Source organism: Argopecten irradians, chromosome 15 (genome assembly GCF_041381155.1).
Source record: "Argopecten irradians isolate NY chromosome 15, Ai_NY, whole genome shotgun sequence".
NCBI lineage: Eukaryota > Metazoa > Mollusca > Bivalvia > Pectinida > Pectinidae > Argopecten > Argopecten irradians.
Genome location: NC_091148.1, coordinates 7,273,603 through 7,345,691, shown reverse-complemented (window position 1 = coordinate 7,345,691; position 72,089 = coordinate 7,273,603). Strand labels below are relative to the sequence as shown.

General features: G+C 34.2%; 6 protein-coding genes, 1 long non-coding RNA gene and 1 pseudogene across 10 annotated transcripts; 3 read left to right on the top strand and 5 right to left on the bottom strand.

Moving 5' to 3' along the window:
• The first annotated feature begins 7,807 nt into the window (after window positions 1-7,807).
• LOC138309675 (perlucin-like protein) lies at window positions 7,808-14,377 on the top strand. Its single transcript, XM_069250888.1, has 4 exons — window positions 7,808-8,006; window positions 11,278-11,402; window positions 12,903-12,993; window positions 13,185-14,377. Exons 1-4 carry the CDS (start codon window positions 7,808-7,810, stop codon window positions 13,412-13,414), a joined length of 645 nt encoding a protein of 214 aa, XP_069106989.1. The 3' UTR covers window positions 13,415-14,377.
• A 627-nt stretch (window positions 14,378-15,004) lies between these two features.
• On the top strand, window positions 15,005-24,246 carry LOC138309349 (macrophage mannose receptor 1-like). Of its 2 annotated transcripts, XR_011206253.1 has the most exons (8): window positions 15,005-15,485; window positions 17,125-17,225; window positions 17,919-18,009; window positions 19,186-19,410; window positions 20,273-20,403; window positions 20,686-20,776; window positions 23,053-23,181; window positions 23,453-23,588. XR_011206253.1 is itself a non-coding variant. In XM_069250528.1 (7 exons), the coding sequence occupies exons 1-7, from the start codon at window positions 15,113-15,115 to the stop codon at window positions 23,695-23,697; spliced, it is 1,257 nt and encodes a 418-aa protein (XP_069106629.1). In that variant the 5' UTR covers window positions 15,005-15,112; the 3' UTR covers window positions 23,698-24,246. The 2 variants fall into 2 exon arrangements, 1 of the variants encoding a protein (XP_069106629.1); XM_069250528.1 differs by lacking the exon at window positions 23,053-23,181 and having other exon boundaries at window positions 23,453-24,246.
• A 394-nt stretch (window positions 24,247-24,640) lies between these two features.
• On the bottom strand, window positions 24,641-31,066 carry LOC138309351 (lactadherin-like). Its single transcript, XM_069250530.1, has 5 exons — window positions 30,850-31,066; window positions 29,748-29,920; window positions 28,635-28,781; window positions 26,131-26,287; window positions 24,641-24,994 (listed from the first exon to the last, which is right to left on the bottom strand). The coding sequence occupies exons 1-5, from the start codon at window positions 30,902-30,904 to the stop codon at window positions 24,759-24,761; spliced, it is 768 nt and encodes a 255-aa protein (XP_069106631.1). The 5' UTR covers window positions 30,905-31,066; the 3' UTR covers window positions 24,641-24,758.
• Window positions 31,067-36,121: 5,055 nt separating this feature from the next.
• Window positions 36,122-42,273, top strand: LOC138309350 (CD209 antigen-like). Its single transcript, XM_069250529.1, has 4 exons — window positions 36,122-36,807; window positions 39,288-39,400; window positions 40,971-41,061; window positions 41,892-42,273. Exons 1-4 carry the CDS (start codon window positions 36,426-36,428, stop codon window positions 42,116-42,118), a joined length of 813 nt encoding a protein of 270 aa, XP_069106630.1. The 5' UTR covers window positions 36,122-36,425; the 3' UTR covers window positions 42,119-42,273.
• Window positions 42,274-44,552: 2,279 nt separating this feature from the next.
• Window positions 44,553-47,753, bottom strand: LOC138309039 (uncharacterized). Of its 2 annotated transcripts, XR_011206186.1 has the most exons (3): window positions 47,178-47,753; window positions 45,987-46,115; window positions 44,553-45,396 (listed from the first exon to the last, which is right to left on the bottom strand). It is a non-coding gene; the product is annotated as an uncharacterized lncRNA (long non-coding RNA). The 2 variants fall into 2 exon arrangements; XR_011206185.1 differs by lacking the exon at window positions 47,178-47,753 and having other exon boundaries at window positions 45,987-47,076.
• A 760-nt stretch (window positions 47,754-48,513) lies between these two features.
• On the bottom strand, window positions 48,514-52,163 carry LOC138309038 (cytochrome P450 2H2-like; annotated as a pseudogene).
• A 3,122-nt stretch (window positions 52,164-55,285) lies between these two features.
• LOC138309077 (uncharacterized) lies at window positions 55,286-59,410 on the bottom strand. Its single transcript, XM_069250210.1, has 2 exons — window positions 56,980-59,410; window positions 55,286-55,931 (listed from the first exon to the last, which is right to left on the bottom strand). Exons 1-2 carry the CDS (start codon window positions 57,062-57,064, stop codon window positions 55,474-55,476), a joined length of 543 nt encoding a protein of 180 aa, XP_069106311.1. The 5' UTR covers window positions 57,065-59,410; the 3' UTR covers window positions 55,286-55,473.
• LOC138309076 (growth hormone secretagogue receptor type 1-like) lies at window positions 59,408-69,726 on the bottom strand. 2 transcript variants are annotated; one of them, XM_069250208.1, is made up of 2 exons: window positions 69,318-69,726; window positions 59,408-60,611 (listed from the first exon to the last, which is right to left on the bottom strand). In XM_069250208.1, exon 2 carries the CDS (start codon window positions 60,602-60,604, stop codon window positions 59,543-59,545), a length of 1,062 nt encoding a protein of 353 aa, XP_069106309.1. In that variant the 5' UTR covers window positions 60,605-60,611; window positions 69,318-69,726; the 3' UTR covers window positions 59,408-59,542. The 2 variants fall into 2 exon arrangements, with proteins under 2 accessions (XP_069106309.1, XP_069106310.1); XM_069250209.1 differs by having other exon boundaries at window positions 69,322-69,726.
• Window positions 69,727-72,089: the final 2,363 nt, after the last annotated feature.

Below are 72,089 nucleotides of genomic sequence, written 5' to 3'. Positions count from 1 at the left end.
TTTTTTACTTGATATAAAGGATACTTCCTAGAATGGCACTGATTTAAGGGAACGACCCTGGGGAACTCAATATAAGGGCACAGTCTTTGTTTCCAAATCAGAGTCGTTATATTAATGCAACTCGTTATATTAATGCAACGGTTCTAGAAAAGTAAACAACGCGGCGATGTATGGGAAATAACAACCATGGATACAATGTACATTAATTAGTCAATGTGAAATATGATAATATATCACAGCAGGCGTTCCTCGGCTGGTTTATATAAGTGTTGCATCAAATTTTGAATGACATCATCGACCAATATTTGACGTAAACACTATATACCGGCGTCCTATTAATTCCGGCTTTTTATACCACGGAGTTTCTTACCTTGCGGATAGAGTATCCATTTTGACGTCATATTTTGTGAGCGACATTAATTAACGTCGATTTCTCTGTAAAGTATGGCGTTATATTTGCAAATACATATAAACGTCACAATCATATACCTACCTGAACCCAAAAGGGGAGATAACTCTTTAGTAAGCAAATACATAATATCAGTGAAATAACATCAAAAGTAGCGTTCGAAGGTTGGACCAGTATGACAAATATATACACAAGATATGAAAATATAAATTTAGATATATTTGTACCAAACAAGAATCTAACAGAAACGTCTATTTAGATCTTTATTATTAAAATATTTATTTTGTGTAATTAACTCTATTAAGGGATTAAAAGAAATATACTTGGTCATATTATACAAATAAAGAAAAGGGCAAACATATAGATACAAATTAAATAACGTATTATCATTCCTATGATTAGATTTTACCTACTGATGAAAAACTATTTGTGGATTTAGTTCTTACCTTAACTGCCAGACATAGTATTTGTCAACTATGGACCTTTGTTCGGGTCGATATAGTGTTATAACGCCTTCGTGACATCAAATAATGATAGAGGGCGTTTTAGATTCTACCAAGGCGTTGTAATACCATATGGACCGGGTCAAAGGTCTTTAATTCGCATAGATATTTAGTTCCTCTTACAAATGTTAAACAAATATCAAATTTGTAATTTAATTACAAAAAGAACGATGGCTACAGAACGTCACCCTGGGTAATGACGTCACAGATGGTATATTGTCCATATTTAATAGATGGTATATTGTCCATATTTAATAGATCAAACAGCTGATGACCATTTATTAAACAAAGAGAAGAGAGAGAAATCAGAACATATGTGATATATGTGAATATGTGCTATCGGATTACATGTCTACCAGACTGACCACAAGACCTTAATTAGTAACAATAAGTCCTTGATAAAATGGTCTAATACTAGGTACAAGATACTAAAATACTAGATTAATTTCCCCAAATTGGAAAATAGAGTCAGATATGTCGCAGACACAAAACAATATCAAGCCAAAATTTAGTGATGTTTTTAATATTCTAGAGATTGGTGGTCAGTCTATATATGTAGTGTGCCTGTGCAACCAGATTATTATCACACATGTGGTGTTGATTAAGACTGACTCGTGAAATGGTTAAGGACCGCGTGGAGTAAGTTTGTTTATGTAGAATTATTTGTACATATGGCCTGTTTCTAAATATTTAGTTAAGCGTTAATGGTTAATGAAACTAAAACACAAAACTGTGAGAAAAAAGTATCGATAACATTTTCATCGTTTTTCTTGTTTTATTTTTTTTATCGAAATGTGCATTTTTCGCATTTTGCAAAATTGACAATCGGTTATATACTTGTGCAGTGTTGTAAATAGCATATCGACTCGGTGTTTTCAGTTTAAGAAACGTCGATTTAATATACCGTGTGTGACGCCATTATCCAAACGTTGTGTTCTTCAGGGTGACGTCCTGTAGCCATCGTTCTTCCTGTAAAGACTGTATAAATTTGATAATTCTTTTGACATTTGTCAAAGGAACAACATAACCTTATATAGAAATTAAGGACATCTGATCGGTCATCATTTAATTGTGACAAGGCGTTATAACATCATATGAACCTCAACAAAGGTCCATAATTGATAAATTCATTATGTTGGGTTTTTTTTTTTTTTTTTTTTTTTTTTTTTTTCCATTTTTTCGTTTGTTTGTTTTTATTTAGAATCCTGTATTGTTTAGCACCAATGCAGCACCTTATCTGTAAAAGTCAACAGAACAGTTTAAGTGTTGAGATTCACATCTATACACCAGAAAACCTAGGCCTGCCATCATGAATATAATTACCGTATTAGAAATATCAAATTACCGGTATTTCTATTCAAACCATATGTTAACTTAAAATTCTGTCCGCACTTAAATATCTATACATACCATGCAGGCTTTAAGAATGGGAAAGACGCGCTTGTTAACAACTCTTAGCGTTCTAATACTTATGTTGTGCAATGAGGCAATTATTGCAGATAAAAATGTTCCATTGGATAACGTTAAACAGAAAGACTTAACAAATGACGAATTTAGTCATTTGAATCAGACTTATTCCAGTCTAAACGAGAAGCTATTTCAACTACAAAGACGAGTGGATACAATGGAGGAACTCACAGGAGTTGATGATCAGTGTGATTGTGACCAATCAGAATTCACCAGATCGGTAACAAACGAACTCGAAGACTTGTCAAAGACGCTGTCAGGGTTTGAAAATGAGATGCGTCTTGTGGAGAAACAACAGGAAGAATTTGCCCGTATACTAGATGGAAAAAACAATTCATGTATTTTTATTATTGTTTTTTTTACTTTCATATCCACTATAAGATAATATTTTGATATTAAAAACTATTTTAATTGATTTTTGTGAATGTCGCGGAACTACATATGATGACATTACTCTACGCTTCACTATCGAAAAAAAACTGTAAATAAAAGGAACAACTTTTGATTTTGTTAGGGTTATGAAGTTGATAATATTATTTGAGCCCCCTTGCATGCCCCTTGAGCCGCTGTAACTTGTATGTAATCCGGCTTACACGATGTACCCGTACTCAATTAACTTTTTTTTGTTTTTTGTTTTTTTGGTTGTTGTTGTTGTTTTTTTGTGTGTGTGGGGGGGGGGGGTTGTTTGTTTGTTTTATATTTATTCCTCCGGGGGGGAGGGGGTCATTAATTTGCAAAACAAACATGTGTGTCACGGTATATAGAACGTCGCGAGTATACTTTTGTATTATATACCGTAAGTATTTCGGTATAAGTCCTGTTAACTGTATACATCTAGAAATATGTATTGAGTTGACACAATTGGGGAATTGTAGCATTTCAAAACAGTAAAAGCAGCAAAAGTTCAGCTAATATACATATTTATCTGTGGAGACAGACATAAATGTACTTTTTAAATCATTTTAGAAAAATCATGCAGATCTTGATGTAGAAGGCTATAACTGATGAAAAAAGTGGATTTCTTCGCTCCCTGAAAAAAGTCACCTTATTTCTGATTTCACTCACATACAAGAAAAATGTCTATTCAAACAATAAGCCCGAAAAGTCCTTTAAAATTTGGACATTAAATGTTTATTATAATAATTTATTTTCATATATTACAGTCATTTCTATAAGTTAGAAGTTTGAGTTTCTTTTTGTTTCGCGCCAATAAAGATTGTTGTTCCGTTCGTTGTTCTAAGACGCATAAATCCAAAAGATATTGAGAATAATGTGACATTAAATGTCTCAATAACCATACCTATCATTCCTACTCTATATCATTTCCTTCGCCACTGCGGAGTAACTGTTTCTACTTCACCCAATGTACAATTGTATATATCAGACAGAATTGTTCTCGCCAATAATAATACTTTAGGGGTATTATACTTATTCAATACGGAAATACGAAGGAATATTTCTTACAGTTAATGTCTGTAATAAATTAAGTAAACGATTCTTATGTTGTTGTCTTGCATTGTTGTCGGGAATATTGATATGATGTCACTCAACGTATTTCATAGGCGTTGTAAAACCGACTGTTTATTAATTATATGGTATAATATGCTTGGCAGACACATCAACAGCAGAAATTATCGCAGTCACGTACGGTAGTCATATGTATTCACGCTGGGTCTCGCATTTTCAATGAAGTGCGTTATAGCGCACCATGGTAGATATGCTAGAACCCCCAATGCATGTTACATATTATAATTAATGCATGCCAAAAATATGGTAAGCAATGGCTATATATACATTTAAATAATGCTATTTCTTACATAAATAAAGTTATTTCTTACATAAATAAAGTTATTTCTGAAATAAATAAAGTTTTTTCTGAAATAAATAAAGTTTTTTCTTGAATGAATAAATAATTACTTTAATAAAAAGTTATTTGTTGAATAAATAAAGTTATTTCTTGAATAAATAAAGTTATTTCTTGAATAAATAAAGTCATTTCTTGAATAATTAAAGTTATTTCTTGAATAGATAAAGCTTTTTCTTAAATTATAAGATCATTGAATTCCTGTATACTTTTGTATGGATATATACTCATAACGGTACATATTTATTACATAATGGTATGTATATATTTTACAAGGGCATGCATATCCATTTGCTTGATAATTTTACATGTATTTTATTTTATTTATTTTTGTATTCTTAAAACTCCAACAACATAGTATAGTTGCCACATTAATGGAAAAAATACCTAAGGTTGTAACTAGCCATTTTTTTCTAGTCCAGTCTTTATCTCTTTTATCTCTCCTCTCTTCATTTTTCTCTCAATCTATTGCTTACTATTATGTTTTCTTTCTCCTTTTCTTGTCTCTTCTTATGTGTATGTATGTAAAGATGAGTATGTACGTGAGGACTTCCTTAGTATTCTTGTTTGTTAGTATGTGTGAGTGCATGTATGTGCGAGTATGTGTGTGTATGTTATGTAAGTGGTATGAAGGTTGTGTGATGCCTTATTTACATCAAAAGCTGAATTATGTTTAGTTATTTAATTATCATTATTACTAGGAAGATTTGTTTGAACCTATGAGGTTTTTGATAATGAGGAATGATTATGCAAATTAGATTTAGTTATTATGTTGATAATGAATAATGATAATGATGATGAATTGATAATAATTAGGATGAGGATGATGATGAATGACTATAACATTAATGATGGATGGCCACGATGATGATGATGATGAGTGATGAAAATGATGAATAACAGTAAACATTATGAGTAAATGTAAATGATGAAAGGATTTGATTGGTGAAAATGATGCTAAATTGCTATGACTGATGAAAATGATAATTTTGAGTGTGTTGATGAGGATAGATTATGATTGATGAGTATGAGCCCTTAGTGTAAATGAAAATGATGGTGAGAATGATAATGAGGATAAGAAATAATGCATATGATTAGAAAATTGTTGCTGCTGTTGGAAAAAACAAAACAATTACAAAAAAATATTTCTTGAATAAATACAGTTATTTCTTGAATAAATACAGTTATTTCTTGAATAAATACAGTTATTTCTAAATAAATAAAATTATTTCTTATAAAAATAAATATAACCACAGTTATTTCTTGAATAAATAAAGTTGTTTCTTTAAAAAAGTTATATCGTATATAAATCAATATGAATGATATAAATAAAGTTATTTCTTAAATACAGAAAGTTATTTCTTGAATAAATAAAGTCATTTCTTGAATAAAGAAAGTCATTTTCATTTCTTGAATGAATAAAGTCATTTCTTGAATAAATAAAGTCATTCCTTGAATAAATAAAGTAATTTCTTGAATAAATAAAGTTATTTCTTGAATAAATAAAGTCATTTCTTGAATAAATAAAGTCATTTCTTGAATAGATAAAGTCTTTTCTTGAATAATATACAAATCTAGCATTTTGATGAGGTCGATACATGGTTATATCGACCAAAGAAAAAATATTGACCGAGGACGTAGTCCGAGGTCGATATTTTTTCTGTGGTCGATATAACCATGTATTGACCGAAATCAAAATGCTATAATTGTTTTATTATTTTTCTGGATTTTTTTCCATTTTGAAATGAGTGTGAAACTAAATGAGCATCGCATTGTAAATTCTGCTTCGTGATGACAGTTACAATCATTTGATTTTGTAACAAGTATAATTCAAAAACAACATATTAAACAGTATCAATTGATGCCCTTCAAACTTTTATTACATGAACCCGCAGCATTCGTGTTTGTAGCATGCACATGTACTCCATTATACATGCAGCTCTATGTCTTAAGGACACAGTCAATTAAATGTATAGTTTGTTCTCCGTTGAAATAATACACTTCGACGTCAAACATACATTAACAGATTCAGATTGACATTAAGATACATTATCTTATGCCTAGTACTCCATTCCGTAAAATAAAAATCGTATACATACAGTAGGATTAGCCTAGGCCAAATGTTGTAGGTAGACTAGGTGGAATTTTAAAAATAAATATCAAACGTATTCACTATTCAATGGCTCCAGACGCTTAATGAATGTTAATGATTATTTCCTACTCTCCTACCGTGTTTATATTGAAACTTCAAAAGCTTAAACTGTAGTCATCAGCTGGAAGTCATCATCATCTTTGTTAGAAACCGAAACAATCAACGTCGTCTGTCACATTTTGTGGTTACGCTTCAAACTCAGGTCGTCAAAGCGTTTGTTTCAAGGCGCCAGAAACACAAAGCGTTTTGGTAACGTAGACGATACCGTTATCTAAAAATAACCGTGCAATATACTTTTTCTATAAACTACTTCCGGAAAAATCGTGCAATATAGTTTTTATCGGTGATCACGTGGCGTGTTTTTGACCAATGAGAAGTGACAAAAAATCCAGAAAAATAATAAATAAAGTTATTTCTTGAATGAATAAAGTTATTTCTTGAATAAATAAAGTTATTTCTTATATAAATAAATGCATTTCCTACATATTTTTTATCTGACTGAATAGTTACAAACCAAGCTCCTGAACTTACCTGTGAAGATGGCTGGATCTGGTCTCCAGAGGGGATCTGTTACTACGTCACACCTCCATCTGAGCAAACAAACTGGGCTACAGCTATCGTAAGTTTGGAGGATATTTTTATTATTGAAAACGTTCTGCATAGTTGGTAATATTCGGGGGTGTTCTAATTTCGCTAAATTCGCGGATGCATCCAAAATCGCGATATTAGATGCCTTACAATTTATCAAATTAATGGTTTTTCATATTACAGCCTGTGGTATTCATGAATGACGCTTCCAAATGATGCAAAGGTAATCCGTGAAAATAGACCCCCACGAACAGTAAATCGCAAAAAAATTACATCCGCGAACAGTAAATCGCAAAAAATTACATCACTTATTTTTGCGACTTCCAATTTTAGCGGAAATGCGATCTTGAGTAGTTAAGTACAATGGGGAATTCTTTCAATCACCACAATAGAATACAATACAGACTTCAACTTTTTATGACAAAAGTAATATATTTATATTTATATCTAAAATCCAAAATTAAAATGATGTCCATTACACAAATTCTTTTGTATAATATATTTCTTATTGAAGGAACGATGCAAATCCAAGGGAGCGAACCTTGTGGAGTTTAGAACAGACGAGCAAGCGGAGTTCATGTTACAGAATATGCCAAACATGTGTATGTAAAGTTATATGAATATAAGTATATGATTTAATTATCTCTACTTACCCGTATATCTATCAGATAACGTCAATGCGATTGTAGTTTCAATCATATTCTAAAATAGACTCATTTAAAAATAACGGATGACTTGAATTTTGTTTTCTATTCATAAACGGTAACTAAACACTTTTGATTACGTTTTCAGCAATGACCTATTATATATATACTGGGCGTAAAATGAATGAAAAGGACGAGTGGGTGTTCCTCACTGACTGTGAACCAGTTGATACGTCACTGAGAACGTGGGCTCGCAATGAACCGGATGGAACGGAACCGACGACCGCGTGTGGCTGCATCAAAACGTTGTCGGCCGACTTCCGGATGTCGGACTGTATATGTGCAGGTTTTCCCTTCCAATTTATATGCCAGAAAGAGCGTAAGTATAGACATTTTTTGTGTATTTTAAGATCATACCATGTAGGTCAAACGAGATAAGGATGGAAAGGGATTCGATGCAGTGTTTTAATGATTTCATATAATTCATTTTGGTTGTAACGAATATTTTCATCGGCTTAAAAATTACATGATCAGCCCATCAAGGAAAAATGATCTGCTATTGTTTGTGTATTTGCTAATGCTGTTAGTTATAGGCTATGGGTTTAAATTGCTAGCAGACCATATATGTTTTCTAGAAAACGACTGTTGTTGCTCCGATTTGTTGGTTTTTATAAATCCACATACCCGTGCATCCTCGAGCTCGATACTCCAGGGGTTACTAATACGGTTGTTATATCCACCATAGATGATCTTATAGAAAGAAAACATAAACCCGGAGGCAATAGAAGACACAGACTATTTGATCCTTTGGCATTGTGTAGCGGTACACTGTCGTTGACTGTTGCTTTGAATTTGGGCGTCGCTCGCTCTCTCTCTGTCTCTCTCTGTCTCTTTCTGTAACTTTCTCTCTCTGTCTCTCTCTGTCTCTCTCTGTAACTTTCAAAGGAAGTGTCTGCATGCCTGTAATTGGTCAGCTTTTTTCTCCTGATCTGAATCAAGTTTTACTATGAGATAGTCCAGGGGTGGATATAACGTCAGTAATAGTAACCCCTGGGATATCGAGGCTGATTTCTAGGAGAAGTCGTCTTGTTCCTTATCTCATGCATTACCGAGAGTTGCAAATTTTGTATACTGTGTTATACATGTATGATTTCATAGAAGTCGTTGCATAACGTAATCAGTTCTCAAACACAGGCTAATCGTACAAACCGGGCTACGCTATTTACGCTCGTGGAAACGCTTTTTTACATAGAAAAATATCGTCTGGGGGAGCATACGTGATAAATATTTGCTCGGTATTCAACTCACGGCCAATTTTCCCAAAATACAAGTTGTCCACGGAACAGTGGAGTGTTTCACCAATGCATAGAAGCAAAAGTGATGATTTACTGTGTTAGACTTTGTCCTGTATTTCGCGCACAATATAGACGGGTATGTCATATCATGGATGAAAGTATGATTTTTGTCGTATATCCAAACAGATATATAACGAAACGAGAGACAGAGATAAAACTGGATTCATTTCATAAAATTCTCACAGATTTCAATGATTCGGTGCCCTTTTCTTGTTGAATGTTACTGTTATAACTACATTTTCTAAATTTCGCATGCGAAAACGCTGCAGACTGGTATAGCTGTACGCGTATGGAACACTTGAAACAATATGCAAGGCAGTAAATATTAGTTCTTAATTTATAATTTCTTCAGTCAAAAGCCATTTCCATGACAACACATATATGTATACACGCGATTTTTTATTAGTTTAATTATTCGAATCTAGTTAACCTTTACTTATGGAAACGGGTAAAAATCCCTTAGTCCCAAGAATTAAATACAAGCAGCATGTCCCAGTTAGAGAAACGTCAGTTTCCGTCAAATTGAATACGACCTTCCGTTGGAACGAAACCGGTTTATCTTGTAAGTCTCGTTACATTAAATAATGAATGCTTAGAATATGATTGGTTCACAAAATACATGTATAAACCAGGATGTTCTCCAGAATTTTAATTTCGGTGTTTACAGTTTAAGCGTTGAACAGTTTACAGTTTGGTAAGTAATCAAAATAGGATGGATTCCAATACGTGAATTGAATCATTCTTTATACAAGGTATTTCAATTCAAAACACATGATAATTATATATTAATACCTTATTGGATTACATACATATGTATGAAAATGTCTAAAATAAAAAGATTTAGTTTCTTCGGTATCAAACCAAGAACGAGATATTTTAGAATCTACGTTATGTACATTAATGTATATTCTAAAATATCGCGCGCATACACATGCATATACATATATGTTAACATTGAAATATAAGGACGGCCTCTCATGTGTGCAGTGTGTTGGGTGAGAGAAGTGCATGGTGCGTGTTTTTAGAGACTGTGGTATATTCGGATATATCTTTTTGGATAGTGAATTTCTTGTCCTTTTTATAGTGATGTACACTGTAAGTATATCATCGAAGACAACAAGCAACACACTCCACCCGGTGACATTTAATCTGCTAAACCTGTCTATATATATATATTATCAGGGTTTATAACTTATAATATGCAGGTTTATCGGACTAGGTCACATGATACGGACAACGGGCTAACCAGTCGTCTCACTCCCTTTATGCTGAGCACTGCATGTCTAAGAACCCAAATCCTACCTCGTGTAAGGCGGTGTCAAGGGAGACGTTACGAAGGAGAAAATAAAATAGGAAGAGAAAAGATAACAATCTTAGTTTTTCATCATGCACGTACTATTCAACTGAAAATGAAGAAATGATTGAGGAACAACTACGTATCCACTGCCTTGTATGTTTTCTGTGTACATGTACATAACGGTTAGCGTTTTCGCATGTTTAATTTAGACAAAATAGTTTTAACAGTAAAATTCAACAAAAAAGTTACCTAATAATTGAAATCTGTAATGATTTTATAAACTGAATCCAGTTTTATCTCTGATTCTCGTTTAGAAATATATCTGTTTCAATATATAACAAAAATCACACTTTTCGACGATGATATGACATACCCCTTTATACTGTGCGCAAAATACATGACAAAGTATAAAACAATAAAACCTCAATTTTGCTTCTACCCATTGGTGAAACACTCTACTGCTCTGTGGGCAACTTGTATATTTGGATTCTTGGCCGTGAGTTGAATACCGAGCAAATATTTATCACGTATGCTCCCCCAGACGACATTTTGTCTATGTAAAAGAAGCGTTTCCACGAGCGTAAATAACGTAGCCCGTTTTGTACGATTAACCTCGGTGAAACTTTATGCATGTGTTATGCTAGGTATTCTTAAAGTGTAAACGGAATGATTTGTTTTATAAGAATCAGAATATAACATCTAAATAACATGAATGGTTCAGAAGTAGATAATTCTATTCATGATATTTTATTTTGTTTTATGTTTTACATTATTAGTGTACACCTTATTCCGGGAAATTGTGTCCAATTCATATTTTTCACATTATTATATTATTTTTTAAGTAGAAAAAATAGGAACGCGATATCAAAGACAAATGTTTCTCAGTCTCTCCCCTTCAAAGCTTAGCAATAATGATACATTGTCTTATATTAAATAAAAATTCTTTGCTTCTTGCTAATTGTAAATTAACGATTACTTTTCTAATTAATACATTATAGCAATGCCCGTAGGAGCTACTCCGACTCCAACACCCAGATCACGTGACTGTGATGATGGCTGGACATCGTCTCTGGGAAAGTGTTACTATTACTCTGAAGATAAAACTAATTGGATAAATGCAAAGGTACATACAATAGATCATTTTCTGAATTGGCATATTACAGAGTTATCTGCCCTTTCGGGTAGGTGTTGATTATGACATCATGTATTTGCGAGCGTAACGTCATACTATATAGAGAAAACGACGTGGAGTTTCGCTCACAAAGTAATGACGTCACAATGAATACCTGCCCGCAAGGGTGAAAACTATTAGTTATGTGAAGACAAAATACTTTAACAAATGTTAAAATTGGGAATAAAAAACAACACGTGTAAGATTAAAAATGCTAAAACCTTAGATAACTACTTACATATTTGGGATGCATAGTTTTGATAAATTATGAAAAACGCTGAAAACTGAAACTGTTTACCTGCACATCTATTTCTTGGTAAATATGTAAGACAAATCAAATTGTATCTATTTTTTCTTGCTTGAAAATCGCTGGATCCGATAAAAAACGGAAGGTAAATATGTAAGAAAGATCAAATTGTATCGATTTTTTCCTGCTTGAAAATCGCTGGATCCGATCAAAAACGGAAGGTTATAAGTAAGAAAAATCAAATTGTATCTATTTTTTCTTGCTTGAAAATCGCTGGATACGATCAGAAACGGAAGGTAAATATGTAAGAAAAATCAAATTGTATCTATTTTTTCTTGCTTGAAAATCGCTGGATCCGATCAAAAACGGAAGGTGAATATGAAAGAAAAATCTAATTGTATCGAATTTTCTTATTTGACAATCGTTGGATCCGATCAGAAACGGAAGGTGAATATGAAAGAAAAATCTAATTGTATCGAATTTTCTTATTTGACAATCGTTGGATCCGATCAAAAACGGAAGGTGAATATGAAAGAAAAATCTAATAGTATCGAATTTTCTTATTTGACAATCGCTGGATCCGATCAAAAACGGAAGGTGAATATGAAAGAAAAATCTAATTGTATCGAATTTTCTTATTTGACAATCGTTGGATCCGATCAGAAACGGAAGGTGAATATGAAAGAAAAATCTAATTGTATCGAATCGATTTTCTTATTTGACAATCGTTGGATCCGATCAGAAACGGAAGGTGAATATGAAAGAAAAATCTAATTGTATCGAATTTTCTTATTTGACAATCGTTTGGATCCGATCAGAAACGTGGAATCAAACGGTGAATATGAAAGAAAAATCTAATTGTATCGAATTTTCTTATTTGACAATCGTTGGATCCGATCAGAAACGGAAGGTGAATATGAAAGAAAAATCTAATTGTATCGAATTTTCTTATTTGACAATCGTTGGATCCGATCAGAAACGGAAGGTAAATATGAAAGAAAAATCTAATTGTATCGAATTTTCTTATTTGACAATCGTTGGATCCGATTAAAAATAAAACTCTATTTGTTCATTTTTTTTCTGAAATATCAACGGCTGATTTGTACGCACAATCATTGTTACATAAGTAGCTTATAAAAGTGTGCAAATTTACGAATAATTTATGATGATAAATCGTTAGTGGATTAATTTTAACCTTAATAAAGGATTCCTGTGAAACAAAGGGAGCTAATTTGGTTGAGATGAAGACGGACGAGGAAGCGCTCTATGTGATGGAGAATTTACCAAGTTGCATCGGTAAGCCAAAAATAATAATATTTAAAGCTTGTTCTCCAAAACAATTTAACCGAATGAAATAAAAAAAAAATGCAGACACCGCTTAAGGCCAGAGCCGTAGTGTGCCGCTTTCATTTATCGTTAAAATAAACGCTTTTGCATAAATTCTTTTTTTCTTGCAAATATTATATATATATATAAACTTTTTACAGGACCCAACGATCTAGTGTATACTGGACGTAAAGTAAATGACGTGGGACGATGGGTTTTCGGTAGCAGTGGAGACGCAATCGACAGGGCGAAAAGGTCATGGGCAATGTTTGAGCCAAATCGAGAAGGGGTTCAGAACTGTGGATGTACAAAATCAAATGGTTTCTTCCGGATGAGAGACTGTCACTGTATAGGGTTCAGCCTGTACTATATATGTGAGATCATGCGCTAAAATTATGCCATCGGAACTCCTCGGATGTGATAGATGTAAGACTTATCTAAAAAATGAAACATTTTCTTCCGCGGAAAACCTAATTACGCCCTATGTGCGCATAAGTAAATAGATAGTTATTGGAATCTTGAACCTCTATAGTCGTGTTTTCAGAAATTGAATTGATTTTCCTCCTTCTAGGCGGACAGCACACAACATCGTGTGGAGGGGAAGTGTTCTCGGTCGCAAGCCGTTGTTATGAAACTAGTCCCTTAGTTTCAAAATGGTGGCCCCTTACATTACATCCGAAGATTACATAAAGATACGACAGTTACATCCGAGAGGTTCCGAGTGTAAATTTATTTCAGAGTGATATTGCATGCATTGTGTTCGGCAAATAGCAATATACATGTAGCTATTTTGTGGTATTACAAATCACCGCACATCACTGTATAAAATCCAGACATTGAGATATTCATACAAACAAGAGGTATCAAATTAAAAGGAAAGGAACTCTGAGAGATCAGAGTGTCTATGGAACTTGACTATGAACTGGATCACTCATTGACGGATCGCCAGCTGTCAATCAAACCATCCGGGTACCGCACATGACTTTTCAATTTATATTGTGCATGACACGATATTTGCTACGACATTGAATAGGTACACGTGTATTTGCTAATATTAGACGTGGTGACATGTATAAATCGCCTGGCGGTCGGTTAATATTACACGTGGACGCATACACGTGGTAGCGTTATAGTGGGACCGGTCATCATAATTTCAACATGTGAAAAATTAAAACTCAATTCTAAAAAAAGAATGCTGAAGAAGTAATTCTAAACTGGTGTTTTATATATTATCATTGAGAGTGCATATATATGGTGATGATCTTTTGGGCGGGGGAATGAAACTTGAACTGGATAAATATATCTCCCTAATGCATGAATCTAAAATTGTAGATAAACCGTCAACGTTTTACAATAAACGTTATTTTACAGGCATGCCCGTTGTTTGTATATATATTGATAGATGTGTTGTGTTCTACATATTTTTATTCGCCTCTTTAAGTTTTAAGCTTCCCATATTTACCACATTTTGTAAACTTCGTATTCGCAAAGTTATTTAATAATCAATTCTTAATATTAATTTCCCACGTGCACACGTTTGAAATATTTTTGAAAACTCCAAACTACTCTGATCTATTGCGATGTTGGTCACGTGATACGACTCGGGAGATTCCGATCTATACCGGTATTACCGATGTTGGTCACGTGATGCAACTCGGTTTTCCGATATTATCCGAAAGTGTGAAACATGCCGTTGACTGTGGCGGTTCTTTAAAATGTGTGATATTTCATGCGACATTTACCAATACGTATAAATTTCGTACCATCTTTAAGGTCAACAGAGCCGTTTTAATTTCAGTAATGCATCTGCGGTATAAACCAGAAATCTTGTTACGATATGGTGTAGATACTCATTCCATAAACATATGATATACATTTTTACCGTATTCGAACCCCCCTCAATCAAGCAGTATTTCTATTAAAGCCATATGTTAACCTAACTTTCTTCTGCATTACACGGTCATATCAGCAGGACTTTAAATTGACAAAGATGTGGTTAACTCTCTGTATTTCAGTGTTAATGCTGTGCAATGAAAGAGTATTTGCAAATTCTTTCTGAATTACACGACCATATCAGCAGGAATTTAGAATGACAAAGATGTGGTTAACTCTCAGTATTTTAGTTTTGATACTGTGCAATGAAAGAGTATTTCCAGATACAACTCCTCAGTTGATAGAATCCAATGGGAGTGGTTTATCAAACGAAGGATTTGGGCATTTGAACGAGACTTATTTCAATCTAAACGATAAAATGCTTCAACTGCAAAGACGAATTGATACAATGGAGGAACTCACTGGAGTTGACGATCAGGGTGATTGTAACCAATCAGAATTCACGAGATCAACATCAAATGAACTCAAAGACTTGTCAAAGACGTTGTCGGGGTTTGAGAACGAGATTCGTCTTCTTGGGAATGAACAGGAAGAATTTGACCGCATACTGGATGCATTCGGCAACATCGGTAAGGTGTCTCTTTCTTTAGGTTTTTACACTTACGTTATATGAACGTTGTATACTTTTTTTTTACATTTGTCGTAGTGAAATATAAGGTTTTTACTGTGAATATAATTTCACTCCAGTGAAAATATCAATTAAATATCGAATCTGATTTTTCAATCTCTTTTGACCAATCGAAATGCAGCATTGACAGAGAAAAAGTCCTTTATGATTGTTTATTTGTAAATTTCTATTTTCTAGGTACAATTTAAGTTTTTTTATAGAAGTAAAATTGCGTTAAAAAATCAAGGTGTGAAAGAAAATACACTTTATTATGTGGATTTGAAGGATAGGGATATTTTCCCCTCGGGATCATAAAATGTTGTAAAACCCTTCATATCCACATATGAAAGAGTTTTATAGTCCTTACCAACTACAGAAGATTTTGAAGGGAATATTTCCCGGGTGCGACGTGTATTTAGGTTACTGGTTGGCTGTTAGGAAATCCGGGAGGCTGAAGTTGGTTCCGAGTTCCGAGTTCCGTTTAAGCTAAACGGAACTCGGAACCTTTCCGAGTTCCGTTTAAGTAAAACGGAACTCGGAACCAGTTCCGAGTTCCGTTTTAGGAAATTCTCTATCATTTTAGATAAAAGTTGTCAATGTGCTTTGCACATATTAGAAATGTTGCCTGTTGGCTTTTTAAATGGATTAATATTGTAAAATCCACTTTAATTTAGTTTTCGATCAACTCCCAGTTCCGAGTTCCGTTTAAGTAAAACGGAACTCGGAACCAGTTCCGAGTTCCGTTTAAGGAAATTCTCTATCATTTTAGATAAAATCTTTCTATATACCTAAGACATATGAGAAATGTTGCCTATTTGCTTTTTAAATGGATTGATATTGGTAAATCCACTTTAATTTAGTTTTTGGTCAACTCCCATTTCCGAGTTCCGTTTAAGTAAAACGGAACTCGGAACCAGTTCCGAGTTCCGTTTAAGGAAATTCTCTATCATTTTAGATAAAAGTTGTCAATGTGCTTTGCACATATTAGAAATGTTGCCTGTTGGCTTTTTAGCAATATTGAAAGTTTCGATCAACTCCCAGTTCCGAGTTCCGTTTAAGTAAAACGGAACTCGGAACCAGTTCCGAGTTCCGTTTAAGGAAATTCTCTATCATTTTAGATAAATCATTCTATATACCTAAGACATATGAGAAATGTTGCCTATTTGCTTTTTAAATGGATTGATATTGTAAATCCACTTTAATTTAGTTTTTGGTCAACTCCCATTTCCGAGTTCCGTTTAAGTAAAACGGAACTCGGAACCAGTTCCGAGTTCCGTTTAAGGAAATTCTCTATCATTTTAGATAAAAGTTGTCAATGTGTTTTGCACATATTAGAAATGTTGCCTGTTGGCTTTTTAAATGGATTAATATTGTTCAATCCACTTTAATTTAGTTTTCGGTCAACTCCCATTTCCCAGTTCCGTTTAAGTAAAACGGAACTCGGAACTGGTTCCGTGTTCCGTTTAGCTTAAACGGAACTCGGAACTCGGAACTCGGAACCAACTTCAGCCTCAATAAGGGTAGTTAAGAACGTGAACTAGTGATGAAATGATACATTTTGATAAATTATACATTTTGTGCTAAACTGAATTCATACACAGCAGTGCTAGCCTGTGATGAAGGCTGGATCCGATCTCCAGAGGGAGAGATCTGTTACTTCGTCTCAGCATATCGCGAGAAAACAGACTGGGCTACAGCTATCGTAAGTTTAGTCACCGTAATCCATATCTTGCCTTTCGAATGGTATTTAACAATGCCAATTACACTCTTTTTTAGTTTTATTTCAGCGCATATCCATGTACAGCGCTGAGGTTTGTAAAAGGCCGATTCGGTATTATGCCAACGAATTGCGCTAGTTCATATACACGATATTATTTACATTTGACAGCTCTTACTTATGATCATTAACACTGATTAAAGATGTTACATCGCTGACATATGGTATTTTGTCTCTATAAAAACACAGGCTATTATAAGTATCGTTCATCCATTAAAACAAACGACTTATTTAGTAACACTGATACCAACATTGAAAAGTTTGATCTTCTAATTTTACTTCAAGATAAAAAAAAAATTAAAAAATATTTCATTGTGCCCGGAAAATGTCCATGATACTACGTCCTGTTTACAACGAAGTGCTAATTGCGCATCAACGAAAAGGAAAGAAAATTGTTTTATATTGTGTTTGTGTTTCTAAAAAGTAATCAGGTTTGCAAATACATGATTATTCACCAATTATGCTCTGTTGGTGGTAGAACATCTTTAAATACAATTATTTAATGTATGGTACCGTTAGGAGAGGCAAATTCAACAAAGTTATAGAAATCATCACTTAGTTGCTTGTGTACATTCAAGTGTAAATGTATGATAATAATGCAGAACATTTTTGATATAGGAACGATGTGCATTAAAGGGTGCAAGACTTGTCGAGCTAAGAACAAACAGTCAAGCTCAGTTCCTGATGCAAAATCTACCAAATCGAGTTTGTAGGTAATCTTTATTACTACTTGAAATACATGTAGAAAAATGTAAATTTTATTATCAAAAACAGTTTAGTAGGGATGATATTTGGCACTTTTACGAGTTTATTGCTATGATCGCGAATATTTCATCCGAAAATTGTGAACACGTTGAGTTATATACTTGATGTAAATTCTTAAAGAATATAGAAGGAATTATCTTCCCTTATTTGTTATCAGCGAATGTCTTTAATTTAAAGTGATATCAAAACTGTCTTTATGATTCAATATATATGCAGCAATTGTAGTCTGCACTATAAAATAATGCGTATTTGGTCAGTTAAACACAAAATTAAACACAAATAAATAAAAAAATCGCCAAAATTTGACGCTGCAAAAATTTTATTTCATCACTTTCAGTTCAAATCGTGAAAATTTTGACCCGCGAAATTCACCAGTTATGCGGTAATATACATGTATATGTAACCTCACTTCAATCGCATTCAAGCAATAAAACTGATTTCAAATCACCGTAATCAGGAATATTTAATCAAAAATTCAAATTCAATTTCAATATTCCGCTTTCAAGTGTAGCCAGTAAAACGTTTTATTAAACTTTAAATGCATATAAAAAAACTCTCGTGTTTTTTTTGTGTTTTTTTTTTTTTTTTTTTGTGGTGGGGGTGGTTTAGGTTTTTTTCTTCCTTTGTAAAGTATGTAAGAAAAATGTCCATCCGAGTGTTTTAAATACTGCATCTGTTCAGAAAATCTGCCATTTGTCTATTGCATAACATCGCAGAACATCGCTATGATCATAATGATACACGAAATATTGAAAATGGCAGACCGCGAAAATTTAAAACCGCAAATGTTTGATTTTTCGTTTATGATAAAATTGTTAGAATTCGGACCCGCCTAAAAATGGCTATATAGCATCTTACAGAGTTATCTCCCTTGCGGGTAGGTATCAATTGTTACGTCATTATTTTGTGAGCCCAATTTACATCGCTTTCTTCGAAAAGTATGACGTTACGCTCGCAAGCACACGACGTCACAATCAATACCTACCGCAAGGGCAGATAACTTTGTAATATGCAAATACAGATAAACTCTGCTTTCTTTAATATGGCGCATATGTCATATATTGTTCTAACGAATTGATTCACTTATCAATTTTAATCTTGTTTGATTGGTTACTTTTAGTTCCTAATGACATTATATATACCGGACGGAAGAGGAATGACGATGACATATGGGTTTTTCTGAGTGACGGCTTTCCAGTCTTGCTTACTGATAGGATGTGGGGTTCTGGAGAACCGGATGGAGGGTATCAAACATGTGGGTGTACAAAGAAGACGGCTGACTTCCGGATGTTGGATTGTTTTTGTACAGACACAGCTATGCTTTATTATATCTGCGAGAAAGAACGTAAGTATGCACTTTTTAACATTTAATGAAACTGTTCTCATGAGAATGTTGTTAAGGGGAGACAAATATATGCGGGACAATGTAAAAAAGGCAGTTCACTGAAAAAGTTATTGACAAAATATTTCTTATCTCACCCCAACGGCTCAGTGTCTAGTACGATCTACTGCCTTCTGAAAATTCTCTCAAACGCGGAACTAATAAGTACGTGTGAAATGCAATATAATATAACTTATTTATCGAACGTCAGGGCCTTTCAGTATTCAGTAACAATTCATTGACGACTTTGTCATTATGCATGTGTGTTTTGTGTTTATAAAGAAATAATGATTTTTTCTTTGTTTTCATACCAAATCTGGCTTTTTTATTGGCCAATATTTGTTTTGAATACCATTATGAAAAAGAAACATCCGATATTGGCGCAAATTCCCAATGTCATCGTGACATCACAATGGAGACATTGACGTTGCATATTGATTCGGAAAAAAAGAACCCCTTGAAAAACCACTAGAATGATACATTTTAACATACTTTATCTTATCAAATAGATTAAAAAATTATTTATAAGCATTGATGTCCATACTCTTTTAAAAATTTTATCGGGTTATGAAAAACAATTGTTCGCAAAGGTTTGTGAAAATCCGCGCTTTAAGCGGATTCACACAGTTTGCAAACAACTTTTTTTTCATACTCCTATAAAATTTAAAACTAGTGACATGGATGCTAACGAAAAAATACCCCTCCCCCCCCTTCCCCCTCCCACGTCTAGAGAGAACAATATACTTTCCCTCACTGTTAAAAGAAGTTAAGCCAATGAAAGCAAACCGTGCTCTTTAACAAATAAATATCTGTTCTTTATTTACAGCGTCGATTGAAATAAATATTCCTACCCCGATACCCAGACCACGTGACTGTGAAGATCGCTGGACGTCGTCACGTGACAAGTGTTACTATTACTCGACTTGGTTCGAGAAAACGACTTGGAGAATAGCACGTGTGAGTAATCCCTGTTCATTGAGAAGATTATTATTGACAATGAGGTAATATAATAAAAATACATTTATTATTTAGAAGTATTATTTTTTTCCTGTTGCCTCATCAGCTACAAAAATTATAAAGCAAATGGTTTCATCATTTTGTGATCTATCTAAATCGAATTTGCATGCCCATTGATAACGCAGTCAAAAGCAGTTGAAATATTCTGGAGTCTTATTCTATTATGTTCAGTAAGTGACGGAAGACTTACTGGTAACATATAACTGGTTAACTTTATCCAAGGTTCGGTGTGACGCAATGGGAGCTACCTTGGTTGAGATGAAAACAGATGAGGAAGCTCTTTTTGTGATGGATAATTTGCCAAGTCGCATCGGTAAGCTACGAAAATCAAATTTACGAATCAACAGTATTGTTTACGTAAGACCAAAAAGAACAGGTTTCATGAAAGATTTGAAATTATGATTCCTCTGCTGAAGTTATTCTATATGTCCAAATTGTTGCCATATGATATGTATGTTACTGTAAAATTTGTCTTATAGTAGTTAAGCGTATTACGAGGATTCAAACCTTCATAAATCACTGTTTTAATGTTGAGACCAAGTAATGGTTGTGTGTAAATGTCCATTATACGAAATGTATTATTCTGCGTGCTTTGCACTCGGCTTAGAAACTACCATAAAATATGTATTTTTAACTTAATTCAAAAAGGTATACACACAAAAAACTCATATAGCAAGTGTTAATAAGTTAAATACGTAAATGTGATAGGAAATGATTATTTTTAAAAATCAATATTCATTTTTGCAAATGCATTTGTAGTAACGTATTCTTTCAAATATATATTTAAAAAGTATACCCATCATATGAACGTCAAGTGGATAGATAAACAGGAAATCTGGTGACATTGGCCTTCATGCAATGCAGATTCGCGTAAACTGTTTTCGAGCAGAAGATACCTCCATTTTTTCACAGTTATGCCCATTTGTTACAAAACGAAAGGGAAGAATGCAGGGTTCAAGCATAATCATTAAACCTTGTTTTTATATAATATAGAAACAAGTTATACAACTTACGTAAATCACTCTCGATGGCCCGGATGTAAGCAAGGGGTCTTAGTGTGGAAGGAAACCGGAGTGCCCAGAGAAAACCCACGTGGTCACATAAAACCTTGTTTTATCTTCTGGACCCTCATCTAATGTTATAGTGCGGCACCACATGCACTAAACTAGGGATTCTATTTAGTTAGCTGATGTAATAACACGTAATTCAATGCACTAAACTAGGGATTCTATTTAGTTAACTGATGTAATAATACGTATCTCAATGCACTAAACTAGGGATTCTATTTGGTTAACTGATGTAATAATACGTAACTAAATTGACTAAACTAGGGATTCTATTTGGTTAACTGATGTAATAATACGTAACTCAATTGACTAAACTAGGGATTCTATTTAGTTAACTGATGTAATAATACGTAACTCAATGCACTAAACTAGGGATTCTATTTGGTTAACTGATGTAATAATACGTAACTCAATTGACTAAACTTGGGATTATATTTGGTTAACTGATGTAATAATACGTAATTTATTTGACTAAACTAGGGATTCTATTTGGTTAACTGATGTAATAATACGTAACTCAATTGACTAAACTAAGGATTCTATTTGGTTAACTGATGTAACAATATGTAACTCAATGCACTAAACTAGGGATTCTATTTGGTTAACTGATGTAATAATACGTAACTAAATTGACTAAACTAGGGATTCTGTTTGGTTAACTGATGTAATGATACGTAACTTAATTGACTACAAATAAGGATTCTATTTGGTTAACTGATGTAATAATACGTAACTCAATGCACCAAACTAGGGATTATATTTGGTTAACTGATGTAATAATACGTAACTAAATTGATTAAAATATGGATTCTATTTGGTTATCTGATGTAATAATACATAACTCAATGCACCAAACTAGGGATTCTATTTGGTTAACTGATGTAATAATACGTAACTCAATTGACTAAAATATGGATTCTATTTGGTTAACTGATGTAATAATACGTAACTCAATTGACTAAAATATGGATTCTATTTGGTTAACTGATGTAATAATACGTAACTCAATGCACCAAACTAGGGATTCTATTTGGTTAACTGATGTAATAATACGTAACTCAATTGACTAAAATATGGATTCTATTTGGTTAACTGATGTAATAATACGTAACTCAATTGACTAAAATATGGATTCTATTTGGTTAACTGATGTAATAATACGTAACTAAATGCACTTATTACATTCGACAAACTTTATGTATTGAGTGCTATATTCACAAATATTTTAGAAAACTAATATAGTTATAAGTATTTTAGCTCACCTTTTATTGTTTACCATAAAATAATGTTTTGAACTGATATAGCCATAAATGGCTCATCTTCACATGTCAAGGCAAGCTAATCCATTACACTCCTTACTGGCCTTGACAGAATCCGCCGCTTTTACGGTGCTTTATTACTGCTGCCATGTGGTGGCAAACATTTTCACCACAGTCCCGTTACTGGTCAATGACGTAAATTCTGACGAATCCGAGCGCTCGTTTCTTTCTTGAAGGTCGCTAATTTTTAGCGCTACTTTCAGTTTCAGACAGCCACGTTGCTGATTTGTAACGGGCGCTCTGATTATACTGTCGATTCTCATAGCAGCCAATCAGCGCATGGGTTTCCAAGGCACCGAGAAAGCGGGTCAAGAGGCCAAGGGATCATCGACGTATGTCGGTATCGCTTTGTAGGCGAAGGTGTAAATGGCTTAGCACACTTCGTATCAAATAAAAAAAACCTAAGATTATTGGTATATATCCATAAGTATATAGTTGAGTTGTTTTCACATAGCATCAATCTAGGATTGTAATCGATATAACCATTAAATGTCGTTATAGTTCTCATTCAGATATATATACATGATTTATTAGCAACCTCATGAAAGAAAGCGAATATATTTAAAGTTAAATGTGTTTACTACGACAATTTTCTTTTAATAGGAGCCACCGAGTTTATATATACAGGACGACATATAGACGATGGAGAATGGTTATTTTCTACCAGTGGTGAAAGAGTGGATACGGCGAAAAGGTCCTGGGCGAATGGACAACCGAATGGAGGAGGAATTAAAAAATGTGGATGTACAAGATCAACTGATAATTTCGGTATGCGTGACTGCTACTGTACGGACCTAATCGGGTATTACATCTGTGAGCAAATACGTACGCTGAACACACGGTTATAGAAAGCGGATGTTTCGTAATTAATATAACCGATGGATTCATTACTTCAATGATGTGGTGTAAAAGGTGGTTTGGATACCAAAGAAATACAAAGTTCTGGAACTATAATCCCATCGGCTTACTTTTTTACCGTTAATTCTCTCAATTTGTATCAGATAATTAAAGAGGAAATAAACATTGAATTGGATTTAAAATGTTTTCTCTATTTGCCGACAAAACGTCACCATATAGAATATATTTCAATTCTACTTTCAGTTACTCGTTTTATCTATGTTCAACCAGATAGAAAATATCATGTTATGAACTCCCATCTGGTCAAGGTTTTGAATAGTTAACGTCACTGACAATGTATAACATATATACCTACGCATATACATAACGGTCAAGTAATTTAAAAAGTATTATCGTGTTGACAAAGTAACATGAATCGCATAGCTTTCATTTGTTTGCTTGTTTTAAACCATTTTTTGGTGGAACTATATATTCAGAAGCTGATGATATGGCTGTTCCGTTTATTGAACTTGGAGACGTCAATGCCAGCTCAAACTGGAAATTAAAAATATATACACGTATTGTTTTGAATTTTAATTATCCTAATGGGCGCTATTCTAATTTTTTTATCTATCTTCCGCATGGGTTTCATATCAACTTTATGTCTAATCTGGTACCAGTTTATTGCTTAAGTATATGGAGATAATTCCTATCCACGTATTACAAACGGCGCAAAACACGGACCATCGATCTATCAATATGATGCCTAATATGCATAGGGATAAATTACATATGAAATAAAAAAAAAAAGAATAAAAATGATTTTTTTAGTTTGCAGATTTTGCGATCCAAGATAATTCTCGAAATTATATTTCCACGAATTTTAATGTTCGCGAACTTGTTTTTGAATTAAATTCATAGAATTTAAAAGTCACGAAAGAAAAATGGCTTACAGCAATATGACGTTGTCATTTTAATGAGAACAGAAATACAAGTTTCGTGTCTCCTAGTAAATAAGGATACCATCTATAGTACTTTATTGTCATGAATTCCTAGTAGAAATTGAAACCTTTCACGTTTGCCTGAAGTACCATACTCCATCCAGATTCAGCGTTTGGTTTTGAAGACTCGAAGTCGAATCAAACAATGTACAGCGAGTGGAGCCGACATTAAACAAGAAGTTGTCACATCCCAACCACTTGTAACACACAATCCCACACGTTCCATGGTTTGAAGCGTTCGTGTCCTCAAGAACAGAGAAAATATCGCCAGAGGATCCTTTTTTAGCTTCCCATTTTGGACAGGTGTCTACAAAATAACGTTATTATATACATGTATATTATAATCCGGCAAATAAAGATAAAAGATATAAAAAGATAGTTATCTTATTCAAAACTACAGCATTATTCTTTGCAATATTGCAATGTCCAAGTATTCACTGATGTACATCAAAAGAGCCGTATAACGGTACACTGTGGTTGACTGTGTGGCTTTGCAGTCGGGCGTCGTTCTCACTGTGGTCTTCTGCCTTTAGTTTTACTATGAGATAATCCAGGGGTAAAGAGATCGTAAGTGATTGGAACCCCTAGAATATCGAGGATAAGATTTAGGAAGTATGAAATCCATTTAGGAAGTTATTGCATCATTACCTGTTATCACTTTAGAATCGTGACCAGTTTCTTCCTGCTATCAACGAACAACAATTTACCAACTCTACAGAGCAGTCAACTATAAAATGAATTTGTTTGTTTGATTAATTAACGTCCTATTAACAGCCAGGGTCATGTAAGAACGGCCTCCCATTTATGCAGTGTGTAGCGTGTGTGAAGTGAGAGGTGTGTGTTTTGGGAGACTGCGGTATGTTCGTGTTTTGTCTTCTTGTATAGTGGAACTCTTCCCTTTTTGCTATATCACTGAAGCATGCCGCCAAAGACACCAAGCAACACATCCCACCGGTCATATTATACTGACAACGGGCGAACCAGTCGTCTGATTCCCGTTATGCTGAGCGCTAAGCAGGAGCAGAAACTACCACTTTTATAGACTTTGGTGCGTCTCGGCCAGTGGACAGAACCCAGAGTCTTCCTCACAGGGCCAAACGCTCAACTCAAGGCCTAAAGAGAGGCAGTGCGAAGAGAGGCATTAGGAACGATAAAGTCAGTTAGAAAGAAAAGAAAATATAAGATCCTAAATTTAGTCGCCTTTTACGATTATACAATAGAGGCAGTAAGTACAATTCTAACGCCCTACCTGCAGGGCTATAAAATCAAAAATACCAGCTACAAACCGTGAAAACATCATAAATGACGATTTCACCGCCAAAATAGATGATACACAGAAATTACAATTAACGTACTAATCCTGGTGTGAGGGAAAAATGAAAATAAAATATGATAGCCGCTAAAATATGTTCTTTAATTGTATATGTATCCATATATATTTACCTGACAACATCGAAACTGGACATCCTTGTACTTCAAGCTTCATCGACCTAAATCGATTATCATTACCGACAGAGATAACCCGGATGTACTTCGCCACTATGTTTCCTTCTAGTATGTTCGTAACAGTTGATGTCGAGTCGACGTTTCCATCAAATACCTATATTAAAGCAACATTATATGCAACTACCAACACAAATTCAAGTTAGTTAGATGTATTTGAAATCAAGTTATCAAAGAAAATCTATAATGATTTCTTAGTACCTGTGGTACAGCAGTTATTGAAAGTCGATACTTGTAAATATGCCTTCATTTCCACTGGTCGCCATAGAAGTTACGGTTATAACGATTATTGCCGAACGGAAGTAGGAAAGTTAAGCCCCCTTCTCGGAAGAGTTCGGACAGAGGTTACGTAGTTACGGTAGTCACATGACGCCCCGGCAGTGTGAGGTGCCGTGACATCACAAGGTTGTATTGGCAACTGGGATGTATCACATGGGATAAACTATCGTTACACCCAGAGGTGTACTGTAGACATGAAAAATAAAACAGTTTTACACTGTCATAACACTCATGATACCATATAACTGGTTATTTTCGTGGCGATAATATTATCGCAAAAATGATTCGAGAAATAGTAAGAAATGCTTCACTCACAGAAACTAAAAAAGCAAGATCGCAAAAATGTAAAAGTTTCTCTTTTTATTTAAAATCGCAAAAATGTTGATCCGTGTAATTAATCGGGTATAATTCACGATCTTTTGACATAAAGTAGTTGGCGTTTTAATTTTATCTTGTTACATATCATCGCTTGCGTTATATCGCACACGGCCGTGTTATCTGTTATATTGGCAATGCATTGTAGCCAATTATATTGATTGTGACGTCATGTCTCATATTGTCATATTTGTAGAGAAAAAGACGTGAGTCACTTACGAAATAATATTTACAATTGCTAGACTTGTTCACTATACGCAAGTACTAGCTGATTTTGTTTACCATAACTGCATGGTAACATTAAACTTTGAACTTGCGTATGAAAATGTTCTATGCAACGTAATGGGGCTACTTTAAAAAAAGAACACATGGCTTTGTTTACATTTTGACGCAACATATATGAGTATATTGTTGTTTTCATAGAATTTTGGAAGAATGTAAACAATACATATATGATTTATATATATGATACAGACATTTTTTAAAATTAACAATTCTATAAAGAAACGGGGAAAAATATCCCGACCGGGGCGACGTGCAGTGCTTTCATTTGTAAACATAACCTCTGTCTGTGTTCGTCCTACGATCGAGTCTTTGGGGTGGACAGGCGCGAGACCCTCTGACAGAGGTCAGTTATAAACATAGCCTCTTGTCTTTGTTCTTTGAATATTTAATCGTGTGTATTATAACTCATGCACCGCTAGTAATCTAGGTGTTGACAGTTACGCGTCATCACAAATATATTGTACATTGTATCCATCAAACACAAGTGAAGTTGTTCCATCAAACGATGGCGATTGATCTAAGCGTAGATTATATAATCACATGGCTCCCAAAGATGTAATATCGTCAAGTCAGACGACAATCTCAAACATATTGAGCTACTTGAACACTGGTGTTTTGACAACTTCGGCAAAACTCAAATGCGTAAGCGTGCGTCAGCTTCGCCTCGTTGCACAATAACGGTCACCGAGTTCACACATGTGGCCGAGTACAAATAGTTTATGCTATTACGCTATACATGTATATTAACTTTTTAGCAAAACTGAATAAATATTTAAATGTTTGATCTGATTAAAAATATATCTCTGAAATTTACTTTGTTTGTCATGTTTATTTTACAATAAAATATTGAACTTTTTTGTTGTCGTGGATGAATAATTCTATCTTACGCGAAGAGTCATCATTCGCTGTTCAATTGAGTAAGCTCCTCCCACTTTTGACCGGCTTTTATTGAATAATTACGTATTTTTCAAATGACTATTTTATTGCATAAAATATAAATAAAAACTCGTGTGAGTGTAAATATAGGTATTGGATTTCGCTTTTATGTTAACCATGCTTGTATTGAGCAATTCCTTTAAGAATAAATTCAATATGGGGCGCGCCCCATAGAATGTATTCTTAGAGGAATTGCTCCATATCTGCATAGTTAACATAAATGCGAAATCCAATCCCTATATAACAACAATGTATAACACATTCACTGACACTTATATTCTCACATTTTCGGCAAATGATAAGAAGAAATCACGGGCTCCGACCACTAAACGTCACATGCATTAAGTTCAAATTTCAAAATGTACCACATGACTGAGGTATCGTGTATTTGCATATTACAGCGTTATCTGCCCTTGCGGATTGGTATATTAATTGTGACGTCAAGTGTTAGCGGGCGTAACGTCATCCTTTTAGGAGAAAACGACGTGAAATGCGCCCACAAAGACATAACGTCACAATGAATACCTACACTCAGGTTAACTTGGAAAATGTACAGACGAAATTCTTACCTTTATTTCGCCCGAAGGAGTGAATATGTAATTCCATGTTGATCCGTCCATGCTGATATTTACACTGTAGAATGAGACCCATTGAAGTGTACCACCACGGCCGCGAGTCTGCACAGCAGTTAGTTTTGACACATTCTTAAGCTCAACCTGGAATTAATGGTTATCTCTAGATCCCCGCAAAACCAACCAAGTTAGCTCCACCTCTGGATTATGTCATTATACAACTAAATGCAAATTGATAACAACAAAACAACCAATCACAGGCCTACATATAATTTCTTACTAGAAGATAATAGATTATTCAATATTCTTTTGATAAACATCAAATAATCCAACTGTCTTTATCAACTGTTGTCGCACACCATAGTTTGCAGTCTACAGTCTGCAATATTGCTATGACATTTTCTGGAGGTGGGTAGAATAATGGCCCTGCAATTCAACGATGGTATACGAACAACGTAATTTAAGCATTGATGTCACTATTTCTTTTTATTTTATCAAGCTCTCTTAAAAAAATCAAACTTCGATTCCGTTGATTTTTCAAGGGATTATTTTTTCCTTATCAGTACGCAATGCCAATGTCTCTATCATAACGTCACGGTAACGTCGAGTTTTCGCGTCATTCTTGGATAGTGTTTTTATGGGTGTATACAAAATAATCGTCCAATAAAAATGTTGAATTCAACATTAAAAATATCATCAATGTAACGAAATCAAATCCTATTAATATCAACCCATAGAAACCAAATTAACCGTCTCCTCTGTTGCCGAACACAGAATCTTGAAACTAATATCATATCGATATTTTACCTGTAGAAAACAAACTACCCCATCTCATCTTTTTTCGCACATATAGTCTTTAAAAGTCAAATGATATTTGATATTTATATTTACATGTAGCAACCAAACTAACTGCCTCAACTTTTTTCGCACATAGAGTCTTAAAAATCAAATGCTTTTTAATATTGACATTTACTTGAAGAAGCCAAACTACTTGGCTCAACTGTTGTCACACATAGGGTTGAAAATCAAAAGATATTCGATATTGACATTTACCTGTAGAAACCAAACTATATGTCTTATCTGTTGTCAACTGATCTTGATTATAGTCACCTGTATATAGTGTCCCCCGCCTGTCGAACCTGGACACCAGGCTGAGTCGCTGCTGAATCTCGCATAGACAATGTGACAGGAAGAGTGAGTAGAGGAAGCCGATAGCGCATTGTCGGGAACTCCATAAGGGCCAGTGACGAGATTATACTCACAAGGACGACAACGACATCCAGCTACGGAATCCGAAATTTTCATTTTAGTAGGTATTAACCATTTAACTTTCTTTTAATGGCATCTATGGTTTATATAGATGCCAGAGCTTTACAGACAATCTTCTTAATGCGCGCTAGCGCATAATGAGATGATTGTCGGTAAAGCTCTATCAACGACGATTTAAACCATGAGATGGAACAACATTTTGACGATGAACAGTTGACGTCACCACGTCAACATTAGTGACGTCATAATGGTCACGTTTTGGGTGTCAGTTATATAATAAAATATGTTTGAATTAAAACATGAACAAATTACAGTAAAACCTGCCTCTATACGAAGACCATCTGTTTAATATGACCAGTTTCTCATGGTCACAAATGGTCAATTTTAAAACATATAATGACCATGCTTTCTTTTTCTTTTTGGTAGTCTTTATAGACAGGTTTGACTGTATTGAATTTAACAACAAACACAATATTTAGAGAAGAAACTTTCAACATGAACCAGATAAATGTAAACAAAAATGGCAAAAGTGATTAAAGCTGAGAGAATTTACAAATCCCTGACATTTACCCACACCCTTGATTAAAAAAAATATTTATTATTGGTTTTACTTCGTGATGCCTGGCATGAATTGTTAAGTAAATATCATTGAAATAATTTAATATCTGTCTATTTTTCCTGCATCTATTTTATTTTATTTTGTCTTTTTATTTGGTTTATTTACTATCATTTAAATTCAAATATTTAAGCTATCATTAGTATTTCAATCATTAATATCTATTCTTTCTATTTCACCCCCTCTCTTTTTCTCCGACCTCTTAATTATAATTACTGATAAATGAAAGAGTATATATATTCATATCCCATCTATATGTGGTATATGAATTATGTGGCGCATATTTTGAAAAAAAAAGAATTATAAGAACAATTACAAACAACTCACCACAGCTATTTATCACCAATGGGAGGAGAATTATAACCAGAATAATTGTCTTCATGGTAAGGAATCCGCTAACGTGTCCACTGGCACGCAGATATCCAGTATGTATGACAGAGACGATCTGAGGAATCGCTATATGCTGTTAGGTTCTTTCTCCCTATCCATATACTTGTTTGTTTAGCTGGCGATATCAAATGTCTAGTACACAGTCAATGACATACCTACTCTGGCATTGTTTTTATGAATACACCATTATCACGTGCTCTAGTACACTTAAAAGCCTCTTTAGGCTGTTGACTAAGGACTGTTACTATTAAATAATATTGGATTGACAGTTAAAAACAAATTGTTATTCAAAATTCCCAACTCGCAATCAATGAACGTTTTATTATAAAATTAAGTGAGGGATTGGTTAGTTATCAGTTTTAAGTCCTTTTAACACTCAGGGCCATTTATCAATGGGGACAACCTACGTCACCGGAAGTGATATCGGACACACAAAAGCAGTGAAAAAAACGCCCGCTTCAAGATGAAAATCGGCTGAAATTTTGACATAAAAGCAATACATCTTCTAAACATATCGTGCAACAAAGACAGTGTATTGTTAGCGACTCTGTGAAACTATTAGGTATCGTCAAACTAGCTCAGACAATGCAAACACCTCGCCACAATACTTTTTGACAGCAGGAATATCGGTCACATTTTATTCACTAAAACGTTATAAATTGAAACTAACTAAATTTTGCTTTCACAAAACTGTTACGTTTACTAACATGTAACATATGACTGTTGAAAGAAAACATTTTATTCATTATATCTGCTAGTGGAGAAACATAGACGGTGCTTAATCAGAAATTATGAAAGTGATATCGGTCACACTTAGAACTTTGCAGGTAACGGTCACATCCAAAGTTACGGAAACTGAATATTGCAGAATTGCACATGTATTCGTTATTTACGAAGCATGCAACTCAAGTGGATACACCGCCAAAATATTTTTATTGAATTTATCTTATGAAGTTTTTGAAATGGTTTGTCGGTTCGTTAAGATTGCTGAGATATTGTAGCTTTACTTTCCCTCTCTAATCATTCTGATAAAGTGGAAATACTACCTAGATACATGATAAATCATTAACTATTACCGTAAATATTGCTTTTGCTAAATACTTAAATGCAGTGTGGATGCTTGCTGAAGCAAAGTGGAACTGAGGCAACCCTTACCAAGTAGACAAATTACATCTCCATAAGTACCATTTACGTTACTGTGTTAAATTAATTATGATTTAAAAGCTTCGCAGTGACGATCTACAACAAACTTCATCAAACTGAATGATATAAAAGTATCCAATGTAAAAAAAAAGGAAATGCAGTCTGATCTATTAGCTGCAGAAATACCTTAGTACATGATAGACAGGAGGGTTTTTAACTGATATTGAACTTTTATAAAAGACACTCGACTTGAATCTGAATTTTTTTTCTGATTTGCTGTATACAAATAAACAAACAATAACGATTGAAAAAGTGCTTAAAATACATCTTAAAAGCAATAGCACAAATAATCATATGCAAACAAATTATAAAGAAAAATCAGTCGTTAACAAGAGGACAAAGAGATATCGTGACGTCCACCATTGGATTGGCAAATCAGTCAATTTAAAATGTGGGGCCAATATCTTTAGCGATTCATGTTGAATTTGCCGATGTCCAGTTGGCATTCATACTCCCCTAATTGTCATCTTAATGCACTTTAATGCATACATTTTCTTTTGATAACAATTTTTTGATAATATCCTAAGATATTTGCATCTAATGCAAAGAAAAAAAATCAATATCGTCAATGACAAAATGACTGTGATTGATGGCAAAAAAATTATGACGTCACATAAAAATAAGTGGATAGTAGATCAAATACGATTGGTAAGTATACATAGTGGGGTTGCAGTGAAAAAATAAATGCATATAAATACTATTAAGCACGATGGTAGTCAAATAATTTCAAGATAGCCAAATATCTATTATTTTGTAATCTTATCTGTCTCAAAAACGAGCATTAATAAATACATTCATATGACATTAATGAATATAAAAATATCTATATTCTGTATATCAAACAAGATATTTCATAATTGTATGTCTACATGGTAACGAACTTCAAGTTGTCGACTACCGCGCTTTCCCATTGGCGCAGTATGCACAACAAGGGTAAAGATAGATATAGTACTTATAAAATTCCAGACAGGTCCATTAAGTACATACTTTAATGTGCAATGGACTTGATTAGAAATATGGGTAATAATTCCTATATGAAAACCAAAGATGATTACCAGTTGGCCATCTTGTCAATGGATCGGTCCCAATATGAAATATGAATAACTAAGCTCACATGTGGAATTTCAATCATAGCAGCAAGTTCGACTATAAGAATCAAGAAGAATGGCTTTCTAAACATGAAATTTAAAACCGACCCTTAATACTCTCTGGAAAATACATGTAGCGATATCGAAAAAAATGACGGTTTCTTGTTTCCCATCTCAATTTCTGATTGATTCCGAAATATATTATGCATCACTGGATCTACAAATGAATCCCACCAGAACTTTCAAAGAAATAACGGAAACAAAAGACGGACGGATAACGAGCAATGAGGGAAAGGCTATTTTTATAGATCGCCAACCATTTGCTGATGGTGCGTTTAAAAATTGTCTTTCAAGATCAGATAAATGCAATAAAAGTGTTTTGGCGGCGTATCCACCGGAGTTGCATGAATGCGTAAATTACGACTACGTGTAAAATGCCGCAATATTCAGTTTTCGTAACTTTGGATATGACCGTTATCCACAAAGTTTTAAGTGTGAGCGATTATGATATCACTTTCATAATTTATAATAGAGTACCGTCTATGTTTCTCCACTAGGCGAAATAATGAATGGAATATTTCCTTTCAAGAGTCATTTAATATATATCAGTAAACGGGACAGTTTTATGATAGCAAATTTATTCATTTACAATTTATAATGTTTTAATGAATAAAATGTGACCAATACCCCTGCTGTCGAAAAATATTGTGTCGAGGTGTTTGCATTATCTGGGCTAGTTTGACGATATCTAATAGTTTCACAGAGTCGCCAACAATACACTGTCTTTGACGTAAGATAGGTTTAGAAGATGTATTGCTTTTATGTCATAATTTCAGCCGATTTTCATTTTGAAGCTGGCGTTTTTTCATTGTTTTTGTGTGTCCGATATCACTTCCGGTGACGTAGGTTGTCCCCATTGATGGATGCATTATGATTAGCCCATAAAGCCCACAGAAAACAAGTGATCTATGGTCCGTACCTGACACAGACATAATTGATATTGAAATATATATGTTTGATCCCGGTCTCAAAGGTAAGACGAATTTGGTCCAGGGGTGAAGGTTAAATGATGCCAACCAATACATTTATCATCACGTTCGGAGAGAGTGCCGCAGATAACTGATACGGTAATTATTATTTACTTCTTTAGTGTGTAACTAATGATTGATTATCAATATAAAAAACTTGTAAAATCCATTCTCAATTGATGACTATGTAACCGTGATATGGCGAATGAAATACACGTGTACAGTGTACATGTATATATAATTAAACCTTACCTGGCTGTAATCATAAGACCATAGAATAAACATGATTTACCTGTGTAACCAATTCAGTTGTTGCAGTGTTTGATGGGGTTCAAAAGGGGATGGGAATTTTTTGAGTTGGACGTATATGATAAACTACTCGTTGGTGTAGATAAGGTCTGAGAAAACACCCTATTTCGGGCCTGCAGTCCCCTATTGGTGTGATTTCTGTGGCCTATTCTACACCAACTCGTGGTTTATCCTATACATACAATTCCACAGTCTATATTTTTTAGCGATTGAGAGATGTATTTATATTTGATTACATTTAAATCTTATATCATCACGTATTTCGTGTATATCCCATTTAAACGAATTACATTTCAAAATGGTGAAACACTACTGTTCCGTGGGCAGCTTGTATTGACCGTGTTTAAAACCGAGCAAATATTAAGCACGTATACTCCCTCAAACGACATCTTATATCTAAAGTAAGCGGCTCACTGGGCGTAAATAGTGTAGTCCGGTTTGTGCAACTACTTTTTCTTAAATGTTTGCCTCGAGCTTACCCCTTGGCTGCCTTCGACTCGCAACTCTCGGGTCGACAGAGTTCTTACTCGAATATGCTTAAAATATATTAAATACGAAAAGTGAAAGTCGTTTTCAGAACACCCGTATTTGGAGAGTTTGATTAGAGTTAAAATGGTGGAACGAGGATGGCCGTTTTCATTTATTCGGAACAACCGGTTCGACCCTATGTTAAAGTTTTTAGGTCAAGTATAAATCCTGACTGACCTGCAGTTTTTGATACAAGCTAATCAGGGCTTTGTCAAGCTAATTTGATATAATATAAAATCATAGGTCTTTCTTTATTTCATAAACGAACAACTAGAGATCCAACTAGTCAATTCGTATAAACGAAAACGGTCTTACTCTCGAGAGTAAAGCATTGGACTGACAGAGAATTTGACAATAACTTTAGTCATACACGAGAGTTGTCAGCCGAAGGCAGCCATATTGATTTCAGGTTTAGGTTGAAGATAACAAACATTAACTGATACTACCATTGTGACATGACAACCAAGCTAATACTGCGCTTTGCCCATACAAAGATGTTATCATGGTGATACCCCATGACCTTACTTTATTGTAAATAGTTAAGATGTCCCGATATATCAACACAAGCCCTCAACCTCTGCATTGGAGGATTTGAATTCCATTTCGGACATTTGCTTGGTACTGACCACTGTCGGCTTTTTTCTCTGGGTACTCCGGCTTTCATCGACCTACAAACCTGGCATTTACTTATGTTTTCAAAGAAACCCTTTGAATAATACATATGTTAAGGGCATTGGATTCTATCATTTTTTATTTCCCCATAGTGGTTTAAAGTTTTATCAGCCTAAACAAAATTCCATAATTGATGAATATTACGTACTTTTCGGCAGATTCTCGTATTATTTCTTACAACTGTAGAACGTATCTTTAAATGTCAAAAGAACAGCTAAACTTATGAGCTTCACATCTATAAATCACAAAAGTTGTTGCGGTGTGGTATAGAAAGTCATTCCACAAACATATGATATAGATGTTTACGGTATTTCTATTCAAACCATATGTTAACCTAAACTTCTGTCCTCGGTTATACACACCAAGCTGGACTTAAGAACGAGGAAGATGTGTTTAACTCTCAGCGTTCTAATTGTGGATGTTGTGCAATGACATAATCGTTGCAAACAAAAATGTCCAATTATAAATCTAAAAGGGAAAAGCTCATCAGGTGAAGCATTTGGTCATTTGAACGAGACTTATTTCAATCTTAACGAGAAATTGTCAGGATATTCATTTCACAGGAACACGATATGGATATTTACCATATTCGAAATATCAAATGACCAATAGTTCTATTTAAACCACATGTACACTTAAAACTGTTTCTGGATTTTCACACGTTTATACCAAACAAGACTTTAGCATGATGAAGATGTGTTTTACACTCCGTATTCTATTTTTGATATTGTTCAATGAAGGAGTGTTTTCAAACACCAACGTCCGGTTCGATAAGTTGGAAAATTCAAAATTGAGGAGTTTATCAAACGAAGGGTTTGATAATTTGAACCAAACTTATTTCAGTCTAAACGAGAAAATACTCAAACTACAAAGACGAGTTGATACAATGGAGGAACTCACAGGAGTTGACGATAAATGTAATTGTAACCAATCAGAATTCAAGAGATCAACATCAAACGAGCTCAAAGACTTGTTAAAGACGCTGTCAGGGTTTGAGAACGAGATTCGCCTTCTTGAGAATGAACAGGAAGAATTTGGTCGCCTTCTGGACGAAAGAGACAATACTGGTAGGTGTTATTTATTATCATAAGATGTATATTTTATAAACATTGCATTTAGATATCTAAAAATAATTATGTTAAAGATGCTACACCGCCGACGATGTTTCCCTATTAAAAGCAGTAGCAGACAAAATGCATCATTACCACCATTGAAAAGTTTGAGCTTCTTATTTTACTTCAAGATGAATACACTAAAACTAAAAATAGTTGACTGCGTCCCGAAAATAGCCCATTGCACTATGCCCTATATGAACTGGAGTACTAATTATATATATATAATTGCTCATCCATCAAACACAAAACAATTTATTTTACAACTATTTTGTGTGAATCAGACATTTTTACATAAGTTAAATAATTCTTCAAAAGATATGTTATGTCCTGTCGGCGGCGGAGCATCTTTAAATACATATGTATTTTACGGCGAGTTTGTACATAAACTAGTTGTATTTAACTGACGGTTGTTTAATTAATTAACTTGATTTGATTGAATTAACTATCTTTATTCCCTTTTATTCCAATAGTCTTTTCCGTCTCTCAACCAGTACGATTTCTAGAGATAGTATAACAGAGAGTTGCAAAAGTATGCTATTAAAGTTTAATTAAAAATCGTTGCACATAATACAGCAGTTCTCCAATACACACACACTCCCCTATGCATGTTGTAAACCAACGTTTTTTTCGCACGACTAATTGTTGCGATTTTCATTCCAATACAAGTTCGTGAATATTTACATTCGCGAATTCAAACTTGAATAGTAATTCATATCAATATAAATGTTGTAGATATGAATTCGTCGAAATAAGTTTTCAGGAAGTAATTGGATTCACGAAATTAAATCTTGAAATATCTAGATCTACTTCACATGTACAGTATGTAAGGGAGTTCACACTCAATTCCGGATATGTTATTTGGTTTTATATTTGACTTTATTAGTTTATACCTAATTCCGAATGATTGTGTCCAATATATATTTTTTGTATTATTATGTCCAATATATATTTTCGTATTATTATGCACTGAAAACAAATAAAATTGGACGACATTTTAAAGACACGTGTTTTATATTCTCTCCCTTTCACAGTCAAAACAATATCACCGGGGCTAATCGTACAAACCGGGCTACGCTATTTACACTCGTGGATTGTCTGGGGGAGCGTAGGTTATAAATATTTGCTCGGTGTTCAATTCACGGCCAATAATCTAAACATTCAAGTTGCCGACGGAACAGGTGCGTGTTTTATCAATGCGTAGAAGTGCACTTTTTGTTTTATTGTATTATGCTTTGTTCTGTATTCCGTGCACAGTATAGACGGGTATGTCATATCATCGTTGAAAAGTGTGATTTTTGTTATGTACTCAAACAGATATATATCTAAGCGAGAAACAGAGCTAAAGCTGGATATAGTTAATAAAATTATCACAAATTTCAATGATTACATGTACGTGACTTTTTCTTGTGAATATTATTGTTATAACTTTATTTTCCAAATTACGCATGTGAATACGCTAACCGGTACACACTAAAGAACATACAGTGGATACGTCATAGTTCCTTAATTATTTCTCATTTTTCAGTAGAATCTGAGCTAAGATTTATAATTTTTAAATTGAAATACAGTGTATCAAGAATAAAATCAATTCACGTTTTCGCATTGTAATTCGGTCTATTCTGATTATATAGCCACCTGAAAACAGTTCAACACTTAAATTGTGAAGAGCAAAACTAAAGTTTTGGGGAACCATCTCGTTTATACTCTGTAAACCAATCACATTCTAAGCATGAATTATTTCACATGACGGATAAACATTTTAGAACTTAGAAATTCTCAAACGAGACCTACCAGACGAATCGGTTTCGTTCCAACTGAACGTCGTATACAATTTTACGTCAGCTTCGTACTGCTGGCACGGAAATAACGTTCGACTGAAGAAATGATATTTTAAGAAGTAATATCCACTGTCTCATATATTTTAAGTGTTCGGTATGCGTACAGCTATACCAATCTGTAGCGTTTTCGCATGCGTAATTAAGAAAATATAGTTATAGCAGCAACATTCATCGAGAAAAAAATTACCGAATCATTGAAATTTGTGATAATTGTATGAACTTAATCCAGCTTTAGCTCTGTTTCTCGCTTAGATATATCATTTGTTTGAATATAAGACAAAAATCACACTTTTCAACGATGATACGACATACCCGCTATACAGTGCACGAAATACAAGACAAAGTACAATACAATGAAATATCAATTTTGCTTATACGAATTCGTGAAACACTCTACTGTTCCGTGGGTAACTTTTATATTTGAATTATTGACCGTGAGTTGAACACCGAGCAAATATTTAACACATATGCATTCCTAGACGACGTATTTCTATTTAAAAGAAGCGTTTCTAAGAGCGTAAATAGCGTAGCCCGATTTCTACCATTCCGTGGAAATTAGCTATTGATTTATTTTATTTTTATCAACGTACGTAGAGAACATCCCAACTCCTACACGCCGACCACGTGACTGTGATGATGGCTGGACAACGTCTCCGGAAAAGTGTTACTATTACTCTGAAGATAAAACTAATTGGGAAACAGCAAAGGTAAGCGAATCTTATACACTGCCAAAGAGGTATGGTACGACCTGTGGCGTCCTAAATGTGATCGTTTCAAAATACGCTTTTAGTTTTATTATTTTAATGTCATATTAACAGCCAGGGTCATGTAGGGACGTGCCAGGTTTGTTCGTGGAGGAAAGCCGGAGTACCCAGAGAAAATCCACCGATGCATTTTTTTTAACTTTCGTGACATTGGCTCGAAAATGAGTACAACATACACATAGTACATGCTGAATGGTATTGTTATACGATTTGAGTTTCATCGGTTCCAATTAAATTACTTCACAAAGATGTGGATTTGTTTTCAATACATGTATTTTATGTTTATATGTTTAATAGAAATGTTTATATAGAAATGTAGGGTAATACATTTATGTCATATTTTTCTTCATGGTTATGTAACTGAATAATTCTTACTTAATTGTCAATTTAATACAATCAATTTCGAATCGGTATCTTTGTACATGTACTATTTACGTACTGAATGCTGCTTCTGCCTTTATTCTCCGAACATATCGCGGCGTAGGTCGTGACATACGGAAAATAACCATACCTCTTTGTTAACATTATGATTTAACACAACATTATTGGCATGGTGCAACGAGAGAAACACAATTAAATTATAAACAATATATGTCTAACTACAAAATAAAAAATATAAATAATTTGTTTTGCTTTAGCTGCATGTACAATCAATACTTATTGCCATAATTTGTTTTGAGACACAATTTATCATTTTTAATATTTTTATCTTGAAGTAAAATAAGAACTCATTTTGTCAGTCGTGGTGATGGTGAAAAGTAACGTCTGTAACTGAAGAAATGATACTTATTCATCTACTCCTGTGGCCTTTTTAATAAGCGTCGTAAGTTAGGAAATTGTCGTAACCTTAACTAAAGTTAGGATCCGTGAAGTTTCTGTCTTGCTAAATTTCATATGTTAAGTTACGATTAAAATCATGACGAAACTGTTACGTTGGTTAATGGCTTTTATAGCACACACAATGCAGCAGCTAGACAGCTACCATGTTTAGTCGAACAGCCATGTTTTATTCACTATATTACACAACACAAGCATATCAGTTATACAGTAAGTAGTGCTACTCGTACTTTACACAAGTAAGCGAACCTAACTGATAGATACGTTACAGAAACTTACATTTGTACGACAGATCAGGGCTATCGTAACTTAGAATTTCTTCGTAAGTTATGAATTATATTTTATGTCACGATTTAAAGTGTGGTAATTAAACATGTTTGTAAGTTAAGTTTACAACGAAGATTTAACGAACGCTTTAGTAAAACAGATACATCGTAACTTTGACTTACGAAAACTGTAAATTGAAAAAAATTATCGTAACTTACGAAGCTTAGTAAAACAAGCCACAGATTTTTATAGAGGAAAATACAATTAGACAGTGGTGTAGCATCTTTAAAGTATCTAAGAATATTCCTATCACTGAGGTTTATAAAAACTGGAATATGTAGGATCATATTTGATAATGTAATTGAAAGAATCTTTTATAGAAACATGTAATACCATGTTTTAACTTAAGGATCGGTGTGAAGCGATGGGAGCTAACTTGGTTGAGATGAAGACGGACGAGGAAGCGCTCTATGTGATGGAGAATTTACCGAGTCGCATCGGTAAGACAAACTATGTGCATTTTAGCTTCTCCAAAACCACTTGTCAAGATTAATTGAAATTTTGAATTATGTATCTGCATAATACAGAGTTATCTGTTCTTGCGGGTGGATATTGATTGTGACGTCATGTGTTTGCGAGCATAACCTCATACTTTTCGGAGAAAACGACGTGAATTACGCTCACAAAATAATGACGGAACAATCGATACCTACCCGCAAGGGAGCTAACTCTGTAATTTGCAAAGACGGAATACACGTTTCATGGTCAAAGTTGAATTAAAGTTGTACATTGTATGGTCCTATCCTATCCTTCCACGGAGGGGTGATAGGGATAGAATTCATTTTTGATCTTCTTTCAAGTTTCAGATAATGTAGATATTCAAGGAACGATGACTTTTTAGCAGTGTGCGCGTAGATGTTCGTAATCTATTCCGGATCAAAATACATCTGCATTTTTAGCTTATGAGGCCAATACTTGGAACTCATATACCTTAAAGGCAAATATTTAAGCTCTAGTTCAATATTGCTCATATTAAGCTCTATTTGTGAAAAGTTTTGACAGCGAAAATACGTTATACGCTTAACGTCTACTTGTTTGAAAAAGCTTTTGTATATCAAATAAACACTAATATATAAGGTACTCATCCTCGTGCTGGAACTAAACATCAGGTAAATCCAACAAATATTAAATAATAAATAGACGAAATAAATCAAATAGTACAATATTGTAATTTAACCATCCGGAATTGACGCCTGGTATTCATTTTCGTTGTTATCTACACGTATAATAACAGTTGGCTCTTTAATTATCAATCTACCTTTTTTAACAGGATCAAGCGACTTGTTTTATACCGGACGAGAACAAATTGACGACGCAAGCTGGGTATTTGTTAGTGGTGAGGCAGTGGATACGGCAAAAAGGACATGGGCAAGAGGTGAGCCAAACGGAGTAAGGTCACAGAGATGTGGGTGTACACAATCAAGAGAAAATTTCCAGATGCACGACTGTTATTGTTCGGGATACTCCGTGCTCTATATCTGTGAGATCGTACGCTAACGTTCATCGTGTTCACGAAATGGCAATGCAATCATTTTGTGTCATAACTTATCACCGAATTACTGAATAAAATTATACATACACTGCGACATAACAGGTTTTTTTTCTACATATTTAGTGCTTTAACGATTCCTTACACTACCGATGATGCTGCAATTTTACCTGAGAAATTTAGAGAATACATCTAAAAAAGATATGGTCTTCACAGCTCGTGCTCAAGCTAAAAATACACTAGAGGTGAAATGTCACGTGACGTATTAATTCATATACGTCCAAAAACAGATTGCAACTAGTAGTTTATTTCATTGTTCGCATAAATAAATCAAAAAGCAACTGCAGTTTTTTTTTTAGATTTTGAATAGGTCACTCATCTTTAGATCAAAGCGGGCCGATATGCGTCATACTTCTTTCAGTAATGAATTTCAACAATATGTAATACTTAAATTATTCCGTAAACAAAGTTCAAAGACCTTAACGTGACCGTTTAAAGATTTCAGACGTCGCGTGCTCTTGTACAAAACGAAGGCAGTTGGAAGCACCAATACTCGATTGCATACTGGGCGACAATAATCGATTTTCCAATTATACGAGTCTTAAGCGGCGCGCCTATTTTCTTCAATGACATAAGCGATATGCCAGACATACGCGAAGCGAAAGTAGGTTTTCACTACATGCAGACAATCCGAAACCTGGCCTGAAATGAAGTAAAAATAGGGTAAAACACATTTGTTGGGGCATCTGCAATAGTGAATCCATGTTTAGTAGCAAAGAATAAATGCACAGGGTCACGTTGATTAATTTCCCTACGACAAATCGGCAGTTTGAACGATGTAAAGTGTAAATAAAGCGACACAAATATGTTAAAAAACATTATGTTGCGAGGAGAACTAGGACCACAAAACACCCAGATACCCAACCTGCATGTTGAACATCATGTATTGCAATAAAAGCAGCAAAACGGAGACCTAAACAAGACATCATCAACTTATACCATAGATCTACATATGCATGGACATGTAGGCCTAAGCTCTTACACGTACAAATGTAGCTATGACAGGGGTTTAGTAACTCTCATATTGAATTAAGGCATCGTAATATCTGCAGCATTTATTTTAATCTCTTTTAGAGTACCTTATGATATCTCAATAACATATATAAGAATGTTTTATGTATGATAGATAGAGGATATTCATCAGACTTACATTTTTTATTAGGATTTATTAGGACAATTGATGGATGCAGGCTGGAAGCCTCTATATCCATATCAACAATATGCATTCATAAAATAAGTAAATGAATTCCAGTATATCAATGACTATGATCCTACAATATAGACTATTAGATTTTAAAACAAATATTTTTCCAGTGTTTATCTATATAACATTACTTCAAAGTTGTATACAGTATCTGCATCTATAATATGTTGCGGCAAATTATTCCATATGTCTACTATTCTGTTACTGAAGAAATTCTTTCTTAATTCTAAATTGCAACGTTTCTTAAAAATTTTCTCAGAGTGACCTCTCTTGCCTGTACTGTCCATTTGGAAAAAGTTCTCAGTGACTCTATGATCATATATGTTTTTAACTATTTTAAAAACAGTTATAATGTCCCCTCTAGTTCTCCGATGTTGTAAAGTTGGAAGATTTAGTCTTTCTAAGCGTTCCTCGTATGTTAGGTTTTTGAGTCCCGGAATAAGTTTTGATGCCCTTCTCTGGACATGATTGAGTGTCTATGAACACTGTGGAAAGTGGCATATCAAAGCGTTTAAGGAGATTAATAAATTTAATATTATCAAGCCATGAGTGTAAGATTCTATTTATCAGATCAGTACAATTGTGTTATGGAAATCTAGATAGAACTTATCAACTTTCCATTTCAAGAGTGGTGGAATCAAGCTTGGAGTTGACATTTTTGTCAACAGAGACACTTGTGTGACATCATATTTTGATCATGACGTCATTATTTGTACCTATGATGTCTCAATAGTTTTAATTTACAGGTGTGTTGTGATATTAATGGCATTGCTGAACGGGCCAGTTGATTAGTTATGTGATAAATATACATTTGTGCTAGATATAATAACATGTCAAACTACTGTATATATATTATAAGAATCGAGCAAAATGCCAAGTCTACATCCTTATCCTTCTGTGGTTCTAGCTAGTGGTTGTCATTTAAATAGTACCATTTACAATTTATATTGAATAAATACCTTTCTAGTGCTATTGTTACTTAGACATGATAAATTGCCCAAGATAGAATCCAGTACATGTTGAAAAGACAATGTGACATCTCAATACTTTCACATTTTGAAGGAGCTGTACCCTTTAAAGTAAAGCCAATTTTGGACCAAACTAATTGAATTTGCGGTGCAATACGTCTTGTGCAATCTTGAGAAGCAATTCATGGAAAAATAAAAAAAATCACTCAATTGTAATAAATTTGTCATTTTATTCACTTATTTGTATAAAAATAGTGTGCTTTATTGCTTATTTGTAACAGCATACACTAAATGTTTAAATAAATGCTATTGAAAAAAGGTAATGATCTATCAAATCCAATGAGTATATCCCTGTTTGGGTGTATTATAAATATCATGGTCATATGACGGTAATATTCAGATTTCTCAGAAATAATTGATTTATTGTTAACTTATTAATGCGATTTTATGCAATGAAACCTCTTTTGAATGCATGCGTTTCAATGAGTATGGACATTTTATCTCAATCACTTTCTTTCTGTGTCATTTACATGAGGAAATCCCATATACACTGTTACCAATATATGGAAAGTTCACATCAGATATAGAACTTTTTGCTCTATATGCACTATTTTTAATAGACCTACATGATTTTATATACAGGTCCTGAAGAACTAGGTACTTTTTTCCTTCTTTCCCATTGAAATGCAGAGACACCTGGTTCATACTTTGCTATGATAGATTCCAGCAATGATTGTGGACAGTGATGACAATCTATTGCTTCCCAAATCTTGTGGAAGTTAAAAGCTGTCAGTCGGCCATATTGCATCATCTTCCAGACTTAATTTCCAGACTTCCCACAGGGGCTGGTCTCGATATCCTCAACAATTTTTGGTGCATAATTTCCAAGATTCTCTATCAATTGTTCTAAGGTTGAATTAAAATCACTCATGTTCTTAATCTGATTGTCAATTGAATAGGCAAGACATGAAGTGGTCTAATTCCACTGTGACTGTTCAAATGATTCATCCATATTCTCATACAATATATCCATTTTCTGAGTGTCTGGATGCAGCTGAAATATGAATAAAATAACTTGATTTTAGGCTGTCCTTCTAGATCTGTACATTCACTACTTAACATATTTTCATACAAACATTTTTTGTAGGAACAACACTTACTGCAATACAGTAAGGAATAGCTAGTTTTGCATTACATATATAAATCATCTATAAGAGCACTTTAATTTACCATGAAACAACATGTTAGTAGATTTATAGATTTGATCATGTGATTCCTTCACAGTTGGGTTTTATTAGTTTGACACCCTATTAATAACCAAGGTCATGTAACGACATGTCAGGTTTATTTGTGGAGAAAAGCCACTGATAAGTGGTCAGTTCCTACCAATTGCTCCACATGGGATTCTAGCTTGCAAACCAGAGGTAGAGGGCTTGTAGTAGTATGTCGAGACATAAACCACTCGACCACTGCACCCAACCCCCCTCCTCCCCATTGACAATGAAAAGATTTCATATAAGGTTACCAAATCTTTTGGTTTGATTGATTAATCCAAACCTTAGTAAAACAAACATTGAAAAATTAGCAACTTGTTTCTTAGCATTTATTAGCATAAAAAAAATCCTGCATATACCGCCATTGTACCTGTTTCAGTTTCGCAGTGAAGTTTTTATGTCCAAAGATTCTCTGTCACAGGCAAGACATGGATCGTAGGTGTCCAAAGTATTCTTTCTCACCCCATGATGATCAGATCATTCAATACAGCTAGAATACCTGTAAAGTATGATAAATATAAGTTCAGCACATACCTTATGCATACATTTTCTACAGGTTTATGGGTTTTTTTTTAGTTCCAAATGCATCTGTAATGCATTTTCTTATATTGAAAAAAAAAACAAGAAAAATATATTTATAGTACTAGTTAGTACAGTAGTAATGTAATTTAATCCATTTCAGCTATATACTTGTTGTAAATTTGTATGTGTACTTTCAACCTATGACCTATATAAAAAAATCTAGTGAAAATGAAGTTTGATTACTAAAGATGCTTCATCGCCGACAGAGCGTAAATAATTATTATCATTTGGACAAAAAATTAAGATTAAATGTGTATTTATATTACATCTAACTAACACAAAAAAAATATATACCAATAATTTATTTTGCTATTGTTGTCTGCACAATCAATACCTAACTCCATATGACTATACCACCACACCCCCCAACTGGGAAAAGTTATACAACAAAAGGGACTGCAATAGAGGCTCCAGCCTGGTTTCAAAAGTCATCCTGGGGGAATTATTATGTTTGAGGAGCTTTTTTCCAAGGTGATAATTTAATAAAAATATATTTTGACTTTGCAAATGATTTCTTAAAGATGCTCCACCGCTGACAAATGGTATTTTTTCACTATAAAAAACAGGAGCAGACGATTTAGTATTTTTCTCCAGTTACAAAAGTAACTTACTTTACACCATCACCACCATTGAAAAGTTTGAGCTTCTAATTTTACTTCAAGTTAAAAATATGAAAAATAATTAATTGCATCCCGAAAAAATTCCGTGACACTATATCCTATATGGAATGAAGTACTGATTGCGCATGCACCAAACGCGAAATAAATTATTTTATATTATTTTTTGTGTTAATTAGGCATATATATATACGATTAAACACCAATTATTGTTCAAATGATTAACATCATTTATGCTCTGTCGGCGGTGGAGCATCTTTAAACATATACTTTATTACTGTTTATAAAACGACATGATTGTTTTTATCAGATAATCGAAAATTCGAAATATTTTTTTTATTTTGGTCTACATTTTTACTAACCTGTCAATAAAAATGCAGTTGGCTGACATGACCTCTCCCGTGGATTTCTTTATGGAAAACCATAAATGGCAATACTTCCAGTTCATGAAGATCTGATATCGCCTTAGCCAGGAACATTATACAAATGTTGCCAGTATATGTTGAAGATCAAACTGATTTAGCATGCCGGCCGTCAACAAATAATCGGCAGACCTCACAACTCCTATATGCTCCGAGTCTCATTTTGTCAGTAATCAGACGATTGTGTATAAATGGTAGTCAAAAATATCATACAACATAAATGTTGGTGATCGAGATGTAAAATCTAGATCTAATGTCATAATAGATCGGGTGATTTCACTGCCTCACACAGTTCAATAAGCTCAACTTTTTAAAAATTGTACGTAGAGATCCCTAACTGATAGGTACATTGATGTAAAGCTTAAATATATTAAGTCATTGCTCGCTGCCATTTGTAAACAAAGTAATTCCGGAAGTGTCTGGTGTCTGGTGTTGGCGATTATAAAGGTGAAAACCAAACCGGAGAGTCCGATTCCGTCATGACGGAAAATGGACTATTCTAGTTTTATTTTGCAAAGATCTTCTCCAGATATAGTTTGTCATTACATCCGATCAATTGATATAGCAATATGTATTTCATCGTTTTTAGTATCACATACGATAATCTAGCAATTATAATTGATAAACTCAATCACATACGATTAATTTCGATTATGTCTTTTTTCCTGATGATTTTGACTTCATATCCTTATTTTTTTTATGTCACAATCACCAGATGATGAGACTTGACGGTAAATCTTATTTACTTTTCCTCGTCGACGTCGTTTGATTATCCAGAGACTTGGATATTGTAGATAAAGACAGACTTGTCAGTAAGCTTAGTAAATGTTGCATATATCAATAACATATTATTGTTGGTTGTTGTAAACGAAAGCAGCAACGTGATCACAAAGGCGTTAGTCTAGAACTCTTTTTCTCCTAAAGAACATCAGCCTGGTTATTCTCACCTTTTTATTATTTCAAATGTCAAAAGTAATTCTAATTGTTAATCTCTTCAACTCAAAACGCACACAAATGTTTTAGGATTTCAGTACTTTCAATACTTTGATTATCATTTCAAATTTCTAAATTAATTCTACCACCACATAATCTTAAAGCTGACAATGCAAGTTAAAAAGTATTCAATTAAGATTTTGAAAATTAAGTACACTTGTATTTCAAGAATCATTTATGAGACATCCCCCTGTCGAGATCAGCCATTTTTGTTTTTCTCTCTACCGGTATTCCAACACGCTCACCGTGATATTTCAAATGATAACAACGGTTAATTCGTAACAATAATAAATAAAGTTTAATCAACCTGCTTATCTATGTACATTACGCAGTACAATACAGAAATAAGTGTTTTCGCGTTATTATCTATTTATTATTCATTATTCTACTATACATGAATCTCGAAAGTACCACTACTCCATTTTCCTTACAAATAAGTAATCTCTGTTATCCGTATAAAAGGGGCTTCATTGGTATTCATTATTACAATCCATTCTACCTCGAAAATGACACTTCTCCTTGCAAAGAAGTTGCCTCCTTAAATCAGTACGAATGATTTTATTAGTGCATTCGTTAATAGTTTCCATTCTATCTCGAAAGTGACGTTACAATCCTTACAATGAAGTATAGCCTCCTTTATGCGTATAAAGTGGCTTCTTTGGTATTCATCATTGTCCTGTATTCTATTGTATTATATCGGAGAAGTGACACTATTCCCATTGTCCTTACAAAGAAGTAGCCTCCTTAATTCGTACGAAAGGATTTCTCGGAGTATTAACCATGCCCTCGATTCTATCAAGGGACGGGAGACTACTCTCATCCACCGAAAGTAGTTCGAATCGTTGTACCAATGACGTCAAAATCAAGAAGATCTGCATTCTGGCCAAGGATTCCCCCATACAAACTCGTCTTCCTGTAATAAAACATGGTGATTAGTTTGATGACCATCTATCTAAAACCTGTACTTGTGAATACAGTTACCTTATTCTATTTTGGGAATGAACTGCAGTTTTGTTGCATTTCAAAATTAACTACATGCGATTAATAAAACTTCTATCCATTTTGCTTGGGAACGGTGGGTATTTTAACCAAAGGATTTTTTTTTAAATAATCCTCCAGAGTGATTATGAAGGGAAATTTAATTGTCGTACATGTAAAGAGGTTAATTCGGTCAAAATTGAACTTCAAAAGTAAAGAAGCAAAGGGAGATCGGATAAATAATTTAGCTTATCGTAGTTTCGCATACTTGATTCAACAACAAATAGTTCCGATATATAATTCTAAATATTGCACAATTACCTAACGAAAATGCTAATGCGACCTTGTCATGGTCACATAGATTCCCATCGCTGTCAATGAACCGGTCAGGGTTGAATACATCTGGATTTGTGAATTCATCGGGATCGTTCAAAACTGATCCAATATTTGGCAGAACAAACGCTCCCTTTGGAATGGTATAACCACCAATAGTTGTTTCTTTAGATGCTGTGTGTGGCAAAGACAAAGGGACGACGTTTGCACATCGTATCACCTCGTGCGTCACCGCTTCGCAGAACGGCATTTCCGCTCTGTCGCTAAGCGACGGGATACGCCCATCGCCTACTACTCGTGACATCTCGGCCCTCATCCTTTCCTGTAACTGCGGATGGTGTATTAAGTAGATTGCTCCCCATGTTATCACTGTGCTAGACGTTTCTGTTCCAGCAAAGAATATGTCTGACAGACAAAGCATCAAATTATCATCTGAAATTAAGAGTATGTCAGACTTTAAAGTACAAAATGTCTATATTTCCTACCAATAACAATGATTGTAATCTAAATAGACGTAAATGCTATAAATAATCTTATCATATAAGTAGTATGCATAAAACGTATATACAGGTTGCATGCTAATTGTACAGTGTAGAGTGCATAAATAGACATAAATGCATAAACCACCTTATCACATCAAGCGATATTTACCTGTAGTTTATTTCATATTACTGAATATTACTAGTATATAAACATGACGTACATGTAGGAGGGTTAATAAATCCGATTGACATCTAAAATATAACTATTTTGGTACATTACAAAATAAAATTTCGAAAGATTTGCTTTTTTTATATGATCTTTAAACTGTAATAGTGCCTATACATGACTTACCATATACAAAGACTTACGCAATATAATGTTTCATTAAAAGAGAAATAATTCATTATAAAATTTCGCTTTTCTTTTCGCGAGTTTAGTTTAATCACTTATTTAGATAAAAACCTGACTTATAATGAGAGGTAGTTCGAATCATTTTTTTTTTTTTATATATTCGCGAAGTTTAATGTCCACGAGCTGGTTTTGAAACAAAACAGATCGCGAAAATAAGTAGCCATGAAAGAAAGTTGGTAAACAGTATGCAAGGGTCGTTACAGTATCGTACAAGTATACCATTAAGATGAGGACAACGCATGCGTTTATTAACCAAAGAATATCGATAACAAAGAAAGATAATAAAATGTATGGTCATTTGACCTTTTGTACATAGTAAGACAAAAATAGAAAAGAAGTTTGATTTACCTGTAAATATGCTGTTTGACTCCGACGCTTGCTGTTGTGAGTGGAGAAAGGAATCAATGAAGTCACGTGTTATACATCCACAACTTACTGGAAAAGCTCCCATACCGCGTAGACACTACGTTCAAACTTCGTGATTTCCAGAATATCTCCAGGAACATACTTCATGAACGGAAAAGCAGTTATGATACCAATAGAAGCATTGATTTCCGCCGAAGTTATTGATTTCTGGACAAGTTGACGTAGTTTTGAATCGTCTTGATCGAACCTACGTCCAAGTATGACGTCACATATTATGTTGGCAACACTACTCATCACCACCGATTTCATGTCAAAGGCTTCTCCCCCACATCGAGTCTGTAAGTTACCAACGAGCACATCAACCTCGTCCGTAATTGCTTTCTCGAAAGACGCCTTCGCAAACCCGAACTTTTTCGAAGTGGTTGACGCAAATGTTCTAGTGCGACGGCATAATTCTCCAGAACTCGCTACGATTCCTATAGTAATCAAAACAAGATTTTAACGTAAATTGTCATTATGTTTTCAGAACTAAAGCCTGTATGCAAGGCAAACCTTACATACCTTTATTTGCTTTAATCACAATAAAAAAATACCTTCAAATGGAAGGTTAATTCTGAACAGAACTACTGAATCCTGTTAACAAATTTGATGTCTATTTCATTTTAAAGGCGTTTGCGACTGAAAACTAGTTCTTACTTTAACAGACTTGGTCATACAAATGCCAGTGATAACGCTTCTTACAAGTTTATATTTCATTGTAAGACACTTACCTTTCTCCATAAAGACCACAGAAAACAGATACGTGTTCGGTCGGTCGGAGAAAACGTCCCCTCGTTTAACAAATACTTCATTGAGGGCTGTACTTCCATTCACGATAACAAACAACTTTGACCCGAGCCGAATGCTGAAGATGTCGCCATATTGCTTATGTAGTTTGTTATATATAGAACCGAAGGCGTTGTGTTCCGGAGCAGGAATAGACTACCTATAATAGGGAGACCAATAGGCCCCGGCGGAAGCTTGGAAGATGAGAAAATCCGAAACAGGAGGAATAATATCACGGATATGACAATACACTTGATTAGTGAGCCCAGTAAGAGTTCCAGTTCCATTTTGCAAGGCAATACTGTTTGTGTAAACGAGATTAGATATCCGACATACCGGGGCACTTGTCAATGGAACTTGTTGTCATTGTTTGTAATTCAATGACCAGTATTCGATGACCTTGATGACTATTGTATGTCGATGTCTGGTTCACAGGTGTATATTGTCTGATGTTCAATGACCCATGAACTGTGTTTTGGAGAATGTATATGAGTGTGAAGTACATGTGTACGCACCTGTTCATGTTTGTCTGGTCAGCTGGTCAGTCATGCGTTATTGCTAATTTTTTTTACATATGTGTGTCTATCAAACAACTTATCATTCTCTGTGAGCTTACTCTTGATACTACGTACAGGGGTTACTATCACTGTCGGTATATCCACCCGTGGTATATTTAATGAGGAAAATTGACAAATCGCAGGCCTGCAGATTTCCGTTGAAGATTGCATAGAGAGAGAGACGTCAAACTTCAAGTAGTTTGATGTTCATCAAACAACCCATTTGTGGTTGAACATACAGGTAGAGTCTTCAGTTTTGCTACGAAGTATTCCTGAGTTGAATATAGCGACACTAATCGTAACCCCTGTAGAATTAAGGATGTTGTGAGTTAGGGCGCCAATGCACCAACGTGTCGTAAAGCATCAGCATGTTTGATACATTTATTGTGGAAGGCATAAAGCATTAATTGCCTATCTTTCTAATTGACTTTCTTCTTCTGATCGACTCCCTCGACATTTGGTTATGAGTTGAGTGTTCGCTCCTACGAAGCTCTAGATCTGTCCCTATGCTGAGATTCGCCATGGTCTATAAATGTGGCAGTTCTTACTTGGCTCTCAGTATATGATATGACTGGTTTACTGGTTGCCAGTACAATTTATAGTGTTACCGGTGGGGTGTCCTCTTTGGTTCTTTCCAGTATGCTTCAGTGAGAAAACACTATCAAACACGAGTTCTACTATTACAAGGAGACATTTAACATGGACTGGTTCGCGTCTCAGTTACCTCCCTTGCGTATGCTTCAATGAGGTCCCTAGAGAGCGGAGCGCAGCCTGGCGGAGAGTAGATAACTATGGGAAAGGAACCAGTCTACATTTAACACGAATATAATGCAGCTTCTCGAAACATACACATGATCACAAACTCCATCACATTGTAAACAGGATACGGAACATCGTCCTTAAAGGACCTTAAACGTTTGATATTGGATTGTATTCCGTCTTCGCGTAGTACAGAGTTAGGTCCCTTGTGGGTATCGATCGTTTCGTCATTATTTAGTGAGCGCAGTTCGCGTCGTTTTCTCCAAAAAATATTAAGTTACGCTCGCAATCACATGACCTCATAATCAATACCAACCCGCAATGACAGATAACTCTGTAATATGCAAATACAGAATAATTGTCACTTCATATGCAATATATTGAGATATAGTACATTGTAGTGTCACATTCAATATCCAATCCTTCATATTTGTTTTAGAATTGAACTCATTCATTTCCTGCATACCGGTATGTTTTTTTCTGTATTTTGTTTCATAGCTACATTGTACTTTTTTGAATTCTCCTTTCAAATAGAGAAACGGTGTCTGAAGCAAATTGAATTTCGGAAGCATCCTAGGAAAGAAAGTGACTCATGACTTTAAGTGTTTGAAGTGTTAGACGCAAGAAACGTTTAAAGATGCTCCATTACCGACAGAACATAAATGACACAGGAATTTTTATTGTGTTTTTAGCTTTAACAACACAACATTACATATAAAATAATTTATTTTGATTTTGTTGTTTGGACAATCAGTACACCATATACATATACTTATGAATATATAAGTGCAGTATTATGATAGAATAGTATAATATGGTTTTGAATATAGATTTCAATTTATTTCCTTTACTACACAGACGTAGATCCTTGGCATACTATCTGTATAATTTTTACATTTGTAAAAACTTTTTCCTAAAGTTTCTTTCTAGGAATAACACTTAAACACATTAAATATGTAAGCAAAATGATTTTATATTTATAAAAAAAACCATCAAAATACCATATTGTTAATGATTATATTGATTAAATTAATATTTTTAACGAATGTAAATGAATTAGTTGCAAAATATAATCAAGAGGGAGGGAGATGGGGGGTTTAAAATTGAATAAATAAATTCTGTTTGAGAGCCCTTCTGCGGAAGGAAAATATACATAAATGTATTACTACATTTGTATTTACTTGCTTCGTGAATAGTTTTTAAAGGGCCACTACCTTTCCGAAACGGCTTTTAATTTTTAAAATAGGAATGTGAAACGAGATCAATAATTTTGTAGAGTCGCAGAAGTTATTAACTATACGTTTACTAGCACACTTATCACCACCTTCAGAACTGTTTAATTAGAATAAATAAAATGTTAATTTTCATAACGCGGGTCGTTTTATGTTTCCCGCCGTCGTCCTAAATGCCGCGCGGTAGTTGACTATCACTGCGCCAGACGGCAAAACAGCGAAATGAATTTCCACTGTTATCGTACATTAGACAGGAAATCTTGCATATGTTTGGTGTTGTAACCTCATCTTTAGCCATCGATATATATTTTCTTTTGTTATTAATGTTTTTAAGAAACCTATAAATTTTGCTCCGGAAAGGTAGTGGCCCTTTAATGAATATTAAAATATATCATAATGAATGTAACGGAGTTGTCTCCCTTCCATTTTTTAATAAGGATTGCTTCCCTTGGTATACATTATTTGGTGACAGTTTATATTCAAAATTAGTTTAATCAATCTAAATTTGGATATTGGTGTGACAGCCCATGTAATTATACATGTATTTTGAATAAAAACGTTTTGGAAGTAATAAAATTTCATGATGTCGTATATCAAGTAGTTTTGTTTTCAGAAATATGTTTGTTTTCAACACTGTTCTTGACAGGGTATGGATTTCATCCTTTGTCGATAGAGTCGCGACTTTCAGACTTATAAAGACATGTTTGTAGGTAAATATCCATGTGTTGTTCTGAAAATATGGCCAATATTCATTCACAAACCTGAAGATTATAATGTGTTTTTAATTTATTAAATCCTAGGCAAACAAACAAACATGAACAAATACATCGCCATGTTTGATTTACCTAACCCCGACGAAATGAAACGCTCAACAAGTTTTAAAATTAAAAAAATGACAATCTAAAATTAAATATTGCAAAACTGAACAGATGTATGTATCATATGTAGCAGCGTACTTACCAAAAATAATTTTTAAAAGTGAAATTAAAAATAACACGTCATGAAATCACACAAGAAATATAATGACGGACAAGCGGAAATTAGCCTGTGATGGCGATATGAGCCATTGATCGAAATGTGCTTACAAACATAATTTAGAAATGAAGGTGGGTAAAAATAATCAGTTTATTATAGAAATATTAGATTTTGTTCAATTCAATTACAAATTTAATTGACACATGTGAATATTGTATAATTCTGCATCTGGCAGATTTTTTTCGTCCGCCGTTCAGAGATAAGCTGTTACATCCAATCCCTCACGATCTAAATTTATATATTTTGTATTTACGCGTTCTGTCGTCATTTCTCCTTCTTTATGGTGGACGATGGGGCACCTGACACCTTTGTTCCATACTTCTCCATTAAATAATCTTTGGTCACGTGAGACACCAAACCGTTTCTGAATCTGCTCCTTTGATATCCTCCATTCACTAGGACTTCGTGGGGGACTAGAATATGTCCAAAATCCAGTAAACATTCAATAAGTTTCGGTAAAAAGCCGATATGCGATTCGCCAAGTCTTTCGGCAAGTTCTTCAGCAGAAAAATACAAGTTCCTATAGTAATTTTCTTGACCTTCCTTCAAGAAATTGAAGTCTTTTTCAGCTATCCTCTTCTTCACTTCCGGTTTATCCTCACTCTTAAAATAGTCGAATCGAACAATGCACTCAGAGGTCATGTGTCGTATGACTTGCTGTACTTGGCTGCAACACCAAGGGCAGGCAACTGTGTCAAGACGAGATGTGATCTGACTCGATTCTAAGCGAAAAGAAATATTATTATATACTTATAATCATGCATATTTTAATAATACGTGTTGTATTCGCCTATATATCGTTAGTAATTGATTTATAGTATATCAAACTCAAATCATGCAACATAAAAAACATATTATTTAACTTAGCAAAGTTTAAGCCGGCATATATAACTATTAAATTATACAATACATGTATGAATGATAAATTATATGTATATGCCTACACTACAATTGCTGGTCCAGGGCAATACACTCATGTCGCCTAAGGTTGTATTGTATGGCTACACATGCAATAAAACCTTGTGACGTCACACGTTAACAAAATTATAATCTTCTGGATACAATTTTTTTTTCTTCGGAAACTAGGCTGAATCTATACTTTAAAAGATATAAGCAATTTTCATGTGTGGAGAATTAACTTGCAGCCGCGTTTTTCTGGATTCATTTCAAAATGGTGGATAACCATTAGAAGTAAAAATGCAATAAAACGTCGAGCAATGAGAGAAAACCACTCTTTCGTATGTGGATATATTCTACCCTCGGGAACACAAATGTTATAAAATCCTCATCAAGCCTGGGGCTATTACAACATTTGTGAGACCCTCGGATAGAATATCCCTATCCTTCATATCCACATATGAAAGAGTCTAATAATACAATATGAATAACAGTGATAAAATATGAAAAAAAATCCATATTATCTAAGCCATGTTCTACCGGGCGACATGATTATTTATCTGTCATCCATTCTTGATACTCCCGGGGTTCCGATCACTTACGATCTCTACACCCTGGACCATCTCAGAGTGAAACTGAAGGCAGCTCAAAGAAAAAAATGGAGTATCGAGGATGTCTACACCAAAATTGTATGCATATCGACTTTATACTACAATTTGGTAACAGTTTACAGCAATACATGATACAGATTAGTCAATGATGAAATGTTGTTATAGATTATATAAATGTGAAGCGTCAAAAAACAATTTATTCAACAACGATATTTTCATGTGATTCCCTTTCTCATACAAACATAAACTCTCGTCACCTTACCTCTCTTTCCCTTGTTCTTATTTTTTCTACGTTGATTTGAAGCTCGGATATTTGTCTCCTGTTTCGTGGGTTCTCTGCAAGCCATGCTGTAATTATAAATGAAGAAGCGAAGAAGCACAGGAACGATCCCTGAAGTGTAACAATTTCTGAAGAAAAAAAACCAATAAAACAAATAATAGTATCGATATTAAAAATATTAAATATGAAAACAGTAAGAATGAATTCACAAGTATAAGAAATATAAGATTAATCAAAAATATATAAGAGTCGGTGCAGGATAAGTCCTTCGATTGAAACACTCTAATTATATGTGAAAGCCTTAGCAGGTCAATATAGACTGACTGTTCTGCATTGGCCGGACTGATTTATACCAAAACGTAAGTAAAACATGTCATATGTCTCAGGTGAGTACACGTCACATAAGTAATTATCTCACTTGACACCGGTAATTATATGTCACCTGAACACCCACAACAATAATTACCTCTCTAAGCTAAGGTATTTTAAAGATAATTAACTTTCATAATATTTGATAGGTGTTTTATCATACAAATATAGGTGCGTTCTCCTTTTCCCCACTTTTTAGAGAACAAAGAAAAGTGTTCGTCTATGACACCCCGGTAAAGGAGAACAATGAAAAACCAATTATAGTCAGTTCATTATTATTTTTTACCAGTGTTTACCTGTGTTCGTTTACTTGAGCTAGCTTTCGCTGTCAAAAGTAGAAAAATAGATAGTTAAATTTTCATGATATATATATATACATGTAATAAAAATTTTATTCCAAGGTATCTACAAAATTTAAACTATTCTGAAATCAGAATGAATTTTCTTAAAGGGACAATTCAGTCTAAGAGAACATTAAAGTTTGTACATATATCGGAAAAAACCCAGTTCTAATGGAAATTAGATTAGTCGGTTTTACTGTGATATGCCATAAAAGCCCATGGTGGTGAAATGAGTGTGAAATGTTCAAACTTGCTCGCTGTCCGTCATAACACATTGTGGTCGAACAACTTGTATGCCGAACCTTGTCCCATGCTCGTAGAGTAATGCTACTGTTGTCTAGAACTGCTCAAATCGCTCTGACAGTAGTGTGTTAACCTTATAATGTGAATTTTCTTGCCTAAAAATCATTTATCACCTCCTCAGTGGTTATGTAGTTCATTTGTTTAACGTGGGTGACTTTTGCTCGGGTAAGGGTACAGCGTCCATATTATACCTGCTTAATCGTATTGATCAACGATTTGTAATTACAACGGTATAAATTAAAATACTAAACAATGACGTGGAATTTGTCAATATTTTATGTTATATGTTTCATAAGAAATTTAGAACAATAGATTTATGCCATAATTTGTTTCGTGGTTATGTAAAAGAATTAGCATATTAGTGAATTGTCCCTTTAATGTTCCAGCCAAATTTATATATTATAATTATAACTTTCTTACCATTGTAGAAAATCTGCTTTTTGTGTCCCTTTTTCTCCAATTTAGCCGTTGAAGCCAACACTGACAAGTTAACACTTCATTTTTATTTCGTTTTTACCTTTCTCTACTTCTATATCTACAATATTATGTATTTCAGATTCAGTGAAAAAAAATAAAATGCAATGTATATATCCCACCTCCCCACGCCGCTGCGCCGTAACGCCAATAATCGTCATTATTGACGGATGGCGTAACCATTAAAAAGAAGAAGAAGAAGAAGAAGAAAAAAAAAAAACAATATTCACTGTCGCCATACTTCGAAGGTCTTTATCACTACGTTGTTTATTCCCTTCGAGAACAAACTTAAGAGTTCTGACGTCCTTGACAGGGTTAAGTTCATTTTGCGAATTTAAACTCAACAAAAGAAGCGGAACAACATCAAGAAATAATTCATTTTCAGCACTTATATCAACATTAGTTGGACAAAGAGCTCGGTACAAGATAATAAGAATATCCCGTAACAGTTGCGATTGGAAAGTATTACCATGTCGGTAAATAACTATTTAATTACTTTATTTTGATTCCATATTCTAAAGCTGTCAATTGACGTTTCATTTTTCCGTACATACCATTTTATATCCTCATATAACAAAAACATGGCTCATTAGCTGATTGTAATGTACATGAATGTATATAGTACACACAAACGGATGTCACATATGTATGTATACGGCAATCATTACTTTAGTATCACAATGTTACATTGTCTGTCCATCAGATTGATTTAAAGAACATACAAATATGAAATAAACATAACCAGTGCAAGTCGTTTAATTTAATCATAACAAAACACACATAAAGCATTTTGAAATATTTGATATAATACGTACTTTTGTATGAAATGCTACAGCTAAATAACTGGCTTTTGTAAGCTTTATATATTTTTTTAGAAATGTTTTGATAAACGTTTTGTTCAAGATGTGCCGAATCACGTACTTCATTGTTTTTACGAAAACAGTATGGCATGTAAGCATGGCACATTAATTAGGTTTCATTTCTTTCTACTATATCGCCAAGGTACTGACTGGGTTAAACTTAGAGAAATGTCTATATATGTGTTACGAAAAGAACGTCTAACTTTTACTATAAATAAGTTTGACTTCCTTCCTGAATTTCTTGTCCCTGAATCCATAAATGAAAGGGTTGATGGCACTGTTGACGAAATACGACCAGATGAAAGTGTAATAAAATTGGGACTCCAAAAGATTTAGTTGACAGTCAAAGTCCTTACTAAGGAAATACAGTAACGCCAGAGCATGATGGGGAAGAGCACTCAATATATACGCCATGGTAACCGCGCAAAGTGTCAAAGTTGTTTTGCGCACACTGTAATTTGCGCATCCGTTACTAGGCGAATTGCTTCCTCTCCGCGATGACTCTTCATATTCCGTGCTCATTGCTGACATCTTGCGGACGCTTGATCTGAATACATTATGTTTAAATATCTGGCGTCCAATCAGCGAGTATACAATTATTAAGGAGGTTGTAACGGCTATGAAATAAAGGGAGGTAACCGAACTGTAAATAACCATGTAAAGCGTCTTTTTATACTTGTTTGCCGTTAGACAACGGACGCCTGTTAGTCCAGAGACGCCTGTTTGGACGTCACTTAGTCCGAATAATATTGGCGCCGGCCATGATAACGCAAATGAGATAATAACACTCATAAAACACAGTATTTTTGCTTGGTTTGTCGTTATTTGACGCCGGAAGGGATGTAACACTTTCCGGCATCTATCTATTGCTATGACTACCAAAGCGGAAGTTGACATCAATGACAGGAAGTACAAAATGAAACGAAACACTTTGCAAAATACATCCGACGGAAACGTCACCGGAAATAGCATATATATAATCACAAGTGGTGCGCTAACTGTACAGTTTACGACATCAAGGACTGCCAACCACAAAACGTATATCCGGTAGTTGGACTTCCGGAAACGTTGAAAGTAGATGAAAATGACGAGGTTGTTTCCAATGAATCCGACAATGCCAATGATAGCGAGAAAAGTGATCCCTCCAACAAAACGAAGAATTAGTTTGTTGTTGACGTCCTCCAAAGTGACATTCGGCTTTTCTAACGTCTCTCGCATCCACTGATGACAAACCGGAAGTGTCTCGTTTGGTGACGTCATATTGACACTGCAGAGTAGATAAATAGACAAAATTACTCAAATGATAAAATTTAACAGAAGATTAATTGTATTATTGTGTGCAGAAAAAAAATCAAATATATGCTGAAAATAAATAGAGATAGATCAACGATGCTTTAATACGCGGAGAAAATGATAAATATTGTTCACGTGACCAATGAGCACGTGACCAAGATTTAAAGCCCTACTGGTCTCAGTTTCATCAGCATTTCTTTTTATATTTAAGGAATTCCTTAACTTGAATTTTCCCATAGAAATGTATTACAGAAGTTAAGGGGGAAATCTTAAGGAGCCTTCCTTCAAATCGGTAATTCTTCCCTATGGATAATTTTAAGTTAAGAAATTCATTTAAAGAATGCTCATGAATAGTTCACAAACGGTTGCATTACGCAAAATACCTGGAAAACATGTAAATCAATCATCAAAGAATTCTAATGAAAAGGATTTAAAATTGAAATCATTCATTCGACCTAGTAAGCATTAAGAGAAGAAATATCAATTAGCACTTTGATACGAAATAAACTCTGGTCGCGTATATTAGGCAAGCCATTTTCACACTAGAATGAACAAATATTTAAATGTTTTTCCTTTTATTTTTTATGACTTTAATTGGACCTGATAAAATTCTTTATTTTAGTGCCGGGGTTATGAGTTCATGTTTTAGCTTATATAAGCATGTGAACATATACATTATTTATACATTCTATATACTTTATACATTATATATATAGTCATGTATTGTGACCGAGTGGTCTCAACAAATGACGATAAGCGCTCCACCTCTGTGATGCGGTTTCGAATCACAAGTGGGGAAGTTGCCAGGTACTGACCGCCTATCGGTGGTTTTTCTCTGGGTACTCCGGCTTTCCTCCACCAACAAACCTGGCACATTCTTATATTACCCTGACTGTCAAAAGGACTACATTGTAATAAAACCAAATCTTAATTATCTTACACATGGTCAAGATAAATGTAAAATATAGAATATGCAATGGTCATGATGTCTCGACATATATGACGACAAGTCCTCCACCTCTGGATCACAGGGACCTGGCACGAATTTTTTTAACCAACAGTATACATATATATATATATTATAGTACTATAATATATATATGTAAACTGAGTTTTTTCCGGCTTTCCTTAACCAACAAACCCGGCACATTCTTATATGACCGTGACTGTTAATGATCCTGAACTCATCGGGTATTATCTCGAATATCTATTCCCCGAGGAGTTCCGGATGGACTGTTAAACTAACTAAACACAAACAATGTATACGTTCATGTAATGTGTATTGTACATACATGTGTACAATGTACAATGATGATGTGTCACTCACGGCCTTGAACTTATATGTGCCGTAACGGGGCGAACATTTTGACATGTTAATGTTTTCTTCAGTAATGTATTGAAAAGTATACGGTTTGATGAATAAAGCTGTGAAAACTATTAAAAAATACCGCAAAAAATATATGATGACTTATAAACATTAGTCATGATACAGTATCTGTGTACTGTAAAAGTTAAGATGGAAAAAAAAAATCTGCGAGTGTCATTTTACAATTACTAGAAACAACAGTTCTCTTCGTCATTAACTTCTTGTCCTTTCCACACGTAGTACAGGGAACCAGGAAACGCATCGGGGACTTTTAAAAGTATATGATTTTCGATATTTTAGCGAATTCAAAACCAGTTTATTTGGTTTTTTTTATAACTTTAAATGATAGATTATAACAATATATGACAACTTTCTTTACTTGGTAAAACTATAAAGTCTTTTTGAATAGAATTTGCTTTAATTAATTCATAAAAGTCGGTCATGCGCCGTGTCTTTTAAGACTGTTTCGCATGACAACACAATGTACAAATAAATAGAATAATTGACTTTAGAGTGAATAATAAAAGCATTACTTAGAAAATCATTTTAAAGTAATTTTGTACGTTAGAAGCAGGGTTATTTAGTTTTTATACACCTGATATACCTACTTTTACATATGTACTATAATAGGTCATATATTTGATTTCCGGGATGTGTACAGTAAAAATTTCATTGGTTGAAATTATCAAATCAGATTTAAGCATTAAACTGTATTACTAAGGGTGATAATGTACCATGGAGATTCCTTTAAACATCTGCATGTACATATAGAAAACATTTTTTCAAAATTTTATTTTTGAAAATGTTCACATTACAGAACATATGCAATATATAATATTATTCTTAAAAATCAACAACATTAAAACGATACATTCACACAATCTAATCAAAACATTCAATTAACTTAATTGGTCCAGGAGTATTTTTTATTTATTTCGTTAACCGTTTTGACGAATTCTTTAAGAGTTACTAACCGATACATGTTCATATTAGTTAAAGAATTACAAAAAAAAAAAAAAAAAAAAAAAAATAGGCATGGGCGTAGCTTTGTTTTTATCCTTATCAGCGATAGAATGACGATGAAGTTTAAGGAAGTTTAAGGGCAGATAATTAATTGATGTTTTACAGTGGTTCTATTTGTACACGTTCCATGTATATCAAGTGTACTGAAATGATTGAACAGAATATTTAGTTTAAACAACATAAATTCAATGTCAGAACGTGGTCCTTATTTAAAACGGTCAATGCATTGAACATTATATATGTGACTGAGCACAGGGACCTGACATGATTTTTTTAACCAACATAATACATTTTTATATATATATATCTATTCTCTTGGTTATGAAAAATTCGTGCCAGGTCCCTGTGTGACTGAGTGATTACTTCATCCTTTTTATTGAAAGGTACATGTATAGGTCACGCACTATATGAGCTACATAGATACTACACATCGCATACATGGGAAACCGTCCTTCTACATGACCTTGGCTGTTGCATTTTTGTAATAGGACGTTGATGAATCAAACCACAGGTTTACGACGCGCAAATAAAAAAAAACAAAAAAACTAAAAAATGCGTTGTTTTTTTTGCGCGCGCGTCTTAAACCTATGATCAAACAAACAAAAAATTGGAAGGTCGCAGTCTATTTTTTGTAAAAATTGGAAGTTGTACTTCTGAAAACAAAATAATCGAATTTATCGTACATTTCGGATGTTGACTTTATAAACATGTATTGTTTTTATATTACGATGCACAGTAGGGCTTGTCAATCTAATAATATAATCTATATCTTCGTCTTTATTAATTGAATATGATAAACACCGCTGATTAATTTCGGCGTTACTTTCCCTTTAAATTCCATTGGAATGTACTAAACAAAAACACAAAGAACTGCGATCAATTCAATTCCAATCTTTGTGAAATGGACATCACTAACGAAAACTATGACGTCATCAGTCTCGTTTTGCTGCTTCATCCCATGCCGTGTTACTATAAATAGCATATGTTGACGTTGAAGCTATAACGCACAGCTTCAGGCTGTCCATTTCATTTCGGCCACTATCATGACCATCGAAGTGGTCATTCATGTACATTGACCAGGCCCGTATACGTACATTTGTCTATTATTAGTATCAGGACAACGCTTGAGTAATTATTGCTCGTCCTTCCTGTACATAAAGGAAGAACAGCTTGACCAATGGAACGTTGGATATGCCATTTGGTTATTTTTAAACATTTGATTAAATCAAAAGTACATAGATCTAGTAAGACAAAAACATTTTTTTTTACATAGTGAAAAATTTGTTATGGTATAGTTGGTAACATTTATATTGACATATAAAAACATGCTGCACTTAAGCTGTGCTCACGACACAAAAGCTGACAATTCATTTGAAAATCCGGAACTTAAACTCCATATCCGTGTTTGACTCAGATAGTAGATGTCACTTCCTGAACCTCGAGGCAGAATGCTTAATCTAGTTTGACCTTGGTCAGTAAAGTTCAAGTAGATTTTTAACATTTCAGAAGTTAAGGGGTAGTATTGACTGATCCACGTCTATTTTATTAAAAATAGGAGTTAGCTACCGAAATAAAATGACATCCGGATAAAGTATGCACAATTGCTTCGAAAATTACTTTCTTCCACTATTTGCCGTACAGACGAAGCATAGACTTGCGGACTAGTCAGAAATATATGTAAATTAACTTCTACACACCTTTACGCGGAGGTTCGTGTAAATTTGCGTTGCATATCAATTAGGTACAGTAACTTAAATTCGTGGATTTGTTTGTTTCATTGTTGTTGTTTTTTTATTATACAAACTTCCTCAAACATATAATCCTCCAAGGACCTGTCGGATTTGTTAGTTCCGAAAAAGGCCGTTATACCACGTGGTAAAGCCTGATTAGTGCGCAGAATCTGGTAAATTGGCCTTCATTTCGCGTGCTAGGATCGGGAGCATCGAGAACCTTAACGAGGAAATACTAATTAAATCGGCTTTAAAATAAGTGCAAATCTATTACCGCATTTATGCCACATTTTCGAATATACACAGTACATATGTTCTTACTGATATACAGAGTGACGTCATATTGAGTTTAAGATTGGCGTCAATTTGGTTTAATTTTATCTACTGAAAATATCATTTCAAGAGCTTAGGTCATTAAAGGGGCGGCTGTTTCTTCGTATTAACTTCTGAAGTAATAAGTATAATATATATATCTCCTATCTGTATGGACTATATTCATACCAGATAAAATGATTAATTTAGAGTGGAATGAGGAGATGAGTGCAAATGACAACAACAACCATTCTCATTATCATCATCCTCCTCATCATCAACATCAACAACACATCGGTCACATCCATCATCATCATCATCATCATCATCATCATCGTCATCATCATCATCATCATCATCACCATCATCATCAATTTCATCATCAGCATCATTATCATCATCATCATCACCATCATCACCACCACCATCATCATCATCACCATCATCATCATCATCATCATCATCATCATCACCATCATCATCAATCACCATCATCATCAATTTCATCATCAGCATCATCATCATCATCATCACCACCACCATCATCACCACCACCATCACCACCACCATCATCATCATCATCACCATCATCATCAATTTCATCATCAGCATCATTATCACCGTCGTCGCCGTCGTTATCGTCATCATCATCATTATTTACGCCGACGACATCAGAATTACATTGAGCTATAGTTTACATGAACAGTTATTGCCGGAGACCCACGATGATGAACTGTATCCCCGGTATCTATATACATATCGTCGTCTGTCGTCGTTTTTCGTTTAAGAAAAATGCAGTGTATTTAAAAAAAAATGGAAATACATCATTATTGTTGTGATCGTCTGCGATCTAAAACATGTAAAGCCTACATTACGAATAAAGTTATAGGTCACAGAAATATTTTTCTATAAAGTAAGAATATTTCATTATAGTAAGCATTAGGCTACCTACATGTACCTAGAATTGACATCTACTGTACCTCTGTTTTTAAACACAATATGTCTAATTGAGACTCTTACGTAGATTAGCACTAGTGTATCTCACAGGAGCCATGGATCGCTGTACTAATGAGGGCATGATGTAAATTAATGTCTGGAATCGATATCTGTATGCCCCTATATCTAATGACGACAAAATGGACAACTGACCATGTCCAGTATTGACTTATTGTAATTTAGGAGGTAATCTCTGTAATATCAGTGTTGCTATTAATATCTTATAAATCTGTAATGTTGTTGATGATGATGATGATGATGATGATGATGATAATATGATGATGATGATGATGATGATGATGATGATTAAATTGATGATGATGATGATGATGGTAGTGGTGGTGATGATGATGATGATGATGATGATGATGATGATGATGATGATGATGATGATGATGATGGTGGTGGTGGTGGTGGTGATGATGATGATGATGATGATGATGATGATGATGATGATGATGATGATGATGATGATGATGATGATGATGATGATGATGATGATGATGATGGTGGTGGTGGTGGTGGTGGTGATGATGATGTTGATGATGATTTAGCAGTTCATGTCATATAAGGACGTGTAAGGTAATACATTGTGGAGGAATGCCGGGAACCGGAGAGAATACCACCGACCAACGAGCTATACTTAACCCCCGTTTTTATTCCTTTTTAAGATCGTGATAATGTCGAGGACGGCGACAACGACTCAGATGAAGATGACGATATTTTTACCTAGGTTATGGACTTAAGGATTCCTGAGAATTATTTACCAATGAAATCATATTGTCTCCGATTTTCCATCATTATCTAACACGCTACACATTCTCTACATTCTTACATTAACTATTGCGTACCGCTCCCAATCTGATAGCTTTCCAGTTCCTTGAATAAATCATTCTTATACATGTAACAAGCATTTAGCAAATATCTTATTAAGCAATACATTTGGGTAGTACATAGAGATAACGCATTCTTTATAAATGAAATTAGGGAATACAATATTTGAACCATTATCTAAAATACACCATGATGAAAAACAGAAATTCGAATTTGTTCTGTTATTGGGTCTTTACATGTATATTTATGTGATATTATTATATGAAGAAATAAATAGGTTTTTATAACAAAGAATGATTACGGTAAATTTGTGTGGTTGATGCATCGCATATTCAAGTATGTAGGTTAACTTTCTCACCCCTGAAGACAAATAGGTTCTTCTAAATTCGAAGACTAGACCAGTCCATTATGAAATTTTAGGGGTTGCTGGTTAGGATGAATTCTTATCGCTAGTATTTTATTACCGTTTTTTATTTATATCCAATGCAAACTTAATTACATACATCATATTCAACCAATCAAATATATAATATGCATTGTACATTAATTCTTTATACTTTTGTCTATGTAGATACTACGTGTCATTCAATAGCTAAGTGTAATAACTCGTGCCCAATGCGTTTGTTTTATGAAACAACATGTGTTAAAATCAGACAATTGTCATTGTCACAAAGGGATTTTGTTATTCTTTACATTTCCTTCAAAATATTCATGTACAATACATGTGACATAATTAGCGATTATACAATGCAGATTGAAGTGCTTTTTGATATTCTGTATTTGAATATTACAGTTGCCTGTCTTTGTGAATTGAGTATGACGTCATACATATACTGGATTACCTGCCTTAGTACCAAACATCTCCGCTAGGCTGCGCTCATAAATACATATTGTTCTAATTCATGTAATTTTGGAGCGAAGCTTATCGAAGAGTAAAGAAAAAACTAGGCAGGTATATTCCATAGTAACTGTCATATTTTCTAGAGGTTCGCTCACAAGATAATGACGTCACGATGGATTCCTACCTACAAGGGAGATAACTCTAAAATGTGCAGAAATGTAATTGCGCTTGTGGCGCATGATAACTATCTCTTGACTACGGTATACACCATCTTGGTCCCTTGGGAGTGCGAAGAGCCCACTAGGAATTTGTTAGGAGTGGTTAAACATATAAGCGTTTCAAAAACAGCAAATTAAGATGACTTATTTCCATGACGATCCTAGTTTTTATCATCTTTAGAATCTTCCATCGTGGTTCCGAGGTCGCTCCGCTACATCCTTAGGGGTTATTATATGGTTTTATCATTAAAATTCGCCTTGAACTCCGGATCATTCTTGTACCTTCTCATGCGATGTTTAACCAAACACTAATTACACCGAGTCAAACTGGGATGTGGTTTATAAATAAAATATTGTGACGAAAACATCTACTAATATAAACAAGCCACAGGATCCTGAGCAATAAGTGCATTTGAACCTTTCATACAATCAGATTATACATGTATATCATTACTAGTGTCTTAGGGTCTATGGACACTAGGATAGGTATAAATCCCAGGTCCCTGTGGTACATGCAAGACCATGATTTGTTTCCTCTCAATATTTAGATGATGATTAATGACATAATGCTATTCTGTATTTGTATATTACAGAGTTATCTGCCCTTGCGGGTAGGTATTGATTATGACGTCATGTGTTTGCGAGCGTAATGTCATACTTTTCGGTGAAAACGACGTGATTTGCGCTCACAAAATAATGACGTAACGATCGTTACCTACCCGCAAGGGAGCTAACTCTGTAATATGCAAAGCCGGAATATTAAAGCAAACATTAATATTTATCGCATGCAACTCTGGGTTTAATTTGACGTTACTCATTACATTGTACACCTGTCAGAACAATTAAACAAAACAAATAAAAGAAAAGAAAAAAAACCCACCAAATATAATTTGTCATGATAAATATTCAAACGTACAGAATATATTTTCAAATTTCAACTAAAGACACATACGTTGTAGGTACATGTACTGTATTTTTAACTTAATGATTTTCTCAATAGTGAATAAAATCAAACTTTATCGGGAGTGCTATATATTTATCAAACTTGTTGTAACTTGTAGGGAAGAAGAAGACGACGAAGAAGAAGAAGATGAAAAAGTGGAAGGAGAGAAAAAAGGTGAAGAAGAAGAAGAAGAAGAAGAAGAAGAAGAAGAAGAAGAAGAAGAAGAAGAAGAAGAAGAAGAAGAAGAAGAAGAAGAAGATGATGAAGAAGAAAAAAGTGGAAAGAGAGGAAGACTATGACGAAAAAGAAGAAGGACAAACAGAAGAAGAAGAAGAAAATAGTATTGCAATTTTATAATATCAAGAATACACTACATTGTACCGCAGTTAACATGAAATACATATTGTGAATACTTACTTACATTTAGGCTTTCGTATATCTCTTCTAAACTAGGTCACATATTTCTTGACCATTGGTCACGTAAACATATCAAACAGTCCGGAGACGAGGTCTGTATAGTTGTTCACCAGAATCACATCTCACGGCATACTCTCATCATCAAAACGCATCACATAAATGTTCATCCTGTTCATAAATATAAACCAATGAAAAATAAACCACACTAATTCATCAAATAACTCTAGAGATCTCTAATACCTCTAGTCATCTTTAACACATACGCAAGTAATGGCGTTCCACTGTGTAAGTTCAGCGAGTCTGTTTCTGTATGTTTATTCAGCGAAGCACATCACTGGCGAAGATAATCGCACAGTTACGATTTGTCTATTTGAGTAGCGCTTTATAGTAATGTATGTATTTACGTACAGTATATACTTATACATTTGGGTAGGTCGCTAAGATACTTTATTAAGTATCTATACCGTACTAATATCCGGCTCGGTATACGGGCATCTGATCTGTTCCGGAAAGATTTAGATAAATTTGTCGGTGACACGTTTTATAAATGTTGTTCGATGTTCACTAATTAGCAACCATGTATATGTACCTATATGTACATACATAGGGAACATGCCTTATATATTTGAACGTTAATATTCACATTTGAATATTTTTAGTAGTTTGCGTTACGGTTATGTAGATTGATTTTGATACACCCCCCCACCCCCCACCCCCCCTACCAAGAAAAAAATCGCTTTTGTATTATTATTTATATTCATAAATTTATTTTGGATTTATTCCCATAGTTGTATGAAAAAATTAAATCGGAGAATTAAAAAGCCAGATTTAGTATGAAAAAAAAATGAAGAAATAATTGTGGATATCAAAACTTCTATAAGGTTTTTTAAGTTAGAATTTGAAGTTAATGGGTTCCTTGAAGTTACACATTGGAAAATCCGCCTATATTTACCCCGGTAGTGAAAAAAAAAGATAAGAAAATATATTCTTACATATCTGTCATAACAAACGCTTATCTGTTAGAAAATATCTCGTAAACATTCATGTTAACCACGTGTTAAAATCACTATCGGGGAGAGTATCGTACTTAGTACTCTTGACTAGCGAAATTGATGTATATCTGTCAGATTGTTTAAGTCTGGTGTCAGGGTCAGAGGAAAGTCAGATTCATAAGACATATATCTATCTATTTTTTCCTTACAACAACCTGAAGTTTTTATACTCCTTGCGGTACTTAATTAGGTATGCATATTTCAGTTGCGATGCGAAATCGAGATATTTCCTATTAAAAGTGTTAAATGTACAAATTGGGGCACCTGTATCTCTCTGTACATCAGTGAACCTAACTTCGTAAAATGCGTTGCTCTGCAGCAGTGGAGACGAGAAGTTAGGCTGTCAATTAGCATATGTAAGCATTTTGCATGTAGTATACCAGAACACATATAGGTACACACACATGTGATTGAGGTATCCTCGGTCACGCCTGGTTCATATGCATAATGTACATTTATAATTATCCGGTTTTTCTTCAGACTAGCATCCGTCATTATCAGTACTTCACAGCAAACGGATCCCCTCGGAAGAATTTCCGGTAATCTTCGGATTGGCTGATATAATGGCGTAATGATTTCATCAAAAAAGAGTCCCAATATGGATTTTGTAATTATGAATAGATTATCTTTAGTAAATTGTATTACAGATTGTATAAGAATAAATTTGAATGGATTTTTATGTTATGGAGATACATACATGTATGACACAAAATTCTGAGTGTACTCTTATCATAAGCGCTTCTGAGTACACTCAGATTTTTGAGTTATATCTCCATAGTATAAGAATTTCTACTACTGAATACACTAATGACAGTACACTCAAATTTTTTTTGTGGTATATCTCCATAACATAAAATATCAATTCAAAGTAATCCTTATGATTCAATTTACTAAAGAAGATCTCTTCCGAATTCCATTTTTTGGGACTTTTGTAAATGAAATCATTACGCCTCAGCCAATTAGAAGCGACTTTACAAATGACGATGCCGTTTGTTCTTTATGGACTGATAAAGTTAATTTTCAAGCCAATTCAAATGTTCGTTACAAGAAATATTGAATTATAAAACAGGCAAGTATTAACTAAGAAGGCTACGATACAACATCATTTATTAGCAAGCATTTATAGGACGGTTAGACGGATTGTTCTGTACATGTACACAGAAACTGTTCTTATGACGATTCGTTTTTGAAGATTTATCATTTTTATATATTCATTGTAAATGCTTCATGCGCATTTGAAACATTCGGGACTCTTGAGACTTTGTTATATATATGTATATGATATGGGTGTGCTGGAGATGCTGAGATATCGGTCTAAGGGAGATAACCTTAATTATTATGTTATGCAATATATTATGTAACTCTCCTCTCAGGAGGAGAGAAAAATGAGTTGTGAATAAAAAAATGGAAGCCGACATGCTGTGTTCATCATCGCTCATCAAAAACCATCATCTAACAAAACATATTCCATGACATGGTGGAGAATCCGTGGTTCCAGTGTAAGCAAACGTACCTCTCACTGCATTATTGACATTTTTGATGAACTATGCCTATAAATACATTTGATTGCCTTGTGAATTGAACTGATGCCATATCACGATGAATGTGACCATGTGCTTTTTGGCGCGAAATTACACAAACGCGCACCTGTCGTTGAATTCATGACACTCTTCACCTGTTATTTGACATGTCTTCTGTGGATACATCTGATTTATCATCA

Coding starts and splice junctions, on each gene's coding strand:
- LOC138309675 (XM_069250888.1), top strand. CDS start 7,808: ATGAATGAAAAGGACGAGTGGGTGTTCCTCACTGACTGTGAACCAGTT. Junction 11,403..12,902: donor CTAATTGGATAAATGCAAAG/GTACATACAATA, acceptor ACCTTAATAAAG/GATTCCTGTGAAACAAAGGG. Junction 12,994..13,184: donor GAATTTACCAAGTTGCATCG/GTAAGCCAAAAA, acceptor AACTTTTTACAG/GACCCAACGATCTAGTGTAT.
- LOC138309349 (XM_069250528.1), top strand. CDS start 15,113: ATGACAAAGATGTGGTTAACTCTCAGTATTTTAGTTTTGATACTGTGC. Junction 17,226..17,918: donor CAGACTGGGCTACAGCTATC/GTAAGTTTAGTC, acceptor TTTTTGATATAG/GAACGATGTGCATTAAAGGG. Junction 20,777..23,452: donor TAATTTGCCAAGTCGCATCG/GTAAGCTACGAA, acceptor TTCTTTTAATAG/GAGCCACCGAGTTTATATAT.
- LOC138309351 (XM_069250530.1), bottom strand. CDS start 30,904: ATGAAGACAATTATTCTGGTTATAATTCTCCTCCCATTGGTGATAAAT. Junction 29,921..30,849: donor ATTGGTGATAAATAGCTGTG/GTGAGTTGTTTG, acceptor CGGATTCCGTAG/CTGGATGTCGTTGTCGTCCT. Junction 28,782..29,747: donor GCGGGGGACACTATATACAG/GTGACTATAATC, acceptor CATTAATTCCAG/GTTGAGCTTAAGAATGTGTC.
- LOC138309350 (XM_069250529.1), top strand. CDS start 36,426: ATGATGAAGATGTGTTTTACACTCCGTATTCTATTTTTGATATTGTTC. Junction 39,401..40,970: donor CTAATTGGGAAACAGCAAAG/GTAAGCGAATCT, acceptor TTTTAACTTAAG/GATCGGTGTGAAGCGATGGG. Junction 41,062..41,891: donor GAATTTACCGAGTCGCATCG/GTAAGACAAACT, acceptor CTTTTTTAACAG/GATCAAGCGACTTGTTTTAT.
- LOC138309077 (XM_069250210.1), bottom strand. CDS start 57,064: ATGGCTTGCAGAGAACCCACGAAACAGGAGACAAATATCCGAGCTTCA. Junction 55,932..56,979: donor TAAGAACAAGGGAAAGAGAG/GTAAGGTGACGA, acceptor CTTTTCGCTTAG/AATCGAGTCAGATCACATCT.
- LOC138309076 (XM_069250208.1), bottom strand. CDS start 60,604: ATGACGTCACCAAACGAGACACTTCCGGTTTGTCATCAGTGGATGCGA.